At 54.8% G+C, this 70425-nt stretch overlaps 2 protein-coding genes across 3 annotated transcripts; both read left to right on the forward strand.

Annotated features, from left to right (window-relative positions):
- The first annotated feature begins 246 nt into the window (after positions 1-246).
- LOC123935811 (A-kinase anchor protein 17A-like) lies at positions 247-8901 on the forward strand. Of its 2 annotated transcripts, none has more exons than XM_045996607.1 (5): positions 247-379; positions 2295-3072; positions 3536-3684; positions 6362-6602; positions 7822-8901. In XM_045996607.1, exons 2-5 carry the CDS (start codon positions 2311-2313, stop codon positions 8767-8769), a joined length of 2100 nt encoding a protein of 699 aa, XP_045852563.1. In that variant the 5' UTR covers positions 247-379; positions 2295-2310; the 3' UTR covers positions 8770-8901. The 2 variants fall into 2 exon arrangements, with proteins under 2 accessions (XP_045852563.1, XP_045852562.1); XM_045996606.1 differs by having other exon boundaries at positions 256-325.
- A 10610-nt stretch (positions 8902-19511) lies between these two features.
- LOC123935812 (acetylserotonin O-methyltransferase-like) lies at positions 19512-33234 on the forward strand. The gene is made up of 8 exons (XM_045996608.1): positions 19512-19580; positions 24145-24319; positions 25764-25893; positions 27826-27894; positions 28423-28541; positions 29716-29856; positions 31701-31823; positions 31975-33234. Exons 1-8 carry the CDS (start codon positions 19512-19514, stop codon positions 32184-32186), a joined length of 1038 nt encoding a protein of 345 aa, XP_045852564.1. The 3' UTR covers positions 32187-33234.
- The last annotated feature ends 37191 nt before the right edge of the window (positions 33235-70425 follow it).

Consider the following 70425-nt stretch of genomic DNA (forward strand, 5'->3'; position numbering starts at 1 on the left):
TTAGACCCCCCGCGCGCGCAGGTGGCGCCTGAGGGGTGGTGGGGGCGGGGCGGACTGGCGCACGCGCAGTGCAAAGCTTCAGCCGTCCTCCGCCCCCCCCCCCGGGCGGAGTCCTCCCGGAAGTCCCGCCTAGAGGCGGAGCCAGAACTGGCAGACGAAACAGGGAGCCGCCGCGCGGCCGCTTCCGCGGGCCCAGGCGCCGGAAGCGGAAATGCGTCACAGGGGCGGGCGGCGGCGACGGCGGGTGGCGTCGGGGGCGCCTGCGGCGGACGGTGGCGGCGCCGGGCGGGGAGGCCGCGGCGGCCGGGGTCGTCGGGGGACGGCGGTGAGCTCGGGCCTGGGCGGCGGTGGCCGGGGGCGCAGGCGGAGCCCCGCGCCGGTGAGCGAGTCCCCGGGACCACGCCTTTCCGCGGGCCGGGCCGGGGCCGCGGGGGCCGGGCGCTGGGGGGGTCCCGAGGCTCCGGGGCTGCGGGGGCGGCGGAGGGTCGGGGTCTGAGGGCCGGGAGCCCCGGAGGTGCGGGGGCTGCGGGGGGCTGCGGGGGGTCGGGGGCTGCGAGGGCCGCGGCTCCGGGGGCGCAGGGGCCGGGTCTGTCCGGGCTGGGGTCGGGGTCTGTCCGCGCTGGGAGGGCCGGCGTCCCTGCAGACCGCGAGCTCTGGCGAGCGGGGGCACGACAGGGCTGCGGATGCCGCTGGGGGCCGGCGGCCAGGGACCGGGCTGAGCAGGCGGGGGCGGCAGCGAGCTGGGGTCCAGGAGGGCCAGGGCTCTCTGAGGGCCGGGGACCCCCGGGGCTGGCGGGCGCTGCTGCCTGCGGGGTCTTTGGACCAGTGCGCGGGGATGGCGGACTTGGAGCCGGAGATGGGGCGGCTGCGGTCTGCTGGGGGCGGGGGTCCCAGGGGGCGGGGCACGGGGTGCTGGGGCTCTGGGCGCTGGGGCCTGTGCGGTCTCTGGGACGCGGCCCCGGGTAGGCGGCTGGGGGCCGGGGGCTCCTGCGGGCTCGGGTCCCTGACGGTGAGGGGCTGCAAGCACAGGGGCGTGGAGTGTCCAGGGCCAGGTCCTGGGGGGCTGGGGACCGCAGGGATCCTGGGCGTGGAAGCAGAGGCCTTCCCGGGCAGAGGGATCTGGGGCTCCTGGGGGCACAGAGAGCACGAGAGACCCCGGGCGGTCGTGGGGGCTGCTGCGGGGTATGGAGGGTGAACGGGTGGGGGGCTGCGGCGGTCCCTGGGCTGGGGGAAGCTGACGGTGCCCAGGGCTGTGGAGAGCCCTGGCCTGTGGAGGCCAGACCCTGGGGCCAGGAGCAGCTGCCGGGGCTGGAGGTCATCGGGCCTGGGTACTCCGGGGTATGACGCCATGGGGACCTCGCTCGGGGTGGTCTTGGGTCACAAGTAGGCCCAGAGTCCCTCAGGCCCTTAAATTGGGCTCAGGGGATCTCCTGCCCCGCGCCACCGCCGTCTGGGGGACCCCCACCCCTCCACCCACTCGGCTGCGTCTTCTGCCCTGTAGCAGGCTCCTGTCTGGGGCCCCTCACCCGCAACCCCAGCCAGGTGCCCCTTCTGCCCCGCACTGGCCCCAGGTTGAGCCTCAGCCCTGATGGAAGGCTCCCGGCGGGGGCGGGGGTGGCAGCTGCCCGTGTTGTCTGGGCTCCTGCTGGAGCTGGGCTTTCCGGAACTGGCACTGGTCGGACCAGTAGGAGGTGCTGCCTCGGAGGACGCAGGGCAGGGCGGGGGAGGGCGGGGAGAGGACGGAGGAGTCAGGGAAGGACAGGGGGACAGCAGGGGGAGGATGGGGGACGGCAGGGGGAGGACAGGTGCGCCCGGGAGCGAGCGCACAGGCCCTTTTCCGCTTGTTACTTTGTGGCAGACGCAGAGGCTACGTGAGCTGTTGAAGCAGACACTGTGGCCAGAAACTTCCTGTTTCCTCAGGGCCGCTGCCTCCGCAGACCCACCGGCGTGTGCAGACGCCGAGTTCCTTCCTGTCCCGAGTCCTCGCTCGCCGTCTCTCTCTCTCCTGCAGGGGAGTGGGAGCCGCCAGCTGCGCTCCCTCCGTGGCCCTGGGAGGGCTGCTGCCCGCACTGGGTGCCCCAAGCCTCGTCCTGGAAGTTTTCTCCAGCCCGGGCTTCTTTTCTCTCTGATTCAAGAGAAAAAACAAAACAAAACCAAAAAACCCACAGCTGCACAGAACACGGGGTCGGGAAATGGTGGCATCTTGTGAGCTCGAGCCCCGCTCCTGCAGTGACGCGGACAGGCACCCTCGTCTCCCCGGCCCGCTGCCCTGACCACCCGTGTTTGTGTTCCAGGCCCAAGGTCCCGGCTATGGCCGCGGCGACCATCGTGCACGACACGTCTGAGGCGGTGGAGCTGTGCCCCCCGTACGGCCTGTACCTGAAGCCCATCACGAAGATGACCATCAGCGTGGCGCTGCCGCAGCTGAAGCAGCCGGGCAAGTCCATCTCCAACTGGGAGGTGATGGAGCGGCTGAAGGGCATGGTGCACAACCACCAGTTCTCCACGCTGCGCATCTCCAAGAGCACCATGGACTTCATCCGCTTCGAGGGCGAGGTGGAGAACAAGAGCCTGGTCAAGTCCTTCCTGGCCTGCCTGGACGGCAAGACCATCAAGCTCAGCGGCTTCTCCGACATCCTCAAGGTGCGCGCCGCCGAGTTCAAGATCGACTTCCCTACGCGCCACGACTGGGACTCCTTCTTCCGCGACGCCAAGGACATGAACGAGACGCTGCCCGGGGAGCGGCCCGACACCATCCACCTCGAGGGCCTGCCCTGCCGATGGTTCGCCCTCAAGGAGTCGGGCTCCGAGAAGCCCAGCGAGGAGGTGCTGGTCAAGGTGTTCGAGAAGTTCGGGGAGATCCGCAATGTGGACATCCCCATGCTGGACCCCTACCGGGAGGAGATGACCGGCCGCAACTTCCACACCTTCAGTTTCGGGGGACACTTGAACTTCGAGGCCTACGTGCAGTACCGCGAGTACGTGGGCTTCATCCAGGCCATGAGCGCTCTGCGTGGCATGAAGCTCATGTACAAGGGGGAGGACGGCAAGGCCGTGGCCTGCAACATCAAGGTGAGCCTGGCCCAGCGCCTGCCCTGGCCTGGGGCACCGTCGGGGGCAGGTCCCGTGGCTGGTTTGGGGGCCACGGGACCGCGGGCAGCCCTTGTTCGTGCAGTGCAGGCCCCGTGGTGGCCGGCCTGGTGGCATCAGTCTACAGGGACAGTGGGGTCCTGCTCGCGGGACGGAACACGCTCTCTTGAATAATGGGGACCTTCTTTCTAGACAGTCGGGGCAGGCAGTTGCCTCTGTGTCGCTGCGCGCTCCCCCCGGATCGTCCTGGAAGCTCCGTGTTGAGCCACCAAGTGGCACTGAGCGCTCCGACGCTTCCCAGGGGTCCAGTCCCCATGTCCCGGGTGCCCCCACCGTTGAGTGCGGGGTCTGTGGAACGCGGGCGTCCTGGGCCGTCCTGCAGCGCCTGCCGCGGGTCTGAAGCGTGCTCGCGGGTCACTGTGCTCTGTGCTGTTCGCCCCCGAAGGTCTCCTTTGACTCCACCAAGCACCTGAGCGACGCGTCCATTAAGAAGCGGCAGCTGGAGAGGCAGAAGCTGCAGGAGCTGGAGCAGCAGAGGGAGGAGCAGAAGCGCCGCGAGAAGGAGGCGGAGGAGCGGCAGCGCGCGGAGGAGAGGTCGGTGTGCGCGCGCGGGCCCGGGCGTGCGTGCGTGCGTCTGAGTGCGCGCTTCTCTGTGCGCGCGTCTCCGTGCGCGTCCAGGACGTCTGTCTCCCAGTCCTGCTGTGCGTCCATGCGTCGCCGCCAGGGACCTGGGCCGCGCCGTCCCCGCACAGCGTCCCGTGTCTGCGCCACCGTGCACTCGGGGCGAAGCGCCGCTCGCAATGGGGACGGGACGCCTGGTGACCTCGGCCGCGTTCCAGGAGAAGCGGTTTCCGTGGTCAGGCTGTCGTCGCTGGGTTCTCCGGCCGGTCAGGCGTGGGGGGCGCACCCGGTCACCGTCGCTGTCCGTCCACGTTCCTGTGCTGTGGAAGGACTCTGAGCCGTGGCGCCCCTCGTTTCGGGGCATTTCTCCACCTTCCGCCAGCCCTCCTGCTCTTCACACATCTGTTCGCAGGTTTTGGGGTGTTTCCCTCGAGCGGTTTCCGTTCCGTGTGCTGCCGGCTGTCCGGGCAGGGCGCGTCTAATGGGGCCGCGTTCCCCGCCAGCGCTCTTGGGGTTTGCGTGTGCGTGGAGGGCTGTCTGCCTTCCCCTGCCGCCCGGGCGCCTTCACTCGGACCCCGTTGCGGAGGCGACTCGACGGATGTTTTGCTCCCGAGTCCAGCTGTGGGAACGTGGGTGCACACCACGTGCGTTACTCCTGCCCTGGCTCCGTGTCCTTTGCCAGGGAGAGGCGCCTTGCTGGCTCTGCAGGACGTGCAGGGCCGCTTGTGGGGTTGTGGCTGGGACCGGAGATTGAGCCGCAGAGTGCGGCCAACACCTGGGGCTCATGGTGCAGACGCTGCACCAGGCCGGTGGTGGGGGTCTTACCCTGAGCCCCGTCCCTGTGTCCGTGGGCTCCCGGGGCGGAGCGGGAAAGGCCGAGGCGGGAGGCTCCATCAGACCTCTGATGTGTGGCACGCACGGCAGCCAGCCCTTGTCCCCCAGCACGGACTGTGACCCCCACACCCGGGCCCCTCCCCACACCTGGGCCCCTCCCCACACCTCTCAGGAGGCACCCGGGGTCTCACTAGAGCCGCCGTGTCCTGGACCTTTACCCCAGGAAGAAGCAGGGACTTGGCCCTGGAGGACAGGCTGCTCTGTCTGGGCTGGAGGCGTGAGGACAGACGGTGCCGGCTGAGGGGCAGGGAGGGCGGCTCCGGGCCTCTGCTGAGGTCACCGAGTGCTCGTTAGAGGTGAGGACTGGGAGGGGAGGGGGCCAGGATGGCCCCACGGAGCCCCCTGCTGCCGCCCTCCGGGGCTCTTTCCCAGCCTGAGTGTGCAGGCCAGCCTTGGGCAGCCTTGGCGCCCGTCCAGCCTTGGTCACTGGCGCGTGTTCACTTGGCCGCTTGCGAGTCTCAGACGGGTAGAGCGTGACGGGTGGCTGTCCCGCTCTGGCAGGCGGCCAGTCCCGGGCCTCCCGCTTGGCCTCTGCTCAGATATGTGCTCGCCGGCGGACGCCCCAGGCTACTTGGACCCGTGGGTCTCGGAGGTCTCCCTCCCTGCGTCCCGTCCCCCCAGAGCAGTTTTCCCCACTGTCCGGCGTCTCAGTTATTTGACCAACTTTGAATCCGCGTGCGGGTGAGGTTGCCGTGGAAACATACCCCACGGTTTGCAGACTTTCCCTGTAGGTCTCTGCGGCTCTCCTGGTTGCATTTTGATCCTCATTTTGGGGACCCCTCCCCCCGCCGGAAAGAAAAGATTTAATCCGTGGCGCTGGGCGTGGGTTTGGTTCGTGACAACCTGCCGTGTCCGGGTGGTATCTCTCAGCGACATGACTGTTTCCCTACCGGAGAGCGTGCTCTTAGGTACCCCCGGTTCGGGAGAGACACCGCCCGGCATGCTGTCTTCGGCCTCCGTCATTGTGGCCCTGTCCTTCCTGGAATGTCACACAGACGGGATCCCAGGGTACACGGTTTTCTGCGCTTAGTCCTTTCTTTAGCAAAATGCTTCCAGAACTCTCTATGGGACTGTGCATGCGTGCCTCCCGCTGTTTCCGTGCGCCCCACGGCCTGCGGAGCCCCAGCGGTGGGCTTTGTGCCCGTGGGAGCACCTGCCTGCAGGGCGTGTGCGCTGAGCCCTTCTGTCCTGAGCCGACGGCGGTATCTGAGCTGACGGCCGTGTGCAGGGAGTCTGCGGCGTGTGCCCCGCGGTGTCCGATGGGCTGGCGTGCTGCAGGCGCTGGACCGTGTCCTGACGGCCCTGTCCACCCCCTGCCCTTTCCCTGGGAATGGGCTTTGCCCCCGTGTCCGCTCATGTGCCGCCTCCCCTGTGTGGCAGGAGCACTGTGTATGGGGGCCCCAGGGGTCAGTCCTGTCTAGCCGTCCGGCTGGCGCTGTGTCAGGAGGTTCTCAGGCCGCCGGGGTCTCGTTGAAACCCAGAGTTTTTCTGTCCGACCCCCTTGTTTCCTTGTGGCTGCAGCCTGGTCGGCAGGACCGCCCCTCGGAAGGTTCTGAAAACCCGTGGTCTGCGTGCGTGTCCGCTCCTCCGGTTCCCGGGTTGAGCGGAGCCCGCGTGGGGGATACGGGTTAAAGCGTCCGCGCATGCCTGCGCTGGCACGTCCGCGCCGTCCCCTGGCGCGCAGCCCCCGCATGGCCGGTCCCGCGCGCCGCCGCGGCTGCTCCGTGCTCAGGGGAGCGGCCGGCTGTCCCCGCAGGAAGCAGAAGCAGCTGGAGGAGCTGGAGCGGGAGCGCAAGCGCGAGGAGAAGCTGCGCCGGCGGGAGCAGAAGCAGCGGGACCGCGAGCTGCGTCGCAGCCAGAAGAAGCTGGAGAAGCTGCAGGCGCAGGAGCAGAAGCAGCTGCAGGAGAAGATCCGGCTGGAGGAGCGCAAGCTGCTGCTGGCCCAGCGCAACCTGCAGTCCATCCGGCTCGTCGCTGAGCTGCTCAGCAGGGCCAAGGTGCGCGGCGCGCGGGGCGGGCGCGGGCGGGCTTGTGGGGCAGCCTGGGCGCCGCATCCCTGACGGGGGCTGGCGTCACCGCCCCGTTCCCGCTGCCGCCAGGGTGACGTCGAGCGTCGGTACGGGCGGGGACCCTGTCTCCTCGGGGTCGGGGGCCTTCCTGCCTCGGCCCAGGTTCTAGAAGATTCCCGTCTGGCAGAGCTCGGAGAGCTTTGAGTCCGTGTGCCGTGCGTGCTCGTCTCTGGCACGTCCGGAGAGCCCTCGGGGAGCAGGGGCAGAGGGTTCCGGTTTCCTCGTTGACCGAGGGGGCAGCCGAGGTCAGCGAGGGTCCCCGGCCCGGCGGCTCTCCTCCCGTTGCCGGTGCTCTGCTCGGGGCTGGCAGGCCGGCAGGCTTTCCTGCGACCCCGCAAGCCAGTGGCCCGGAGCGGCGGGAGGGCAAGGGCTGAGCCTGGGGACAGAGGGGCCCCGTGGGACTGTGGGGAGCTGAGGGCGCACGACGGAACCCGGGTGGGCTGTGTCCCTCCTCCGCAGCCCTGGACCGCGCAGGTCTCCATGGGTGCCCCATGGAAGAGGGCCTCAGAGCTGAGCGCCTGCTCGTTCCTCCTGCCCGCTCCACTCCTTCTGGAGGCCCAGCCGGTGACTCCTGCGAGCCGGGGGCCAGGGGCCACGCGGGGACCTCGCCCAGCGCTGCTTGCGCTCGGGCAGCCCTCGTGCCCCCGCGGAGTGCGGCGCGGGGCGACCCCGTAACCTGTTGTCTAATTACAGTTGTGATCAGTCCCCGGGAAGGAGACTGGCAGGCGCGCTGAGACGCGGCAGCTCAGCTCCTGTTTCATGGTGAATATTGAAGACGCGCACCCAGGCCGGGCCCCGCACCTCCCGCGGCGGCCGCGGCAGCGTGTGTCCATATCACCTCAGCTCCCCGTAGCTGGTGACCGCGTGCGACTTCCCAGCAGGCCCCATGTGCGCCTCGGAGGGGTCTGGCCCCACCCGAAATGCCTGCCCCCCTGGGCTGTGCCGTGTGGCTTCGCCACGGGGTTCCTTCTCGCTCGGACGCACGGCGGCCTGGGCGCTGTCGGGACGGGCGGGCCGCACGCCGGCCGGAGCGTCCAGCCGCTTCCCCCAGGCCTCGGGGCTCCTGCAAACCCAGCGCCTCCTCGGAGCGCGGGGTGGGGAGGGGGCGTCCAGAGGTCCACGTGCCGCCTTCCCCTTTGTGCCGCAGGCCGTGAAGCTGCAGGAGCAGGAGCGGAAGGACGCGTCGCTCCGGCGGCAACAGCTGGAGGAGCGGCGGCGGCGGCAGGAGGCGGAGCTGCGGCGTGTGGAGGAGGAGAAGGAGCGCGCTCTGGGGCTGCAGCGCAGGGAGCGCGAGCTGCGGGAGCGGCTGCTGAGCATCCTGCTGACCAAGAAGGCGGACGACCCCCGCGCGCGCGACGAGCTCGCGCTCTCCCACGCGCAGCTGCTGCAGCCGGTGCTGGACATCCTGCACACCGTGTCGGCCGGCTGCGTGGGCGCTGCCGCCCTGCACCCGCTGGGGGGCCAGCCGCCCCTCGACACGCCGAAGGACACCCCGCCGCGGCCGGAGAGCGACGACACGCCCAGGAATGGGACCGGGAGCGTCCCCGAGGAGGCCCCGTGCAAGGGAGGCCCCGATTCTCGCCTCGCCGCCACCGGGGACGCCTCCCCGGACAAGCGGTGCCCCGGCGTCCTCGCCTGCATTCCCGACAATAACCAGCAGCCCAAGGGCCTGCCCGCCACCTGGGACCAGAACGCGCCCAAAAAGGACATCCGTTCAGAGCAAGACAAGTGCAACCGGGAGCCCAGCGGGAGTCGAGGCCGGGCCAGCGGGGGCCGCGTGGACGACGAGCGGCACAAGCGGGAGAGGAGCCGGCCGCGGCGGGCGGGCAGTCGGGAGGACGGGAGGCAGCCGCGGAAGGAGCGGCGGCAGCACAAGAAGCGCTCGCGCCAGGACGACAGCCCTCCGCGGCGGAGCGCCAGCCCCGCGCGCAGCCGGGCCCGCAGGTCGCACAGCAGAGAGCGGTCCAGCCGCCGGGAGAGGAGCCGAGACCGCAGGGGCGGCTCGGGCCGGAAGCGGAGCCGCCATCGCCGCAGTGAGCGGGACAGGTCGCGCTCCGGGTCCCCCGGCCGGCACCGCAGCACCTGGAACAGGTAATGCGCGGTGTTGCCCCGTGCGGCCGCCGGGCAAAGATCCGGACCGTGGGGCTTCCCGGTCCCCTTCCGCCCGGCCTCCGCGCAGCTCTGCGCCCAGGAGCCCGCCTCGCAGGAGGGCCGCGCGTCCTGCGTCTCCTCGTCAACACCCGCTGGTCCTCTTCCAGCGTGCCGTCCGTACTCGCTACCTTTAGTTTTCCTTCGAAACTGTTGATCCGATAGCTTTAACGTCACCGCTCTGTCTCCAGCAGGAGACGCGCCCTGGCCGGTAGCGGTGACTTGTGCGCTCAGGCCGAGCGGCCTTTCTGTCCCGTCCAGGGACAGCCCCGCGTGCACTGACTGCATGGGACGCACGTGCCCATCGTCTGGGGACAGACTGTCAAGGACGGACAGCCGGGGTCCCAGAGGGCCCTGAAAATTTGAAAAAGTCGCGCCCTGGCGCTTTTGTTTCCTTTTCCTTTTGTAATTTTAAGTGATTGGGAAGCGCGGTTGGCCGTTGAAGCCGGCCGTCTGGAGCCTGCCCTCCCGCGTGGCGCCGGGCGAGTCCTCGCGGTCAGCGCTCACCGGTGCGGCCTCTCCATCCGCCGGGCGTGGGGCGCGGTCCGGCTCGGTGTCCCGCCCCTTCGCTCCGGACGCATCCGCGCTGCAAACTGGTCGTGACGCATCAAGGAAGTTCGGTGCGGAGCTTTGGTTTCTAGTCGAGGTGAGCGCGTGTGGTTTTTTTAAGAAGCCGTTTTGCTAAATTATTTTTACTTGGAACATTTCAAACAGATTTAAGGCTTAAAAACTTGTTAAATTTTATAATCATTTGCTTCTCCAAGTGAAGCTCAAGGAATCCTTAAAAATAGCTGTAATGTTGGCGTTAGGAAAGACGGTGTTTACTCCAGTTTGCATTTTTTGTGGAATAAAATCTTTTTCCAGTGAACTGACATTTTCCGCACTTTTTTGTTTGTTTGCGCTCTTTGGGCTGTCAGTGAGCGGAGCCTCATTTGGCGGATTGGAAACTGATAGAAACACGGGCTTTATTGAGAACCGCCGACAGGCAACGCCGCATTTCACGGCGCGGTTGTCGCTGTAAAATAACCCCGTGAACAGGGAGAGTTCTGGGTCCCGCGAAGCGACCCGTTTGTTTGAGCTCGACTTGGGCAGATTCACGGAAGCCGCCTTTGTAAAACCAGAGCCGGTTTGCCCGTGAGTGAAGGCACGGGTGGTCTTTCTCTCACCTAGACCTGTAGCAGGTAGGGGCCGGCACCGCTGTTGGGACCCCGCTCTGGAGCCGAGCGCCGGCCGGCCGTGTGTCACCCGCACGCAGGTCTCGTCTGCCCACGACGGCGGGTCGCGGGCCTCCTGCGCCCCAGCTCAGTTCCACGGCCCAGACCAGGATGGACTCTGCAGAAGCGCGTCTGCCTTTGTCTGGCGCGGCTTCCGTCTGGTCTGTGGCCTGCTGAGGCCAGGCAGCAAGTGTGCTCCGATGCTGAGGGATTGGACGGGCTTCCCAGACATCCCGTCACCACCCCTGTAGCCCAGCTCTGAGCGTTCACCGGTCAGGGGCTCAGCACATCCTGCGACCAGGTGTGGGGAAGTCTCAGAGGTCGGGGGGCAGGTCTCTGGGGCACGGGGAGCTTCTGCCTGAGCTCAGGGAGGTGGGTTCCCATGACCGATGTTCTCCAGGCCGAGGTCTGGACAGTGGGAACAGACGTGGTGCGTTCAGGGGTCAGGAGTCAGGGTGGCCGGGGAGGCGTTGGTATGGAAGGGCGGACGAGACGTACGCATGGACCGGGTCGCTTCCAACCTGGAAAGGACAGGTAGGACGGCTTTAAACTGGGCACGACGTGATAAAGGTTTGCAGAGAGCAAGGTTGGGGACGGGGCTTATGGCAACGGGTGTCGACCTGGAAGAAGCCGGTGTGTGGGGCAAGAGGTTATGGAGAGAGGGCAGGGGACGTGTCACCGGGCAGTGTGTGGCCTTCGGGGACCATGGATGTGTCCGTGGGGCGGTGCAGGCACGGGAGAACAGCAGGAAAGCTGGAGAATGCCAGCCCCAGACCTACAGGGTGGGGAAGACCTACCGGGAATCTGAGTTCTGATTACCCCCTCCCCTGCGGTTCGTGGACGTCCCAGCCCTGAGCGCCAGGGAAGGTAGACGCGTCACCGTGCTGTCCAGGCCGCATCTGTGTGTCACTGACCGTGGCTGCGCTGACGTCCCCGTGACCGCGCGGGAGCACTGTGTCCTCGCCGTCTGCTGGCATCCGCCTGGTGTGATTCAGCTCGCCGCGCGCGGGTGCCTGCACGTTAAGGATGGGCCTGTCTTGGGAGAATGGACTTGGGTCATTCATGACACTCCTTACTCTGGGTGGTTTTCCTTGTTCTCAAGTCTCTGTAGAGGCGGGTGGGGAACTGAGGAATGTGTTCGGGAAGGGGGGTCCGTTACGGTTGATGGTGGCGGGCTAGCCATCCCCCTGCCCCGCACACAGCATCACAGGGTGTCAGGAGGGGAAAGGTCGTGGCTTGAGGCTAGAGGGTGTCCCCAGGCCATGTTCTGCCCTTTGAAGGGCAGAGTTATTTTGTGGTGCTGTAGTACGCACCTTGGCAGGCCCCAAAGCGACACCACCCGAATGTGGATCAAGACCCGAGTGCCTGGTTTTGAGCTGCTCCTCCGCACACCTGTTCTGTGGAGAGAGAGGGTCACCGCAGACTGACACGTGGACAGCGTCTGGGCTCACCTGGGCTGGCACCCCTGTCCCCTGGAGGAGTCGGGGTGGGATTTCTCCAAGGTCCCCGTATTTCCACTTACATCCTAAGGAGCCTGGTTTCTGTAGGCGCTTTAGGGGCCAGTGATGGCTCATCGGCGGGAGTGGACACCCGTGGGAAGACACTGCCAGTCACCGATGAGATTTCGTCCTTGCGAAGGCACGTGGATTTTCTGTTTGTTGGGAGGCGACTGTTTGCACACGGGGTCAGCTGGGAATAGGGAGCACGTCCCGCGGGAATGGGGTGTTTCAGCCCCAGGAGCACTGTCCCGCCCGTAGCCTGGTGGGCAGGGTCGGAGGTGGGCATCTCCCTGTCCCTGGGTCCCTGTCATTTACAGCGTTCTGCCCCGAGCCTCTTCCTGGTGACCACCCCCATGCCGTCCCCACAATGGGGACCTAAAACCTGCCCCCTGGTCTGTTGTGCTTCTCCCTGGCTGGGTCTGACAAGAGGACAGTGTCCCTACTCTGACACCAGGGGAGACAGTAGACCCCGGTTGGCTCCCTCTTAGGGTGCGTGAGGTTCTGCGGGCATGCCCGGTCGTCGATGTCCCCGTGTCTGCAGTTGGGACCCTCGCCGGCCTCGGCCCGTTTGCCCAGAAGGTCCCCCGTACGGAGGGTGCGCCGCGTCATCCTGATCTCACGCCGTTGGTACTGGCTGTCCCTGCCTTGATGCCAAGGGCCGCCGGTGGGGGCACCGTTTCCCTCAGTCGTGCCCGGAGGGAGGAGCGGGGCAGGGATGTTCTCTAGACCTGAGGGCATCAGGGGTCACCGAGCGCGGTATGGGGGGTGGGATCGGGCCCGTTCTGAAGACGGCAGCCGGACTTCCGTTACAATGTTTCTCTGCTCGCGGTTTTGGGGAAACGAGATACAGTGCATGTTTGGGGACAGGTCGGATGGTACGAGCTGTGCGCAGGGGTGTCTGGGAGAGTCCCGCTCACAGGGGCCGAGCTGACGGTGCAGGCTCCCACCTGGCAGGTCTCAGGGTCCAGGCAGCGGCCTTCGCCTCTGCTTCCGCCCGGGGTACGCCTCGTCCCCCGCTGTGCAGGGTCACTGCCTGTCCCTGCCCCCCTCCCTCACCCTCCCTTCTTCCCACGGGGCTGGGGAAGGACAGGTGAACCGGGTGGGGGGTGGAACGGCCCCACTGCCCAGGCGTACAGCGAGGAGCCGGGCGTCCCACTTCCTCTTCCAGGCGGCCCCTATGCACCCGAGGACGCCACATCCTCAGGCCCCCATGGTCAGTGTGCCGGACACACAGGCCGCCACCGGCATCCTGCACAATGTAGACACCGAGTGTGTGTGTCCCCCCGACATTCACGTCTGAGTCCAGACCCCCAGAGGGGCGGTATTAGCAGGTGAGGCCTTGTGGGGGGGATTCGCTCAAGAGGGTGCGGCCCCACGAGCAGGATAACTGTCCTGGGAGACCGCAGGGGCCCCCGGGCCTCTCCCTGGGAGCGGACGCAGGATAGACGCCGTCCCCGGCCCAGGACGCAGGTCCTCCCCGGACCCCGAGTCCGCCTGCATCCTGGGTCGGGTACGTTCCCACCCGGGCCCGTGAGAAATGCACGACTGTGGTTCGTAAGCCCGAGCCCTGGCTTTAGTATTCCAGCGCCCGCAGCCTAGACACGGGGTCAGTGACCACCGGGTTGCTCAGGTGGGCGTCCATCCCCGGCTGGGCACTGATGCCGGCCAGGCGCCAGGCCTCCTCCCTGTCCTTCCCCCTCGCTCCCCAGCACCACACCGCTCTGGGCGTCACCGTTCCCTGCAGGAGCCCCTGTGACGATACCCCGTGCCGGGCTCCGGGGGTGCCATGTGGCCACGACCCGCCCAAACGCAGGTGCGGGCCCCGACCGGGACGTGTTGTAGCGTGTGCACCTGCTGGCAGGGCCCAGCACCTGTGCCTTCGCGTCTCGTCGGGGAGGCCACAGGGGACAAGGGAGGCCGTGAGGACCGTCCCGGGATGACGTGTGCCGCGGGGGTCCCTGCTGGCAACACTCCACTGGGCTCTGTCTCTGGTGGGGCCGTGCAGTCCTCTGCAGAGCGCGGACCGCTCCAGCCGCCGTCCTCTTTTCCTCCTGCTGTTGGCTCTCTCTGTCCTCTGGCGGCGCCTTGGCTCTTCACTGAATAGGTCACACACGCAACTGGCCCTTTGCTCTTCTCTGACCAGGCGACACATGCTGCTGCCCCAGGGCCTTTGCCCCTGCTCCTCTGCTCTTCTCTGAACAGGTCAGACACACTGCTGCCCCAGGGCCTTTGCCCCTGCTCCTCTGCTCTTCTCTGAACAGGTCAGACACACTGCTGCCCCAGGGCCTTTGCCCCTGCTCTTCTGCTCTTCTCTGAACAGGTCAGACACACTGCTGCCCCAGGGCCTTTGTTCTTCTGAACAGGTCACATGAGCTGCTGCCCCTGGGCCTTTGCTCTTGTCTGAATGGGTCAGACATGCTGCTGCCCCAGGACCTTTGCACCTGTCCCCGCTTGTTTGCTCTTCTCTGAACAGGTCACATGGGCGGCTGTCCCAAGACATTTGCACCTGCAGTTTCTCTTCCCTTGGTCACCTGCTTCCCTTGGCACGCACATGGTCAAGGCCTCCCCGACCACTCTGCTAGAAAATCACACCCCCTTGCCACACCCAGCTCCCTTCCTCCCCTTCTCTCCCCCTGCTCCTCTGCTCTTCTCTGAACAGGTCAGACACACTGTTGCCCCAGGGTCTTTGCTCTTCCGTGAACAGGTCACGTGCGATGCTGCCCCAGGACCTTTGCTCTTCTCTGAGCAGGTCACACATGCTGCTGCCCCCGGGCCTTTGCACCTACCCATGGTCCTTTGCTCTTCTCTGAACAGGTCAGACACACTGTTGCCCCAGGGTCTTTGCTCTTCTGTGAACAGATCACATATTCTACTGCCCCAGGGCCTTTGCTCTTCTCTGAGCAAGTCACTCACGCCACTGCCCCAGGGCCTTTGCACCCTGCCCTGCTCCTTTGCTCTTGTCCGAACAGGTCAGACATGCTGCTGCCCCAGGGCCTTTGCACCTGCCATTCCTCTTCCTGGGGTGCTGTTCAGTTGGTCACCTGGCTCCCGTGGCACTCACACGTGCAGGGCTCCCCAAGCAGTCCATTAGAAAATCGCACCCCCTCCCCAAACCCAGGCGCCCTCCTCCCCTTCTCTCCACACCGCCCATGAGCACCCCCTGACACGGACGTTTTAACCTCTTTGCTCACAATGTGTCTGCTTTAAAACATAAATCCCAAGAGGCAGGGATTCTGTCCGTCCTCCGCACCGGGATCCGGATGGCCGGTGATGGACAGGCTCACGGGGGCAGCTCCGTGCGCGTCTTCCGTCGGGAAAGAGAAGAAAGCGCTCATTCTCCCGCCAGCGCTCACCCGCAGGGCCGCTCTCTGCGCACGCTGGCCATCTGCGGTTTCTGCCGTGGAACCTGCCCAACCGGTGTGAAGACGCCACGCATGGGCTCGTCTTTGGGAAGGCGTCGAAGGAAGCCTCGTTTGGCTCGGGGACAAGTGTGTGCAAGAACTCACGAGCCCTCTGGCCAGCCCGACCCTTCCTGTCACTGGTGGGGCAGACAGACAGTCCCGCGGTCACACAGCCCGTTTTCAGCTCCGGCACACACAGCCCTCGGCCAGGCGGACCTGCTGCTCCCTCCTCTTTGCCCGTGGCACGTTCTGCTCACTCATCCCATCTGCAGACACCCTTGTCCTGAGAAGACCCCTCCCAAGGGTCCAGGGATGTTACAGGGACACTATTCAACCCCAGACAGTGTCCCCATTGCTACGATGGCCCCCTATGAAGTCAGTCAATAATGTGATTTTAGAATTGAGGCGATCAGCCATGTAGTGTCTAGGTCACCTTCACGCTGACCCACCAGGCTCGTGATTTCCCTCCTTATGTGCCCAATAGAGTCCCTCCGGGAGTGTGGACGAGCTCCCGATGGCCACCTGCCTGAGTCCGGGGCTCCGGGCTGGCAGAGGTACGGGTCTGGGGACACACACTCTCCCACCGGTGCCCGCGTGCTACCGAGGTGCACGGTTTTGCGAGCTAAGGGTCACCTTCCGCACGGTGTTTCCCCACATCGCATGGTGGGACCCGAGCCTCGAGAAAGGAGCCCAGCACGAGAGTGGGTCGTCCGCTCACCAGCGTGTCAACCTTCCCAAGCTCACCCCGGCGCCTCTCGGGTGTTTTCTCCAGACGTGCGAGGGACTCACGGCTGGAGCCTGAGGAACTCGGCCGGTCCTCCCGTGGGAGCCGTGCCACCAAGCGTTCCGTCCGCAGACCGTGGGTCCGCGTCACTCACACGTCCTTTGTGGCCGTCAGTTCTTCCCGCAGGGAACACGGACCGCTCAGGCCTGGGCGGGCGAACGTGGATGCCGGCCACACCAGTGGTTAGAGATATGCAAGGGGGTGGCTGTGCCTTCCCAGCCACTCTGACATGGGAGTCCTCTGTTTCCTCGTGTTCGGGACCCTGCTTCCAGAAGGGGAGGATGTGAGCGCTGACCTTGAGCTGTAGGCATTAGTCTGCGGCCCGTCTCAGCCCTCAATCTCATTAGTAAAGTAATCGCCTTAATGGAAGATCCCGGGGAGATCCTCTCTGCTGGGGTGGGGCGTCCTGTCTGAGAAGGGCTGCTTGCACGTTAATCAAGCAAATGCGAGCGGGGGTGGGTCATCCTGTCCCTCCTGTGACCCCCTCCCGCACCCGAGGGTCATTCTGCGTCTTACCTCCAGCTTCCGTGCACGCGGCTGTACAAGGACATCTCAGGCTCTGTCATATAGCCCGTGGCCCACCCAACCACAGGACAAGCCTGGCGTCTTGTCACAACAGTGTAGAGCTCTCCCTTGGAGCCTTGCCTGCACCCCCAGACAGGCAATGCTGTCCCTGAAATGGGACACGGCATGGGCAAGGCATGGTGAGCGGATGCTGAGCTCAGGCTTGCAGGGGCGTGGGGTGGAGGAAAGCAGAGGCCACAGGAAGGCCTACAGCCTCCATCTGGGCATCTCCGAGACTAAGCAAGCTGGACTGGAACTTCAAGTTGATGAAACCCCACGACGGGGACCAGGCCAAGTGGTAGCACTACCCGGGCGTGGAATTAAAGCCAAAATAAATGAGTAAGATACAGAAGTCAATCACCAGCTGAATAAATATGGGGATAATCACAAGAGACGGGGGTCGATTAAAGGTTTCTGCAGACCTACCCAACATCGGCTTTCCTCCTCTCCCTCGGTCTTCAAATCGGAAAGGGAGAAGCCGCGTGTTGATCGCATGCGGGCATTTTAATCACCCGCACGAAAATCCCGAGACACCCGGAGATGGTAGGTTTGCTCCTTGAGATTGCAGGGCACAGAGTGGTGCACAGAAGTCCGCAGCGTCTCTGCAGGTCAGCGGGGAGGAGATCCCGCCGTGCGTCATGTCTGTACGCATCAGCAGTGACGGGAGCCCGCCGAGACTCTACACATCAGCGGTGACCCCTTAGAAGGCGTCCCAGTGAGGACAAAGCATCCATAAGAGCGGAGAAGCTACCGGGCACCGAGAAACGGATCTGCAAAGAAATGCAACTCCATGAAACGTGGAAAATACTGTTGAAGGACCACGAAAGACCCCCGGCCTCAGGGACAACCATGAATGCGAGAGGCAGGAAACCTTGTAGTGCTGGGCTGTCTGCTCAGGGTCATTTCTAACTGAGCCATGCAGGCATCCCTGTTCAGGGTCATTGCCATCGACATAGCGGGGAGATTTTTCGGAGAACTTGGGAAACTGAGGTGAGGTCCACACGGAGGAGAAGTCCATACTCCGGCAGGTGCACTGCGGAAAGGGGTCGTAAGCGGTGCTGTGTGCAGGGCTGCAGAGACACGACCAGGCTGTCTGCCAGGATGTGGTGGAGACCGTGCAAGTGAGGGGGTCCCAGACACCAGCTGGACGCCACCGCCCTGACCGGGGAGCCCAGAGGTCGACCTTGTCACCTGTGGGATGCGGGGAGCCACGGAGGGATGCTCAGATCAGAGGACAAAGGATGGTGACCTTACAATGCTGAGAAGACAGTGCCTTGTAGGGGGGACATTAAGTTGACTTACAGAATAATAAAGTAAATGAAGTGAAATGAGATGCAAAAGAATAAATTGGTTCCGTAGTGAAATAAATTGGTTCTGAAGTGAAATGAAATAAAACAAATACATGAATCTTTAAAATAAAGCAATATAGGGGCATCTGGGTGGCTCAGTCGGTTCAGCGTCCAACTTTTGATTGCGGCTCAGGTCGTGCTCTCAGGGTCGCGACATCGAGTCCCGCGTCACGCTCTGCGCCCAGTGCTGGAGCCCTCTGCTTGAGGTCCTCTCCCTTGCCCTCTGCTCCCCCTGCGTGTGCTCTCTCGCTCTCTAAAAGAAGTAAACCTCTTTAGAAAATAAAATAAACTCATAAAGTAAGATGATATAATAAATAAAAATGAAATGATAAAATGAAAAATCAAACAATGACATAAAGTAACAAACAGTGAAACGAATGCAAACATAGAAATACAAGAAGGAAACGAAATGAAAAGAAAGGAAACACAATACAGTACAATACAACATAAAATACGAAAATGGCACGTGGACCTCTTGCAGCCACGAGACCCCGCCTGCCTCGTCTCTGTCCCCGCTCCGCTCTGCCGGCACCGGCGGGGTGGGAACGTACCTGTCCCCCTTCCTCGCGTGAACCGGGCATGGCCGTCTTGCGTGCAGCCTGGACCCTCCCGCCCGGCATCTGAGGCCACCGCCTTGTCCATCCACCGCTCCCCCGGGGCCTGCAGTGCATCCCCAGGATGCCCGGACGCCCGCATCCCCTGCTGTCTGTCCGGAGACAGACGGACGGCATGTGTGGGGACGAATAACGTGACCATGTTTCAGAGGCCACGTTTCGGAGACGCCCCTCACTAAAGTCCCTACCGTGCACGGTTAGCAGCGGCCAGACACGCGATTCGTAACAGTTTCAGAGCCCAAGTCTGTGGGATGGGGTCGAGGGCATTTGCCGGCTGGGGAAAGCCAAGGAAGATGGGACTTCAGAAAACGTTGGAAGGATCCTGAGCCGTGGAAGGCAGCTGAGCTCACCCTGTCTACTGTGGGTTAATTGTGTCTGTTAAATGTGTCCCCAACATGTCCATGTCCTGATCCCGGTAACCTCAAGATGGGAACTGGTTCAGAAACAGGGTCTTTGCAGATGTGATGAAGGAAGGATCTGAGATGAGCTCGTCCTGCACCAAGGTGGCCCTAAATCCATGACAGGGCTCCTCGTAAGAGACAGAAGAGGAGACAAAGACACAGAAGAAGCCATGGGAAGATGGAGGCAGAGATGGGAGGGACGTGGCCACCAGTCCAGGGATGCTTGGAGCCCCAGAAGCTGGAAGAGGCAGGAAGGACCCTTCCCTGAAGCCTGTGGAGGGAGCACGACCCTGCCCCCCGGATCTCCATGGTCCTGCCCCGCCTGGATCGCAGTGGTCCTGCCCCGCCTGGATCTCGGCAGTGATTCTGGACTCCAGAGCTGGGGAGGATACGTCCCTTGGTTTTAGCCCAGTATGTCTTGTGTCGTTCATGATGGTAGCCCTGGGAGATTAATGATACCCCGTTGTCTGCCCATGGAAAGGGGACTAGAGAGTCTTCAGTGCCTGAAATGAGTCATCAACGGTAGCCACGAGCAACCCTATAGTTTTGGATCCATTCCATCGCTGATGGCTTAGGGAGGGAGGGGAGATGTGTGGGGAGGGAGGGGACAGGTGTGGGCTGTTCTGGGGCTGTGTACGCAGCGGGGACAGAAGGAGCCAGCAGGAAGCCAGCGAGGACTCTCAAGCTTTGTCATCCCCTTAATAGGGCTAATGGGATTTTCTGGAGTGATCCGCCTTTGGCTCTCACTGGGCTTCCCACAAGGAGCTCGGACGGCAGCCCGGACCGGCGCTTGCCAACAGACCCACACGGCCTGCCGCTGGGACAACCGGGGACTCTCAAGACCAGCCTGGCGTGGGACAAAGATGAGTTCCCCCGAGGAGCAGGCATACCGTCTGCTGACCGAGTACTCAAATGGGTTCATGGTCTCCCAGGTAGGAGCCCGGGGAGAAGGTTCCGCAGGCCACGCTTGGAGCCCATCGGCGGGAGCTGGGCGAGGGCAATGGGGCGTGACCACTTAATGGGTACAGAGTGTCCTTTCGGGGTGGACTGTCCCGGTGTCTGGGCAGAAACTTGTCCACGGGGACGTGGGGCAACATTTATTCAAAGATAGGGATTGAAACACTGAAAACGTTATTTTGTGACAGGGTCACACGGATGCTCGTCCATGAACACACGGAACAGGCAGGGATGGCTTAAGCTAGAGGCGAGTCTGGGGGGTCCATCCACAATGTGACGCACGTCAATATGTCATCCCTCCTGTGGCTGAGCAGATCCGGTGCGGAAACCGGAGACACGCGGGCCACGTGGGGTGTGACGGCATTTACGCGTAACGCCGAGAACATGCAAATTCATGGGAACAGGAAGCCGAGGGGTGGTCACTGGGCGGTGGAGAGGGCGGTGGGGAGGGATGGCCAACGGGCACGGCCTCTCCTTTTGGGAGGATGGGAACGTTCTGCAGTCCGTCAGAGGTGGTGGTTCAACAAAGCAGTGAATGAGCCTCACGCCCCGGAGTTGTTTCGTTTAAAATGCTTGATGCCGATTCTCCTGCTATGTGGATTGTAGTTTTATATTGTATTTTATTTTTAAAAGATTTCATGTATTTATTTGAGAGAGAGACAGCATGCGCGAGCAGGGGAGACAGGCAGAGGGGGAAGCAGGCTCCCCGCTGAGCAGGGAGCCCGATGTGGGGCTCGATCCCAGGACTTTGGGATCATGACCTCAGTGGAAGGCAGAGGCTTAACCATCTGTGCAGCCGGCGGGGGCCACACCCACGGGCACCATGGCACCGTGTGCTTGCCAGTGGTATTTCGGGTGCCCTGGGGCAGATGCCATGAGATACGAAGACGTTTTGTCTTCCCTGGGTCACCGAGTCACGGACACCCTAACACGGCCGTGCTTTTCTCTTAATTCATAACCGAAGTGGATGCTGAGTTTGGGCAGAGGTCACGAATACGGAAGCTGCGGTCGTCCCCAACCGAGCTCACAGGTCCCCTCCCAATTCGGTCTGTCGACCCCCATGGGTTAAGCATTCCTCCTGCAGAGCCTTTGAGGTACGGAAAAGGACCGTGCTTCTACCAACCATAATAATTTACTGCATTTCTGTTGCTTGAAGACGCAACTTGCTTGTCCTCGTGGAGTGTTTCCAGACCAGTTGGGGTGGTTTCTTCTCACTCACATTGCCGCGTTATAAATTTTGGGATCAGTACGTGTGACGCTGTGTTACCCCCTTGTCACAAGGTTAATGGAAGAAGATGGAACACGACCTTCACAGAATAGTACTTAATACAACCTTGATACCATAAAGCCCAACACACCCTTCACAGAAAAGAACTTAATAGTATCTCAGGGCACCTGGGTGGCTCAGTGGGTTAAAGTCTCTGCCTTCAACTCAGGTCATGACCTCAGGGTCCTGGGATCGAGCTCCGTATCGGGCTCTCTGCTCGACGGGGAGCCTGCTTCCCTTCCTCTCTCTGCCTGCCTCTCTGCCTACTTGTGATCTCTCTCTCTGTCAAATAAATAAAATCTTTAAAAAAATTAATAGTATCTTGATACAATAGAACTGAATGCAATCTTGATACAATAAAACCCAGTACAACCTTGATACAATAAAACTTAATACAACCTTGATACCATAAAACCCAACACAACCTTCATAGAAAAGAACTTAATAGTATCTTGATACAACAGAACTGAATGCAATCTTGATACAATAAAACCTAATACAACCTTCATAGAAAAGAACTTAATAGGATCTTGATACAATAAAACTTGATACAACCTTGATACAATAAATCCTAATACAACCTTGATAGCATAATACTTCATACGACTTGGATACCATAAAACCTAACGTGACCTTGATAGAATAAAACTTAATTGGATCTTGATAAAATAATACTGAGTAGGACCTCAATGGGGTAAGACTTAATATAACCTTCCCAGAATAGTACTTAATATGACTTAGCTAGAATAAAACTCAATATGACCTTGATAGAAGGAGTTAATAAAATCTAAATGCGGTAGGAGTTCCTGACGGCTCAGCGCAAGATGTCATAGAGTCGTATCAGGAGTGAATGCGTCTGTAGCAAAATAAGAAACGACATCCCTTCACCCGAGCGAGCGTTAATGCCGTCTTAAGAGAATAAGGCTTGAAGCAGGCAGAGTCGAGTCCCTCCTACACGGTTCATTGCAGAAGTTCCTGCAGCATTAACAGGATGCCTTTGTACCACCGTCACAGAAGAACGACTTGATACAATGTTACTAGAGCGAGGCGGGCGGATCCCTCGCACAACTTGATACAATGTTACAAGTATAAGAGTTTGTGCGACTTGATACAATGTTACTAGCATAAGAGTTTGTGTGACCCTCACAGAGCGCACACGGATACAACCTGATATGAGCTTAATCGAATTTTATAGGTGGGGTGTCTGGATAACCTTGATAGAACTTTCCTCCAGGGCTTCTCAAATGGGGACATGCCCCCCCAACTCAGAGGACACTCGGCAGGGTCTGGGGACATTTTTGGTTGCCACAGCAGGGATGCGGGTGCTCCTGGTGTGTGGCAGGTGGAAATCAGGGACCCGACCCCACATCCTACAGTGCAGGACGCCCTACCCCAGACAGTCATCCAGCCCCAGGTGTCAGCCGGGCTAGGGCTCAGACACGCTGCTTTCTTGGAATCTGAGTTACCAGGACCCCCATCACAGAGGTACCAGTGAATGCAGTTTCACTGCACACCCCCACCACGGCCGTGTGCGCGTGTCGGGCTTTCCGCGCGCTCAGCCAAAACGCAAACACCAACCTACGTACGACCTCACAAAGCACGGAGACGGGACTTAGTTTTTCCACATTCACGTCCATCTTGGACGAGTGCCGAGGGAGGCACCTGCGCTCTAGGACCGTCTGCGCACGTGGGACGGGAGTGTGTGCTTCCGTCTCGGCCAATCTCGGTGAGGTGGCCACGGTCTTTGCACCGTGCATCCAAAACAGTGTGTGTAGGAGGAGAAAAAAATGCATTGACTTAGGCATGTTTTATGCCTTATGCATTATTTTCAGGCACGGCCTGCTAAGTTCTGTAGACAGGTGAACGGAAGAAAACAAAGAACACGGTTTAAGACTGACACCACCATTTGGGGAACACCGGTGACCTCTGAACAGCGACAACACAACACAAATAGTTTGCAAATTGGAAACAACGTGGTCCTGACTTTGTGCCCACAGGTTATCGTTGCCAACCGTGGAGAGGCAATGACCGGGGTCTTGAAAACTCAACGTGGGTTTGCAGGTGGCGGTGCGGGACCCTGTCCCTCCCCGGGTGTTCTCTTTGGGGACCATAGGTTTCCTTCAGAGGGTGTTTCTTTCCTACAATGGTTCCCACACCGCGGGCTTTTCCGAGTGATGCTGTTCTGGCCATGCCGGGAGGGAGGGGTTCAGTGATGAGCTTCTGAACACAGACGGGGTGGGGGCTGCTGCAGAAGCCCACACCTGCTCAGACTCCCCCTTTCCCCGAGCCGGCCAGCCAGTGAATGGCCGCGGCACCCTGAACACACTCGGCAGCATCGGCCCTCGCCCTCCCTGGGGACCAACCCATCTCACAGATGTCGTAGCTCCGGACAGCTGGTCAACCCCACAGCACCTGGAACTGTCGAAACAGGTCCTTCCAAGTGCACAGTGGGAGCGTGTTTCATTTAATTTCCCTTTTCTTTTCATTTCGTTTCAGTTATGCTGTTCTGCTTAAAATATTCGAATGTTTGCTTAAATTGTACGCAAGCATTTGGTTTTACATTTTGAAATGCAAGTTAAAAGTTTTAATGAGTTCAAACATTGAATTTGAAAATTTTATTTTTATTCTTTAACTTTAAAAAAATTATTTAAAAAATTTTTTTATCATTTTAAAATAGCCATAGCATCAATTTTACCATCTTCCCAGTTTTTACGTGCACAGCTCAGGGGCACTGAGCTCATTCACACTGTTGGACAACCGCCCCCCTCCACCCATCTCCAGAACTTTCCGTCTTCCCCAAACTCTGTGGGTGGGACTCTGCTAGGGACCCCACATATATGGAATCGCACAGGATTGGTACTTCTCTGTCTGGCTCATGTCACTGAGCACCATGTCCTCAAGGCCCACCCACGTCCAAGCAGGGGCAGAACGCCCTTCCCTCTCAAGGGCACGTCACAGTGTCCACTGTGTGCATGGACCATAATTTTCTCGTCCATTTGCCGTAATGCACACTTGGTTCTTCCATGTTTTGGCCACTGAGAGTGCATCCGTGAACACGGGTGTACCAGGATCTCTTCCAGGCTCCACGTTCAAGTCTTTGGGTCCACACAGAGAAGTGGGAGTTCTGGTTTCTTGGCCATTCTGTGTTCGATTTTTCAAGGAACTGCCATTGCATATCCCACAGCAGGGCAGGGTCCCCTGAAAACACACCCCTGGCCCCCTGGGGTGAGGGCGGTTCCTAGGGCGCCGCAAGCTGGACCTTTGTTTCCAAGGTTCTGTTTGCCGCCTGTGAGCTGGGCGTGTTTGACCTTCTCGCGGAGGCCCTGGAGCCCCTGGGTGCGGTGGCAGTGGCCGCGCGACTGGGCAGCAGCTTGCACGGGACGGAGCTCCTGCTGGACACCTGCGTGTCCCTGAAGCTGCTTCACGCCGAAACCCGGAGGGGAAAAGGTAAGCATGTAGCCGTGACGTAAGTGAATGGGCATGGCTGGGTGTCGATAAAACTTTATTTACAAAGACAAGCAGTGGGCCAGGTGGAGCGCCCAGGCTGTGGTTTGCTGACCTCATTCTAGAGAGGTCTCTACATGCTGCTGGACACATCGGTACCCCCACAAGAAAAAAATGGGGGAAAGATCGCAGGGGAGTACTTTTCATCAAACTAAATTTATCCCGCTAAAGGGCTGCCATTCCTGACGACAGTACCTTCTCATTTTGGTGTTGAAATGACTCTGTCTCATGGAATATGGTGATGACTAGGGGTTTCTTTTCCTGTCTTTACTTGGCAACATTCCAAGTTTCAAGGATGTGTCCCTCATTCGGACCATTTTCAGAACTGTCGATTCATGACGTGGTGAATGTAGAAAGCGTGGCTTGAGCCGGAGCGCCCAAGAGCAGGAGCGTTGGCCTGGCTGTGGCAGCGATGTCAGGGGCCTTTGTGCTCGTGGCATGGAGTCATGCAGCAGTTGGGGTCCTGGGGTGCAAATGCCAGGGATGGGTAAGCTTGAGCATCTTCTGGGGGGGTGACCGCTCTCAGATGCCCGGGCGTGGAAATCCAGAAGGTACAAGGGTGCAAGCTAGCTGGAACCAGCGCCCGCCACTCCCTGAGAGCAATCTTTGCCCATGACACGTACTGGGGTGGCTGACCCTGAGCTCGCACCCGGAGGAGGACACCCCAGCCAGGAGACAGCGGGGGCAGGGAGTGCTAGTGGAGGCAGCATCTGGCACAATTATCAGTTGTCCCTCAGCCCTGGGGCGTTGGGTGGGTGCCGACACCCAGCTGGGGACCACCTCATGCAAGACAGCGGGGGCTCCGTGGGAAGCAGGGTCCCCAGGAGAGGAGGTAGGGAGGTAGGCTCGGGCACGGGACTGGCCATGTGCAGATGCCGCAGGATGGGGTAGCTCACAGCAGGGCACTGGCCCAGAGAGCACCGGGGCCGTTGTGGTCCTGCGGCTGCACGTTGTCTGCAGGGCATGGTTAGAACGATGGCATTCAGCCGGGGCTGGTTGCCTGCTGCTTGGCTGAGCGTGGCAGAAAGACAGTCCCTGCTGCGTCCACGTGATTCCCGTTTTGGAGATGGTCGTATCACCAGTAGAGGGCAGGTCCCTATCGGGTGCTATTTTAAAGCCCACGGATTATAGAATAGGGTTCCCCGTCAGCCTCCTCCTTCCCACCTGCTGCACCAGACCTCCCAATGGGATTTGCCCAAACGGAATGGAGCAGGTGTGCCCGGTGCCCAGTGGCCACCGCCCCCCACCCCAGATCTTCAGGACGAGCCCCCGGGCTAGAATCTGCTGTGCAAAGGCGAGAATCCTGATGTAGCCAATGCTGGCACCAGCACCCAGCAAGGACCTGGAATCTAACTTTGCCTTTTGGGTTCTCTGTGTTTGTTTTCAGCCTTGTATCAAAACACAGAGCTCTCCCGCACCTACCTGGCCAGGGCCAGCCCCCAGTACCAAGGCAACATGCTGCGGTACCTGGCCAGGACGACATATCTGTGTTGGGGCCACCTGGCCCAGGCTGTGAGGTGAGCATGGCCTCGATGGTGTGGACCGGTGCGCCGGGGCTCCCTGGGGGCTGGTTTCGTGGCGTCTGTGCGGCTGAACTGCCAGGTTTCTTGGAGACCAAACACGACGCCGCTAGGTCTGGACCTCCAGAGCAGATGTGAGAAACCCTCCTGGTCTTGGCTGAAGGAATCCATGAAATGCAAATCTGCCCAGTTAGGAGTCCTTGTGGTTTGATGCTCTCCAGGGAAAGGGCCCTGGGCCGAGGAGACAAGGTGGGGAGGATGGCGCACAACAAGATTCTGCCTGAATCGCGATGGTTGTGTGCCTCACAGCTGCTCCTGGGCTCCACGCTGTGGGTGTCTGGCGCTGGATGACTCTCTGAGGTGGGGTGTCCTGGGCTCTGCAGGGTGTAGAGCAGTGTCTCTGGTCTCCTCCCACCACGTGCCACTATAGTCTCCCCAGTCATGATAATACACAAAATGTCCCCAGACACTGATGAGTGTGTCTTGGCGGCAGAACCACCTGCAACTGGGAACAGTGGCACAGATGGATGGATACATAGATGGGCAGGTAGAGAGGTTGGTAGATAGATATAGGGATGGATGGATGATACCACAGGGATGGGTAGATGGGTGGATGGATGATGGAGGGATGGTTGGATGGATGGACAGGTGGATGGATGGATGGGTGGATCATTGATAAATATAGGGATGGATGGATAGATAGTTATAGGGATGGCTAGATGATGATATATGGATGGCTAGAAGGCTGGCTGGCTGGCTGGATGGATGGATGGACAAGTGGGTGAATGGATGCATGGATGAAAAGATGATTGATAGATACACAGATGGATGGATGATGAATGGATGGTTGGATGGACAGATGAAAGATTTACTGATAACTATAGGGATGATGGATGATAGTATAGGGATGGCTAGATGAGTGGATGGATGGATGGATGGATGGATGGATGGATAGGTAGATAGTTATAGGGATGGCTAGATGATGATATAGGGATGGCTGGCTGGATGACTGGCTGGCTAGATGGTTGGATGGATAAATGGATGGACAGGTGGATGGCTGGATGATGGATGCATGGTTGGATGGACAGATGATTGATTGATTGATAGCTACAGGGATGATGGATGATAGTATAGGGATGGCTAGATGGGTGGATGATGCATGGTTGGTTTGATGGGTGGACAGTTAGATGGATGTGGATGGATGATGGATGGGTGAATGGATGATTGATAGATATAGGGATCTGTATCACATAGATTATAGATGATAGATAGAGGGATGGATGGGTGACAGTATAAGGATGGATGGATGGATGGATGGATGGATGGATGGATGGATGGACAGGTGGATGGATGGATGGATGGATGGATGGACGGATGGATGATAGGTAGATGGATGGAGAGGTAGATGGGTAGGTAGGTAGGGAGATTGATAGTAGATGGATATTGATGGATAGGTATTTATAGATAATAGATGAATAGATATTGATAGGTATAGATAGATATTGATATGCATTAGAAGACATATATAAATAATAGATATTGATAAATGGGTATAGATAGATGACAGATACTGATAGGTATTGATAATAGCTCACTAAGACTTTTGCTGTCCCCAGAGGCCAGCCGATGAGTCCTGTGGACCTCCGCGTCCCCTGACCGCACGTTACTTTCAAACTTCCTTTAGACGGTCTTTACAGCCCACTGCTTCCTTGCTCACACGGCAGAGCTGGGCTCGTGGTGCAGCATGCCACCCTGAGCAGACACGTGTTCCGGCCCAGAAGGGGGTATGAGCGTGTGTTTGGTGACTGACTCCCGTCCCCTGCTTGTCCTGTCTGTGACGGGAGGTGAGGTTGTGCGATCCAATGCGTGGGCCAGCGGGTGCTCCCTGACCGTGTCAGATCCCGGGTGACCGTGTCCTGCCGTTTGCAGGGACGGCAAGAACCAGTATCCAGAGGCGTTTGGGGTTCCCTCTGACGAGCTCTTCACCGCTATCTACAGGTAACGCCCAGCACCCACGCTTGCGGGAGGGTCTTTCAACACATTCGCCGTGAGGAATATATGGGTCCAATCGAAGCAAAACAGGGACGTTGGTATTTAAAATTAAAAAAAAAAAGATGGCAGGTTTTTTGGTGTTGGTCAGTGTCCTGAACAGGTGGGAATCTGTCCTTCCTTCCAAAGGCCTCTACACAAAGCAACAGTGATGTAGAAACATGAGGAATGGGTTTTGGTTGGGTCAGAGTCACCCAGGTAGCAGGTCGGCTCTAAGAATGCACATGGCGCTGCTGTTGGCGGAGGTTCTGGTTCCACAACCCCCAGGTGGCGGTGCCCCGATGGCTCTTTGCAGGGTTCCTAGCTGACTGAGGGCCAGGAAAGGGGAGAAGGATGGGCAGGGGTGCAGAGTCCTCAAGGGTGGTGCCTCCCGACCCGTCCTGGGCTTCGCCCTCGTCCAAGTCCCCTGCTCCGGCCAACGCTTCTCCCCTGATTTGGATGTCCACACGGTCTTGACGGGCGTGGTTCTGCGTGCAGATCCGAGGGCGAGCGGCTCCAGTTCATGAGGGCTCTGGAGGACGTCTGGAGCGTCAGCGGGAGGCGCGTGCTGGCCGCCTTTGACCTGTCTCCGTTCCCGCTCATCTGCGATGTTGGTGGTGAGCGTTGGCCCCGCAGGGGGAGCTGTGTCTCGGGGCTAGCGTGCTCCCTACTGTCAGCTGGGGAGGGAAGACGACTGGGACGCCATTCAGGATCGGGGAGAAACCATCTGCACGCGTCCTGCAGGCTGAGAGGGTCCCGGCTTCTCCTGGAACCGGGTGGACCCTCTGGTTCTGACCCCGTGCATCGGGGAGGGACGGAGACTCTCTGCCTCCGGGGACACTGCCGGTGCCCAGGCCATGCAGGGGTCGACGTTGGCGTTGCTCAGTGGGACACGAAAGTCTTTAGACCACGGTGGGGTGCACCAGTCACGGAGCTCTTGGAAAGCAGTCAGCTGGGCCGTCTAGTCGACCTTCCCACGCGGCCTTCCCGGGACAGGCAAAGCGCTGTGTGGGGCTGCCGGGGCTGCCGGGTTTTCTGGGCTCTGGGGGTCCTGATGCTAACACGGATGAGAGGGATGCCCGTGACTGGAGCATCTCCTGGGTCTGAAGACTGGGTGTGGCACATCCTAGAGCAGACGCAAGAGTGGGGGTGTGGGGTGGCCAGGTTAACTCTTGGTCCCCTTCAAGCAAGCGCTCTTGCCCTGACGGCCCCTGCTGGTCCCATAGAGGAGGCATGAGGAGCAGGAACCCCGTTAGACGGGGATTCAAAGGCTCCCGACACCATGTTGGCCCAGGGGCACGTTCTGGGGGTGACTCCAGCCTGACGTTGGGTGTGGTTCCATCCTTTGAGCAACACAACGTCTTGCTGCCTTGGGCTGAGCTGCCTGGGATGCAGACAGGGTTCAAGGTGCATCCAGGGGTCCCCCAGTCCTTGTCCTCTGAGGTGCTCATACCCGTAGTCCGCATCAGGGCAACCTCCCTCCACTGTCTCTGGGAGCAGGGCGCCATGATTGGGAGCCCTCGTGTGGTTTATTCAAAAGCAGCCCCTGTGCTCGGCTTGCTGTGTGACTGTGGGCACGTTCCGCGGTCTCTCTGTGCTCTAGAACCCTCAGATAATGGGGCAGCCCTGCATGGGACTGTCATGGTTCCCAAGTGCATGTCTACCTATGAGGCACACAGAACGGGGTCATGGTGACCCCACATGGACGCCCCTCCAGGGGTCCTTGGTGAGCCAAGATGCATGTTTCTCATACCTTCCTGTCTGCCTGTCCTGTTCCGTGTCTGCTTCCAGGCTGTTCTGGGGCTCTGGCCAAGGAGTGCACCTCTCTGTACCCCGGGTGTCAGGTCACCGTGTTCGACATCCCCGAGGTGGTCCAGACGGCGAAGAAGCACTTCTCATTCCTGGAGGACACACGGATCAGCTTCCGTGAAGGTGGGTTGCTTCCGTGCTCTCTGCGTGTGCCCCGGGAAACACAGATGCTTCCCCCGGGGGCTTAGGTCAGGCCAAGGTTGCGCCGTGGGCACAGCTTCCTCTGCCTGTAGGCAACTGCCCTCAATGTAGAATCACTGTCCGTGACGCTTGGAAAGCAGCGTACGGCTAGATGGTGTCCTTACAGTTAGTTCCTTCTCGAGCACTTGGCTGGATGGAAGACTCTTTCCTCAAAACTTGTGTCCACCTAGGACTGGTGAACAGGGCCTTATTTGGAAACAGGGTCTTTGCAGAGTAATGAAAGGAAGGATCTGAGATGAGCTCATCCTGGGTCAGGGTGGCCCTAAATCCAAGGACAGGGGTCCTTGTAAGAGACAGAAGAGGAGACACGGACACAGAGGAGAAGCCACGGGAAGATGGAGGCAGAGATGCGAGGGACATGGACACCAGCCCAAGGATGCCTGAAGCCCCAGAAGCTGGAAGAGGCAGGAAGGACCCTCCCCTGGAGCCTCAGAAGGGAGCACAGCCCTGCCCCGCCTGAATCTCAATGGTCCTGCCCCGCCTGGATCTCAATGGTCCTGCCCTGCCTGGATCTCAGACTTCTGGTCTCCAGAGCTGGGAGGGGATGGATTCTAGGGGCCTAAGCCCCCAGCTGGTGTTGCTTTTCTTACCCAGACCCCAAGACCTGCATGCGGGTGTCTAAATCCATGCTGGTACGTGCAGTGGGTTAAAGGGAAACTCAGGGTCATCTGCTGACTCAGAAGAGTAGGGAGAGTTTGCCATTTTGAGGCTCAGACGCCATCATCGTGGCTGGTATTGTGTACCTATAGGGTTGGATTCTAGCTTTATGTAACATCCCCAAGCTTTGAACATCATGGATTTGGGAGAACTTACTGTTCATTTTTTTTAAAAACATCGCATTAAAATGTAAGAAACCTCGATGACCAGGTTTGGCGCCCCATTAATTTTGCACCCAACAGAGTGCCTGACTCGCCTCACCCCGAACCTGGCCTCTGGGCGTCTTTATCACAAGTCCTGGGATGAATTTATGTGCTTCATCTGGAAAATAGGAGGAACATACGGACTTTAGAGGTTGCAGGGTCAGGTGAGAGAGCAGAGTACCTTATTATCACACAGCAGAACTGGGCTTCTGCGGTCCTTGTCATTGGTCACAAAGGAAAACCTCATGGAAACCGCCCTTGTGTTCTTCATCCTGGGGTCTGGATTGTCTCCTTCACCTGCTGTACAGTAACATACGGCCCACCAAATGTGGCCCCTGGGCCAGTTTGCCGACCCCCGTCTTCTGTGACTGATGGAAGAAAATCCGTTTGGAGGACTCCCCTCGTGGTCTGCCCTACCTCATGGGGAAATGCCTGTGGGCCCCAGGACAGGGCAGAGTGATGGACTGACCACTGTGGAATCCAGTGCTCACTCTTCCCAAATCCCTGTGAATTTGTAGAGTTTGGACAACATTCGGCTGCCGGTTGACCCCGCACACCCCGCACGGACTGTTGACTGACTTCAACGCGTCAGACAGGAGCTGCCGACCGATGGCTCGGGGCGTCCTGAAATCATGGCTTGGAGAGCTGTGTACTTGCAACCTTAGGAAATAAGATGAAAATAACATCATTTTGCAGATCTGAAGAATGGAAAGGGACCCCAAACACCGTCCCAAGTTTTCTTGTCTTCCCCGAGACTTCTTTTGCTCAGGGCGAGGTCTTCCTGTCCTGGCTGGGAAGACGTGAGGACAGCTGGACACCGTCAGGCGACTTTTGCATCCTGGGTGCAGGTGCGGTCCTGCGGGGTCGACTTGCAGACTGACCCCAGGGCACCTGCCTGTCTTGTAGGAGATTTCTTTAAAGACCCGCTTCCCGAGGCAGATCTCTACATCCTGGCTAGGGTCCTGCACGACTGGACCGACACGCGGTGCTCACAGCTGCTGGCGAGGGTCCATCGCGCCTGCAAACCAGGTGGGTCGTGGGGCCTCATGAGGGCAGAAGGCACCCGGGGCAGTACGATTGCTGGCTGGGCTCGGGGGCTGTGGGCAGCCAGCGTCTGAGGTCCAGCGGGCATCCTCAGGCTGCCTGGTCCCTTGCTCATGGCCGTCTCTCCCTGTCCCAGGCGGCGGCGTCCTGCTGATTGAAAGCCTCCTGGATGCAGACGGACGGGGCCCGCTGACCACGCAGCTGTACTCGCTGAACATGCTGGTGCAGACGGAGGGCCGGGAGCGGACCCCCGGCCAGTACCGCGCGCTCCTGGCTCCCGCCGGCTTCCAGGATGTCCAGTGCAGGAGAACGGGGGGCATTTACGATGCCATCCTCGCCAGGAGATAGCTCCCCGTGGGTCTGCAGCGACCCGCCCAACCGACACCCTCGGTAACGGGGGGATCTCCGTGAGCTTCCTCATTCCTGGGGGGCCGACAGCGGGGGGGGGGGTGTCTCTGGAGACTGTTGTCAAATGCCCATCACTCTGCTGATTTTGCCTTGTTCTGTTCTTTTCTGCTCTGCTGTGCTGTGTCCCAACCTGTTCTGCGTCTCCGACCCTACTCCGTTCCATTCTGCCGAGTTCTCTTTCATTCTACCCATTCTACTCCGTTTTCCCGGATTTCTGGCCCGTCGCGGACGAAACCGTACGCCTGTGAGCCGCACCACACAGTATGTTGATGCACGGACACGCTGTGCGCAGTCGAGCGCAATCGAGCTAACGCACACACCCCCCGGGGTGACTTTCTTATCGTCGTCATCGAGGACATTTCTATTCTGCGTTCAATTACAACATTTGAACAATGGATGTCTCCATGGGTGTATGAGTCTGTGTGTGCGTGTGTTTTTGTGTGTGTGTGTCTGTGTGTTTTCCCCCAAACACCAACTTCTTGAGCACCAGGTACAGGATTTTCTGCCCTGGATTTAGGTATTGAGTTTCCCAGATAAGCCAATAACAATCCCACATACTGACAAGTGCTATAGGATTTGGGGAATTAAGACGGGAACCCACAGCTTCGAGGTAACCCATTAGAGTGTCCCATGCCGGGAGTCCAGTCAATCTGCTTAAAGCGAAACTCGTTCCTGGGTGCAGCCAGGCCTGGTGCCTGGGGCCCTGAACTCAGCATCCGTGGCCCTTGGCACTCACTCACGCACTTGTCTCCGAGACCTGGACGCAGCACCTGCGGGTACCTATCGTTCCTTTAACCTCCACAGGGCTGCAAGGGAACCCGTAGATAATCTCGATGCTATAGGAGGTCCCTGCAAGCAGGTAGGACGCAGGTTGGCCATGTCTATTCCCAGGATTTGCCTCTGAGAATAAGCTGACCTTGGGCAGGACATCGGCCTCGTTGGACCTGCAGGCTTCCCACCCCAGAACGGGACTGGTTAATCTATCAAGCCCCGTGTATCTCACACCGTCTGTGAGTCTGAAGGGGTTGAAACCCATGAGTCTCAAAGGGGGCGACTTTGGTACAGTCTGGAGTCGTTCCTGGGCCGTCCCTTGAGGAGGAGGTCCTGTGTGCTCGTGCAGGGTGGGGACCAGGTACGAGGTTCAGCACCCCGCACGGCCCAGGATGCCCCAGGCAGTGGTCCAGTCCCAGACGTGCACAGCGCTGAGGCTGAGAAGGCCTGGGTTAACACGTGGCCCTGTTGGAGCTTTGCCAGGGGTCATGGCTGTAGCGACAAGGTCGGGCTTCAGGGATGCGTACAAGTCTGCCCGACGCTGGCCGGCTGAGGGCTTGGGTCAGGCCGACCCCACAGCGGGACAGCGGGAAGCCCGGCCCACGGAGGGTCTGCCTCTCCTCCGGGGGAGATGGGGATGCGCGGCCGGTGCAAAAACCTTCTTCAGATGGTGCCTGCCGGCTCCGGGTTGCAGAGTGAGTCCTGGCCTCCGTGGGCCCGGGGGGACTCTCCAGGAGTGACCCTCCAGGGCTCCAGGAAACACCTGTTCTGACTTCGACCCCATTGCTTCTCAGGACAGCCTGCAGGGCAGGAGGGGGTGTGCGTGTGTGTGTGTGTGTGTGTGTGTGTGTGTGTGTGTGTGTGTCCTCCTGCTGTTGCCACGGCGACGCGTGGACTGCTGGGGCCGGAGCTGCCCGTCTGTCAGCAGGTGGCGCCCTGGGGCCGCGGATGGACCGCGCTCCCGCATCCATCAAAGGCCACGAATCCTGCAGACAGCAGACCCCCCAAGAGAGAAGCAGCCTTTCTCCTTCAAACGTCGGGTGTCCTGAAAAGGAGAACAACGTCCGAAAGTACCTTTCCATCATGTTCCGCTGTAAAGGACAAATACCAATGAATACAAATCACAATACGCACGAGGTAGTCCTCACCCACAGAGCAAGAGGCTCCCTGTTGCAAATAAGGCACGGCGCCGTCCCCCCTTCCTTTTCTTAGAGCGTTTGCTTCTGGAGAATTTTTTCTCCATCTCCTGCCCATGGGCCAACCTCCAACAAGCCTGGGGCTGGTCTCGTGGCTCCAGGACCCAGGAGCCTGGCGGGAATGCGGTGGAGGAAACAAACACCTTTCTCCGAGTTTGCTGGTGGAGGGACTGAGCCTTGGAGGTGGGCGTCTTGCTCGCTCTCCCACAGGACCTTCCACCGGGGGGCAAAGCAACACGTGCAGAATGTTGACGTTAATTCCCGTTAATTAGCTGGACGTTGCGTTCCAGGAGGTTTCGGCAGAGCGTTTCCTGAGGAAACCCTGGCAGGACACGTGTGCGTGGAGGGTGGGGAAGCTTGCTTCCCGCCTCCCTGCTCTGCCCCACCGCAGACGCTGCTCCGGGGTCAGATCCCGAGTGTTTCCTGCGTTCTGTGCATGCTCTGAGGTCAGCTTCCCTGCTCTCTGCCCAGCACACTGGACAAATGAGTCTGGATCTGGGTTTCAGTGACCCATCAAGGTGCAGTGAAACCAGACCAGATGGTTCTCATTGCATTTCTCATTGAACCTACGTGTTCCTGAGCCGTGTCCGTGATGCAGGGATATGGGGAGGGAGGACACGCTGCATACCATGAAACAGGGCATACAGCCAATGTCCCATGAGGGCAGGAGCCTGGTCAGCCACACTGAAGCCCCTTCTTTCTTCCTTCGCTTGCAAACACTATGCCTTCCCGGTTTGCGGAAAACACACGGACACTTGGAGATATTTTAAAAGCAAATAAAAAACAATGCAAAAACCAAAACCACACCAAAACTAGTGACCCATGCTACAACAGAGACGAACCACAAACACATTATGCTTAGAGACAGAAGGCGCTCAGGAAAGGACAGGACAGGGTAAGGTTCCGTTTTTATGAAATGTGAGAATACAGTGCATAGGATCCCGTCATCCCTCATGGTGCCCCTGAAGCCACGTAGATGGCCACGAGGTCCAAACCCTGAAACAGAGCATGAAAACGCAGTTCCCAGGGGGGGCCTGGTCCACCAAACAGCCTCTGGTCAGACTCTCTCGGCAGAGCCCTAGTCTCCAGACAAGGACGGGTTCGTATGTCAAAATCTTGCGTGTCCAATGATGAAAACCACATCCTTGCCTGGATGCCACATTCGTGTCTCCCCCAACTCGCAACCCCTCCGGAATGACACCCCGGCTGAACCCCACTGTCATGGACCCTGCAAACCCACTGTTGTTGTTGTTGTTGTTTCTTGTTTGTTTGTTTTTCTGGGACACCGTGAACTCAACATTGTGTAAAGACCCCAGGTTCTATCCGTTCACACGACGCGCCATCTGTCTCTCCTGTCATCAGATGCATGGAGCGCAGTTTGACAGGAAGAATCCACGAAATTATACCCATGTGCCGAGAGCGACAGCCCGCTGGAGATTGTGCAAATTCCTTGCTGTGTGTTTGCCACCGTGCAACCGGGACGCCTCCTGCAGACGCCCACGGGTGTTTAATATCTTGTCTGTTCCGACATCTGTCGGAGGTTTGTTCTGGGAACCTGGGGCCGGAGACACCGTCCATAGTTTGAAGATAACCGTTATTAGACATCCTCAGGTGGAGAGAGGTTGCGTGTGCCTTCCGTATGAAGTGACGCCAACATTCCTTGAGGGGCATTTATGGACATCACGATTTTAGGAAAGCCATACGTCTTCTTCCCCATTTAAGGCAAGAGATCGATGGAAACAAATATAGTATGCAAAGTACCAGGAAAAAAAAATTAAAAAAAAATAAAACATCGTTCAAAATGTCTACTTAATCGTCTTAAGATAGATCGCATTGTTTGGGACACTTTCGTGGAGAGGGAAAGTCCCTGAAAAACATCGGGTTGTGTGGTCCCTTTGAGTTTAAAATACTGTGTTTCAAAAGATTGTGCCAGGGGGTATAGCTCAGTGGTAGAGCATTTGACTGCAAAAGGTTGTGCCAGCAAGCTGGAACCTTCTTCCCTGTGTTTCTCCGACAGTATAAGCTGCCATCGCGGGAGCGAACTGAATATTTTCCAGAAGAAATCCTCCTGTTCCTTGTAGACCGTCTCCTTAGGGTCTGCTCCTGCACAAGTGAGAACCCTTTTGCGTGTGGGAGGGCAGGTGCACGACGCCCCCATCTGCAGACTAGTGATCTCTTGTCCATTATTTCTGCTACGACTCCCCTTTCTTGTCCCCCCTCCCCAGAACCACCCTGTCTGTAGGAAAAACCACGTAGAAATACATTTTTGCAGGTAGCAGAGGTAAATGGCTCCAGAAAGACCACTGGAGACGCCTTATGGGATCCTCCCGATCCAGGCTGAGCCGGCTCTGCCCTGCATGATGGACACCTGCCTGGCCCCATGACAGAATGACTTCCGGGTGGGCTCAGCCAATGGGAGGCAGCGGTGGGACGGGAGGGGGCGGGGCCAGAGAGAGGAGCCGGGGTAATTCTTCCTCCGCTCTCCCCCAGGGCTGGCTGCTAAGGCTTGGCAGGTGCTTGGCTTCTTCTCCCCGAGCCGACCCTCTTGGGCTTGCTTCTTGAGACCTGGGGGTGCATTACCCTCCCCTGGCGGATCCCCTTTCGCTGAGCCCACTCTGCCAGAGTGTCCCATCTGTGGCGTCTAAGCCACGGACCCACCCAGGAGGAAAGCAGTGGTTCCCAAAGTGCCAAGGTGTACAACAGGTATTGTAGCTCCTTATCCGAACTGGGCGTGACCTCACCGGCTAAACAATATCGTGCTTTCTCACTTTTACAGTATTTGGTAGGGATCCCTGGTGGCTCAGTGGGCTCCTCGTCCCTCTCCTTTTCTCCTCCTCTCTCCAAAATAAATAACTAAAATCTTTTAAAAAATTCTTTTAAAATTTTTTAAATTTTAAGTATTTTAATTTTAAATGATTTTAATTAAATCATTTTAATGATTTAAAAAACATTTTATTATTAAGTAATGTCTACATCCAGTTTGGGGCTCAAACTCACAACCCAGAGATCAAGAGTCACATGTCCCACTGACTGAGCCAGCCAGGCGTCCCACAGAGTTTCCTTTTGTATCTTCCGATGTGATTTGTTAACAAACATAAAGTCGCATAGTAGGGTTTTTTTTTGGGGGGGGGGGGTTTGTTTTTTAATAAAAAGAGGTTCAAAAGCCTACAAAAATAGCCAGGTTTGAGAAAGTAGAAACTCAAATTGCTTTTTTAAAATGCTTCATAGTAGGGACACCTGGATGACCCAGTGGGTTAAAGCCTCTGCCTTCGGCTTGGGTCAGGATCCCAGGGTCCTGGGATCAAGCCTTGTGGGCTCTCTGCTCCGCCGGGAGCCTGCTTCCCCCCCCCACCCCCCACCTGCCTCTCTGCCTACGTGTGATCTCTGTCTGTCAAATAAATAAATAAACCTTAAAAAAATAAAAATAAAAATGCTTCATAGTAAAATTGCTCCCAGATACCTGAGGCCCAACTCCAGGCTGAGAAGGTGGGATGGCGGGGCTAGGGGACGTTTTCAGGAAGCCACTTCCCGCAGGTGTCAATGAGCGGTTGTCACAGTGCACAGCAAGGGGCACCCTTGACTCAAGAGTTCGTGGGCCTCCGGGTCTACCAGACGTCTCTTTAGAAATTCATCCTGGGGAAAGAATGCTAGATTATCTTTTTGTAAACAGATGCTGCCTTAATGAGACCAGCCTCCCCGGTGGTGGCCTCCCCCCTCCCCTGTAAGATGTCTGTGCTAGGAATTTACAACCCACATTAGCCGAGATGACACTCTCATTTTCACCCGCCTCTCCCGCTCTTCATCTCCTTATCACAGACCTTCTGTTTGTCTTGGATTTTCCATTTCCAGCGTGTGTGACAATTTCCAGAGAATTTGTGAGGCAACGTGGGGACCCTGGCCACGGAGCCACGACAGGGGAGGTCCCGTAGAAGATGGGCGAGGAGCATGTTGGTGTTTAAGACACGGTGCAGTTGGCGATGAGAGCTTGTGGGGCAGGAGGCACCAGGGGATGGTCAGGTGGGGCTCACGAAACCAAGGACCCCGTGACACAGGCACGGGGAAAGTGCCGTTTGGACCACCACCATTCTGTACTCAGGAGGGAACACAGATCTGGCATGTCAGCCACGGGGACGAGCATGTGTCACGGGTCTCATGTCCTGGGGGATTCCCAGCACCTTCCTGCAGCTACAATTTAATGTCAGCCGGACATAACTCTAGGAGACACATGCTTGTCCAGGGATCCCAGGTAGAGACGGGCTCTCCGTCCACTCATGCTTGACGGATGACTTCTAATCCTTAACCTACTGTTGCCCATGGGGACGGGTGGGTTGTATGAATACTGCACTGTGGGTGTGATTTTCCATGTCTGTGTGAAGAGACACAACGGTCTCTCCTTTTGTAGGACGTTCGGGTGATTTCTCATGGTTTGCTAATATCAGTGACCTTCTGACGTCCTCATGCACCCATTCCTTCCTTGGCATGTCTCCCACGATGAGTAAACTGCATATTTTATGGGCTTTATTTTCTCGGATGAATGTCCAGGCCACGGTCTTGGCTTTGGCGGCCGCTGGTTCATTGGTGTCATTGAAGTCATTGACATGGCCCTGTGCTTTTGATGCCTTCTGGGTTTTGCCGGTTTATGATCGTTTATGGTTTTGGAAATAAAAGTTGATATCATTTTACTGTCTACAAAGGAGGGTAGTCTTCGTTCTATATTGGGAATACCAGGAAGCATTTTTAGGAATAACAGCATTTGCATCATTCTCCAAGCCTAAGACTTTCACAATGCCTCTTTCCTGGGATTCTTTTATGACCCATAAGTGGTGACTTGCTTATGCTGACCTTTGGGTGTGGGCTTCAGTGTCCCCTCCCATGGTGTCCCCTGTTGGGCAGAGAGAGATTTTCTCCCTATGTTCCTGCAGGGATATCCTGGCTGGTTTGTGAATTAAGTGAATACGGGACAGATGAACATCACGGAAATGTGCAAATTTTATCACAAGTGCACAGAAGCCCAAGAATGTAATTGAGACCCCAAAAATGACCAAGGCAGGGAGTTTTTATCCAATGTGACCGAATAGGCAGAGTATTTCTGAGCAACGGACAGTATCAGGGAAACAGGTGTTTGGGAGGTATTGTGAGTTCTGAGTGGAACGGAGGCAGACTATGAGATTAGACACAACAATTAAGGGTTGTTTCTATCACTTTCTTGACTTGTACGTCTTTGTTTCTGGTGACCAGGGTGTCTTCTTGGTTCTTAGATATATTTATATATAACAGATATATTTCCTGCTTTCACGGGGACACGGGAGGGTCTGAGTGTCCTTCGTGCACCTGCTGTGTGTTAAGTAATTTCTAGCCAACGTCATCCATATTTCACTGGGGGATATTTAGGGGCGAATTGCCTTGGGCTCGCCGTCCAGGAGGTCCTTCTGATTCACACCAGGGAGCCGTGCACGGAGGTGGCCCGTGTGTCTCTTAGGGCCACCGGAACAACAGAGGCTCCGTGTGTCGCTCAAACGCAACCCAAGCTCTCTCCCCAGGGCAGAAGCCAACAGCGTTCACGGCCCAAAAAATGTCCGAATATTTGCAAACAAGTAAACAGCAGGAAAAATCACTAGTAATTCCATCCATGGAGGGTAGACGCTGTGGGCTCTGCCTGTCATTTGGAGGCTTTTTCTCTACGGTCTGTGAGGGGGCGAGTGGCCCGGAAACCCCGGGAACCCGGAAACATCGCGTTGAGATCCATTCGTGAATTTGCTGTATTTGCACCACAAGTCAAGAACGCGGCAGGGGACGTCTCTCATTTCCTTAGGGTGTCTTGCGGCTATTTACGGACGAGGCTGCAGTTCAGGCTGCTGTCCGGAAGGGCGCCCCTGGTCTTCGGTGCGTTTTCAGAGTGTGCGGCGGCCGCCGGTGGAGGGTCACAGGGTTTGGGAAGGGTTGGTGGTCATGTTCTTGTGTCCCGTGAGGCGTTGCACGAATCAGAGGACAAATGAGCGGGTTCTCGTGGGGATGAAATGATTTGACTTCGGTTTGATTTGGTTCTGCCAATCTCCTACTAGGGTCGGAGTCCGAGGGCTTCCAGGTCTCCGGGACGGTGGGGCCTCCCCATTTAGGACGTCGTCTCTGCTGCTTCTCCAAAGCGATGGCCACGCTCTTGGCTTGCGTTCTGGAATCCCAGAGCGACGCTAATGCCAACCAGATGGTGGCTTCACCTGTTTCCTACGCTGACGAATTGCTTCCGACTCAGCCCCGAATCCCGATTTTCGAAAGGCCGTTGGCCCTGAAAGTGGCCCAAGACGTCCTCCTCACGCACTCGAGCATATGTGTTTTGTCCACTCCTTTGGGACATTGTGAGTAGACTCGGGCTCGTGGAGTCCCGCCGTGGGGTCAGGGATACGTCTGTATTGTCCGGCCCCACACGGGAGGTGTGGTCTGCTCAGCAAAATGGACTCACTGTGGGCCTCTGGGCACGTCCTGAGCTTCAAACCAGACGTCGGAGACAGAAAACCCAACACCAAGGCGCATCGCCACACGTCGGGTTTGCAAACACAGGGACCCTGCTCGGGGTCGCCTCTGCCTCTGCTCCTGGGTTCTGGGGCCTGTTTGTGGACGGGGACCCGCCCCTCAGACTCTCTGCAGCTTCTCCCCAAGGCGTCGACCACGCTGTCTGCAAAACCCCACACATCCTTTCCCCTTAGCGCCGTAAAAACGCACGTGTGCGCTTTGTCTGAATCCTCATGAATTGAACAATTTTCTAGGACGAGGCACGGGGCCACATGGCCTGTGTCTGATGCCTCCTGTCCAGGGCACAGGAACTGTGCCCATTCGGCGCCTTCTGTAAAGCCGCTGATTCCCATAAACCCGTAGAACACGTGTCTCATTTCTTGAAAGGAACTTGCTCTGCAGGCTTTTCCCAGAAAATACAACGTTGGAGATTTTCCAAATGCATATTCTCATATATACATACACCATCTCTCTCTCTATATATTTTTTTCTCTTATATATCGTGTACGTGTCCAAAACGGAAAGCAAAACCACAGTCGTGTGTGTCCAGGTACGGTCCCCGGGAGGACGCTCGGGGAGAGAGTCCCTACTATTTCCTTGACCCTCTTAGGATCCCTGGTTCTGTCTGAAAATGAAGCCCACAGCAGAGACAGGCAGCAGGAACCATACACATTGTTTTTTAGAAAAAGGTTTTATTTGAGAGCGAGATAGCATGAGTAGGGAAAGTGGCAGACGGAGACGAGGCTCCCCACTGACCAGGGAGCCCGATGCGGGGCTCGATCCCAAGACCCGACATCATGACCTGAGCCGAAGGCAAACGCGTCACTGACGGAGCCCCCCGGGCGTCCCCCAATGGGACTGTCATACACAGGGGGGGTTTGAGGTTGGTTCTGACTTGGGGTATCAACATGGACTGGGCAGGCATCGCCGGTGCCCAGAACGGCTCGATGTCACGGTGCACGGGACCCGCCCTCGTAGGTGGCCGCGCCACGGGCTCGGAGGGCAGGGCCCGCGCTTTGTCCAGCAAAGGCCGTGACATTCGCCGACCGAGACGGCTTCGAGCGAAATTAATGAGGCTTCCCGGGCAGGTGAGCCCCGGCTTCCGCGGGCGAGGACGTGTGGGGACATATGTCACCTGAGCTGGGACGAGGCCTGCCTGCCCACGGCCCCGCACCTGGGCTCTGTGCCCTGAACCCGCCGCCGGATCCATGGGGACCTCGTTCCTTGGGCGGGGCCCCGTCCTCCCGACTCCCCTGGCGCCCCTCAGTCTTCTCCTGGCTTTCACGGGTTACGGGTACAGTTAGGGCTCCAGCCGCAGGACGCCACCCGTGTGTGTGTGTTCCCAGTGCGTTTGCCGGGCGCTCCGAGACCCACACGGTGGACGTCACAGACAGGAGTGTTCTGCAGACTCGAGGCTGGCGGCTTTCTCGAGCACGCTTCCAGCCACTGACCCTGGGGGTCAGATCGTGAGCGGAACTGTGTCCCGTCCCCCACCTCCACGTTCGGATCTGGAACTGCTAACCCCCCGGACCTGGGAATGGGGCTCTATTTGGAGACGGGGTCTTCGGACAGATGAGGTTATTAGGGTGAGTTCTGATCCCATAGGATGGGAGTTCTTGTAGGAAAGGGAGGTGAGGACGTAGGCTTCAGAGAGGGATGACCAGGCGAGGACACGCGGAGAACACGGCGCCCACCGGGCAAGGAGAGAGGCCTCAGGAGGAAGGAGCCTCACCCCAGCCTGGATCTCAGTCCCCCGGCCTCACCCCAGCCTGGATCTCACACTCCCAGCTTCAACCCTGCCCGGATCTCACAGTCCCAGCCTCCAGGACTGGGAGAGGAAACGTGTGCTATTGAGGGTGCCTGGTCTTTGGGATTTTGTTACCGAGGTCCCATCGATGGGCCCCCTGCCCTCCCAGGGCTCACCTTGGCTGCCCGTGTGCAGGCACTTTGCATACAGTTTCCTGTGACTTCCCCAAACAGAAGAAAGGCCGAAGGGGAGCCCACGCCTTGGGGACGGCGGGGATCTAACCTGGGCACAGCTTTCGCGTCTGCCGAACCATGTACTGGCCAGTCGAGTGAAGACTTACCTTTTAATTCAGGATCCACGCAGAGGAAACACACGCCGAGGGACCATCTGTGCCCAACAGAGTTAACAGAAGCCGCTTCCCAAAGCAGGCTGGCACGGCCTCCAAGGACGACAGGTAGGAACGGCGGGACCGAGCCGGTCCACGTGTCTATGCCCAAGAGACAGCACGTCCACGCAGACACGTGCACCCGCATGTCCAGAGCAGAACCAGAGGCAGCCGTCGACGTGGGCAAACACCCAGAGTGGGCATCAGCTCGTGGACGGACACTCAGAACAGGGTCCATGTGGGGATGGACGAAGGCTCAGCCCTGAACAGGAGCCCTGACCCCCGCCGCCCGGTGCACGGAGCTCGAGGACGCGGAGTTCAGGGACAGAAGCAGACGCCCGAAGCCCCATCGTGGGTCCCCCCCGGAGCTGTGACATGTCGAGAGCTGGCCAATCTGCAGAGACAGAAGGGACACGGGCGTTTCTGTGGGGCCGGACGCACACAGATGAAGGACGAGGGAGTCATAGCTTAAGGCCACGGGTTGGTTGGTTGGTTGGTTTTTCACGTGGTGGAAATGTTCTAAGATCGTCACGATCGTGGCAAAAAGCACTGAATTGTACAAATCCAGTGGGTGAGTCGTATGCTTTATAAACTCTATTTTAATCAAGCAATTCTTTTTAGAAGGATAAGTGAAACACCGCAGGTCCGCATCAGCTGTGCTCAGAAAGTCCCCCTTACGGGGTTGGCCCACGGCTGGCATCGGGGCATCTGGATTTCAGACTTGAGGCTGGTCTCGGGGGACGCCCGCTGCAGGATCCCAACCCACACCCAGTTCCCAGGTTAGGTAGGACTTTCGGGGAAGCGTAGACCATGCACACGACCAGGCCCCCTTTACCTGTTTCCTTTACCGGAAACAGGGGGGTGAGGGAATCACGAGCTTACGGATTCCAGGAACATGTAAATTCCTCTGCAGGGCGTTGCTCAGACCCGTCTCTGTTCTGAGTCACGGCGTCCCGGGGAGCAGATGCAGAGAAGCCATGCGAGGACAGAGGCAGACATGGGAGGGACATGGCCCAGGTCCAGGGATGCCTGGAGCCCGAAAGCTGGAAGAGGCAGGAAGGACCCTCTCCTGGAGCCTCTGGAGGGAGCCCAACCCTGCCCCGCCTGGATCTCAGCGATCCTGCCCCGCCTGGATCTTAGACTCAGAACGAGGGAACTAGATAAATTCCTGTGGTTTCAAGCCCCGTGATTTGTAGCCATTTGTCACAGCAACCCCAGGCATCTAGAACCAAGACCTGGCTTTCCCGGTCCCCCACGTCCCCCAAACAGGCTGTCATATTCTGCAGAACCTCTCCCTGCCCACAGCTGAGCCATATGGGGTTTGCCGTGGCACCTGGTCCCAGGACAGGGAACCTGATATGTGACGTCACTGTGTCTTTGGTGCAGCACAGAAAATCCTACAGCTGTCGCCTAATATGGCTGCAGTGCAGACCGGTGGTTTAGCGTTTCTCGGGATGTGTCGAAAGCCACAGCACAGGGGTTTCCAAACGCTGAGCACGCGGCTCGAACTGCCTGTGTGGCCAAAACCCCGGGAATTCATTCTGATGAAAGATGCATGTTTTGGAGTTCACAACAAGGGCACAGAGGGTTTAGGGTCTCCAATTCAGCCTCTCCTAGAAACCCAGTCTGGGTTTTAGAAGCACCTTTTAGAAAAAGACTGAAAACCCAGGTTTTAGAAAAGCGCGTTGGGTACGCGTCCTTTAGAGGGAGGACAACCGAGCGTTCCTGGGTGAGCCCCGGCCACGCATCCTGTTCCCAACCCACCTGCCAACTGTGACCCTCACTTGCTTCCTGATAGGAGAGGAATTTCGAAGGACTTCTGTGGGGTGGGGTGAGGAGGCAGTCGCTCAGAGGTGTGATCCCATAGGTAACTGTTTTCACAGGCTCTATCTCGGGGATGGAAAGGAGAACGTTTTCTTTGGAATTTTGCACGCTGACGTGTCCGGGGTTTTCCCGTGCAAGCACAAACGGTTTTCCCACCAAGATGCCTGGAAGAAATGGCGTCTTTCCTTTCTGACGGGGGTTTATGACAGACAAGCCTTTGGAACAGGCTATCGGGAGAGAGCAGGATCTGGGACCTCTGCCCGCAGGCGGATGCTTCCCGGACGAGACACTCAGGGGCACCAGAGCCAGGAGCTCTCCTGTGCGGCTGGACTTGGGGAGGCACCGGGACTGTCCACTCTGTGCATCAGCCTCTCCACAAGACTGTTTCTGCTTTCAGTCACCGCGATGCTTAATTTTACATGTCAGTGTGGTTTTGGGTATTGTGGGTTCCTGGATATCTGGTAGTATTCTGGGTATGTTTGTGAGGGTTTTGTACGATGGGGTTAGCCTTGAATCGGTGCGCAGGGTAAAGCTGATGGCCTTCTCCCATGTGGGTGGGTCTTGTCTAATCAGTTGAAGTCCTGCATAGAACAAAAAAGTGGAGGGAGATGATATCATATCTGTATCAACCCATCAATTATCTGTCCATCTATCCATCTTTCTGCCAATCCATCTATGTATTAATCCATTCTTCATGTCTATCGATCCATACATCTATTGATCCATCCATCCATCCATCTGTCCTTCTATCTACTCCATCCATCATATATATCTATGTATCTATCTATCCATCATTTCTATCATCTATCTATCTATCTATCTATCTATCTATCTATCTATCTATCATTTACCTATCCATCTACCCATCAATCCATCATATCTGTCCATCCATCCATCCATCTATCCATCCATCTATCCATCCATCCAGCCAGCCAGCCAGCCATCTATGTATCTATCTAATCCATCATCATATCTATCGACCTATCTATGTATCTTCTATCCATCCACCTATCCCATTGGTTCTGTTTCTCTGCGAATCCTACGGATGCAGCCGGACAATAAGACTGGGGTAGAGACACAGCAGGGTGTGTGGAGGGCTGGACACCAGGACACAGAAAGCTGAAGGAGATAGTGGTGGTGTCCTTGGTGGAGCTGGTTCCTGGTGGAGGAGACCAGGGATAACCGGCCCTGGGAGAAGTGGGGTCAGCAGGACGAAGGAAGGAGACTGGGGGTCAGGGAGTGGGCAGGACTGTCTGGAAGGAGGGAGGTAGAGGGAGATGGGAAGATCACAGAGCTAATCCCGGCCCAGGGGGAACGCAGCAGAGCTTCCCAACTTCTAGGGGATGCCGGACGGAGCCCAGAAGCCGTGTCCACTTACACTGTATACCTGGTATCCTGTAGCCTTGGGTCCATCAAGGAAGCTGCAAACCCATGGTCCTCATGGTTTGCCTGGTTACCCTCTCAGCGTAGGCATCACACACGCCTCTAGAAAGCTCCTTACGGAAGTGACATCTGTCCCCCCCCCCACAAGTTTTGAGTCTTGTCACGCAGCTTGGTGAAACTCTGTTAATATTATAAAATTATTATTTTATTTATTTTTGTGTAAAATTTATTTAAAATTATTATTGTATTTATTTTAATCATTATAAAGTAAAATACCAGGGGCCTCAAATAACATTATGGTTCTCCTCTTGATTTTACACTGTTCATGGTATGTTAATTGTAAATTTTATAACATATAAAATAGAAACATAATGCCTGTTTTTAATGTAAATTATATAAAAGTAAATAGATAAAATATAATAAACATTTTATATATTTTATTTTTACTTCTTAAAGATTTTTATGTATTTATTTGAGAGAGAGAGAGAGAGAGCGAGCACAAGCCAGGGGAAGGGCAGAGGAGAGAGAGAAACAGACCTCCCCGATGAGCAGGGAGCTCTATGCGAGACTTGATCCCAGGACCCCGGGATCACGACCTGAGCCAAAGTCAGACACTTAACCCACTGAGCCACCCAGGTGCCCCTACAATATATATTATTTTATTATAGTCCTGTATTGCTATATTATGTATTATATTGTACAACAGAATCTGAAACGGTGTATAATATGGTATATTACATATTACATATAATATAATCATGACATATAATATATAGTATATTCTATATAAGGTATAATATGTTATATAATTTAAATAATATATTAATATAACACATGTGCATTATATATTACATTAATTATGTTATAATGTATGCAATACTATTGTTAATGTGTAATAATATATAAGATATATAACTATTGGAAACGATTGTAAAACATATAATGTATGTAACATGATGTAGTAAATATAACTATATGTAACCTTGTACATGATTATGTAACCATTTAATACTGATTAATATAAATAAAAATATAAATATAATATAACATTATATTAAGTATTGCCTTGTATATAATTCTATAGTTCTACGATGTATCACATTACATATCAATTATATATACATTATGTATGTGTATTATAGATACATTTATCTTATAATATATAAAGTATATATCTCATAATATATAAACTACATATAATATATAAAGTATAATATATAAAGTATAGATAATAAATAAAGTATATATTATCTTATAATACATAAAGTATAATATATAAAGTATATATTATCTTGTATCAAGTATAATATATAAAGTATACAATTATGTTATATAATAGTACATTACATCATATCACCTGGGTTATAATTATCAGTATATAATCAATCACATACAATCATAATCTGTGATGACCATGACTATATAACCATACATAATCATAATTTCATAAAATAATATACAAGTAGCGTGCATCTTTTTATATTACATGTTTATGTACAGTGTATATCATAGGGTTTATAAATATATAGGTTTTGCTCATACCATATTTTATCATTATAAATCCGTTTCGGCATGCACAATGCCAGGGCTGTTTTCCAGTCTCAGAAAAGCCGTTCCGTGCTACAACCTTCTGTTTTGGGGCCGGCCTGCAGGCTGCTGGCTTCCCCCAGGGGTTTTAAGAGGCAGCTGCGGGATTTGCACGGCAGAGACCAGATTCGTGGGTCCGTGCGTGGTGCTTCATTCTGCATTCCCCGGCAAGCTGCAGGTCTGGCGGAGGGCACGCCCGACGGTGTCCAGACAGGCTGCACGCAGAATGCTGCGTCTGGCCCTCATTCTGCAGGTGTGATGAGCCGTGTCCCCAGCTGCCCGGCTGGGATCACACGGGGAAATTGGACCTCTGCCCGTCGTCGGCAGCATGGACTACGGGGCCTCTCCTGACCTCCGCCAGGGAACAGGCAAGCCCAGCCCTTCTCCGAGGCTTTGCTGCCCTGGTTTTGTTCTGTCTGGGAAGTGGCCGCTTGCCAGGAGGGGCCCCGAGGGGTCAGGGAAGACCCGGGCTGCAAGTCAAGGAATGTGGGTCATTGCAGGGAGGTCTGGGAAGCCCCTTGGTGGGTCTTTGAATGTCCCCGGGGTAAAATAAGTTTCCCGCACTCAGAGACACCTGCCCCTGCTTCCCAAGGCCACCATGAGGTTCAAACACAGAACATGTTGGAGAAGCAAATCCTAGTGTTCTCTCCAAGCATCAGGTATGTGGGCCATCGATGGTCACTTCTAGGTCCTGGATGGGGTGAATGGGGTGAGCTTGACTGTCTACACCTTCCTGATGCTCTGGGTCCTGGATGAGGTGCATGGGATGAACTTGACCGTCTACACGTTCCCAAAGCTCTGGGTGCTGGTTAGCAGATTAACCAGCTTGGTTCCAGCAAGTCAGGAGTAGATCTTACCGGAGCCTGGAGCCGTCAACAGCTGGAGGCTCACCCCATCACTGCTGAGGGCTCACGTCTTCCTCACAGCAGAAGGACAGACCCCAGGCTGGGGAATGCAGCGTCAGGGCTGGTCCCATGGCAACCTCAGAATCTCCCTGTGCCACGCCTGGTCTTGCTGTGATTGTGAGCCCAGCTGGGTTCTGTTCTCACTCTTTTGGATCATTTATCTCGCCCCAGACAACATGCAGAACCCCTGCATGTAGGAGAGAGGCCCTGTTCTTGCAGACCTAACAGGTGTCCTGCTTCCTTTCCTGTGACGGATCCCCCGTTGGTGGGACGCTGTCCCTTCGTTTAAGGGGAAATATGTCAGCAGAGAAGACACAGATCTTTATTTCAAGGTATCACAAATGTCTTTTGCCCTCACTACGCCTTGCACCAGATCAACACGACATCCCAAAATCAACACATTGTAAGCCCATGCATCTGTGACCACGAGCTTCCTCCCGACGGCTGGAGCCCACGCACACGGTGATGCGCACGGTGGTTCCTGGTGTGTTTTTTTCATTTCCAGGCTGATTCACGTCTGGTTGTCAGTGTGTTTGAAATTCCGGAGTGGCTGCCCTCAGGGGTGATGGCAGCGGGTTCTTGGGACGCTTGGGGGTCTCTGCGGAACGCTAATGGGGAAAACGAGGAGGAGGTGTGGGCTTATCGGCCGAGAGGAGCCACAGAGAGGAGTGAGACTGATGGCTCCGTGGCTGAAACACGAGACCCACTGGACGGATGCCAAGGGGACGCCTATCAAAAACCTGGTGAGTTCCCGCCTGTGGCTGATGCGTTCTCCAGCTAAAACCCGCCTTCTGCTTGTTTTTAAAAACGTGTATCATTTCAGTGTGAGAAGGCAGCCTTCCCAAGTTCTGGCATTTGGGGACATCAGACTGGCTCTGTTTACACACAGATGCTGTTTCAGTGGTGACGCCTTCCATTGGGAAGGGGGTCAGAGCACAGTTGGGCTGAAGGCAATCGAGAACCAAATGCACAGAGAGCATTTTACCCTCACCAGTGTGTCTTCACAGAGGACCCGCGTCTGCCTTTGTGAAGGGATCCCACTCTCCCTGACGCCAGGAACAGGAGACAACCATCATCCCTGCAAACAGAAGATGGGCACTGGCTTGGGTCTGCACAAACAAGGCTTACTCAAGTGACCCTTACCATCTGCCATGACTTTCTCCCAAATACGTACCTTTTCACAATGTAATACACCTAGAAGCCCCTAGACTTCTTTTCATTTGTCTCATGGCTGCTCCCCAACTTTATTCCCACTTGATTAAGTGGGGTATATGAACCCCTGGGCTTAACCACTTCTCTGAGACTTTGATTTCTATTCTGTGAGGTCCCAGATGCATTTGAAATAGAGCTTGTCTCCAATAAATCTGCATTTTCTCAGTTTAATTCACATGCCTCAGGGACAGAACTTAAGAGGATAGAAGAAAGGTTTTTTTTTTTTTTTTTTTTTTTTTTTTTTCTCCCCTGTAATTGCTTTGTAGGTCTTGTCAGTGAGTGAGGTGTCCGTCAGCTCATGGTCTTTCAATAAAGTACTTTCTTGCCATGTATTTTTTCCTTCAATGGGCACATCCTTTTCTCTCTGTTTTCAGAGGACAGGAAGGCTATGTGAGATTTCTCAGCCCTCAAAGAACTCGGTGGCGGTGAATGTGTTTGCTTCTAAGTTTATCTTTTTCTCAAAGTGAACAGAAAACTATTCCAAACCCCCTGTTCATATGAGCATCTGATATTGTTTGGGTCAGTCCTCGCCCTGATGTATGATCCAGATGGGATACGACTCAGCTAAAATCACAACATCATCCTTGTCTGCTTCCCAGTCCAAAACGAAATTCCTTTACTCCAAAAACTCTGCTGCAGGGCGTGTTCCTTGGAAATGATTCCTTTTGGGGAGGTCAGTGGAGTAAGGGGAGAAGCCACTGGGAACCTAAGCAAGTCCTGCATGAGCATAAAAGCATCAGTTTTTTGTTTGTAAATGAGCAGTTTACATGGTTTAATCTATTTTTGGAACAAATATACTTCCTATTAGTCTCCTGGGTCGTCCAAAGAAAGTGCCACAAACTTGGAGGCTTAAGCAACAGGAATTCATTCTGTCTCAGATTTGGAGATCAGAAGTCTGAGATCCAGGCGGGGCAGGACTGAGATCGAGGCGGGGCAGGAACACACTCCCTTCTGAGGCTCTGGAGCAGGGTCCTTCCTGCCTCTTCCAGCTTCTGGGTCTCCAGGCGTCCCTGGGCTGGTGGCCGCGTCCCTCCCATCTCTGCCTCCGTCTTCACGCGGCTTCTCCTCTTCTGTGTCTTACGAGGAGACCCATCATTGGATTTAGGGCCACCCTGGTCCAGGATGAGCTCATCTCAGAGCCTTCCCTTCATCACATCTGCAAAGACCCTGTTGCTACGTAAGGTGCCATTTCAGGTACTGGGCCTAGGACTTTGGTGGCATGATGGGGTTGCAGGAACAAGAAAGGCAGGTTCCCTGGACACATCTTGGAGATTCTCAGGTGTCCCTAAGAATTTCCGTGATGCTGTTCATGAAGCATGCATCCCTGTCCACTCGTGGCCACTCCTCTGTCTTCTTTCATCTTTTTCCCATGAAGCTTCTGGGGCGGGTCTTAGTTTCTCCAAACATGAAATTCGGGGAGGTGCTCTGGGCACCCAGGGAGTTCAGGACGCGTGGATGGTCCATGTTTCACGTGTTTTACTTACAAACATTTGTGTCGTGTGGAGTTCGCTCAGCCTGCAGCGGAACCCAGTGTTGTTTTCTTGTGAGCTCAAAGTCTTGGTTTCTAGCAGACACAGTTGAACGCCTACTGTATGCACGGTGTCCTCGTTGCTTCCGGGACACCAGAAAATCCAGTTAAATGTCTTCTCCCCGTTTGAGGAAATTGCTGTTCAGAGAACGTACGTGGCTTTGTCACGTATGGGACATCGTGGTGCCGACTCGGGGCTTCCCATGGAGCTCTAGTCCCCTTTGAAGGATGAAGTCCCCTCAACGTGGTCATGAAAGTGTGTGAGGACAGGGCTGGTCTCTGATGCTGTAGGTGTCTGTGTCTGTGTGTGTGTGTCTGTGTCCATGCACACAGCTGTGTGTCTCTGTGTGTGATGAGTCTGTGTGTATCTATTTATATGTGTGTATATGTCTGCATGTGTGTGTACCTGACTGTGTGTTTATATGTCCCTGTGTGTCTCTCTGTGTGTCCGTGCATGTCCCTTGAGGTCCCCCGAGGCCTCCCACTCTGCTCATTGTCATCTTCCCCATGCCCCAGGCAGCTCTGCTCCCCACAGTGGGCACCTATCGGTGACCAGGGTGGTCTGTGTGATAAAGCTGGACTTATGGGCACCGGTGCATTGAATCCAGGCCTGACAGCTCCATTTTCCACCCCTCAGGGCCCTCATAGTTCAAAGAGCAGCATAACGCACGTCACCGAAGTGGCCGAGACGTGATAGACACCATTTAGGACCGTGTTAGCAGAATGGTCCTCCTTTCCAGGAGAAAAAAAAAGACCCTATAAACAGAACGGCAACGGGCAACGGGAAGCCTGCGGGTTGCCCAGGCGGTAAAACGGCATCCCACTGCAGGAGGCAGGCAGAAGTGATGAGCGTCGTAAACTGGCCCAGGGCCCCAAGATTTGCGATCTTCTTTATGGTACTGCCGCTACCCCCTCGCCCCTGAAGAATTCACGCCTGCGAGCAGCCACGAGGCCTCCACATGCCACAAACTGGAGATGGTGCCCGCGTCCAAGAAGTTTTATTCTGTTGGCCCACAGACCCGAAATGAGCGTGTTGAGATCCCGGGTTAAAATAGGACCTGCCAGTGGATACCATTTATCCGACGCAGAAGCTGAGTTTATTTTTTATGGGAAAGTGCCTGCTCACCGAGTTAGATGCTTACCACGTGGAGAACTAAAACCAGCAAACGGGTCTCTATAAAATGGATAGAATCCTGAATGCTGGAAGGGAAGGTTCTGGCCATGCATCCCTGTGGCAGACTGAATCGCTGACACAGTGTTACTGTTACTGATAAGGGCTCCCTGGGTAGGTATTTTTTTTTTAAATATTTTATTTATTTAACAGAGAGAAATCACAACTAGGCAGAGAGGCAGGCAGAGAGAGAGGAGGAAGCAGGCTCCCTGCGGAGCAGAGAGCCTGACGTGGGGCTGGATCCCAGGACCCTGAGATCATGACCTGAGCCAAAGGCAGTGGCTTAATCCACTGAGCCACCCAGGCGCCCCTCCCTGGGTAGGTATTTTATTCTGTAATTTCTGGTCTGCTGTGGGTTGATGAAGGCTACCATTAATAAACCATTGTCAAGGTCAACTGAAGGATCTCTATGTCACGATGTCAGAATTTCATGGCTCTTCTAAATTCAATGGACATATAGTTCTGCATATATTACATATGTACACGGTATATTGTTATGTATGATTATGTAGTCTATATTGAACATATGTATATATACAATCTATATAGAACATGTATAGAGACAATGTGTATGTAATAACATGTACTGATACAATGTATATATACAACAAATGTATAGATACAATGTATATATACAATTATATGTATGTACATGTATTGCATATGATATGTATGTGTATAGGTAATATAATATAAATTATATAATATAGAGTGAATAATATATATATTATTATTTTTGAAGATTTTATTTATTTATTTGATCACAAGTAGGCAGAGAGGCAGGTGGGGGGTGGCGGAAGCAGGCTCCCTGCTGAGCAGAGAACCCGATGCGGGACTCCATCCCATGACCCTGAGATCATGACCTGAGCTGAAGGCAGAAGCTTAACCCACTAAGCCCCCCAGGCACCCCTATAATATATATATTATATATAGTATATGTATATAATGCATATTGCATATGTAAATGTAATGTTTGTATGTAATGTAATGTATATACATAATACATACTATATATGTATGTGCATACTATATAATATGTATAATATAATATAACGTATTATACAATAATACAATATGTACACATTGTATATATACTATATACGATGTACATCGTATATAGTATACAATATATATCGTATATAGTATATACTATATACGATGTACATAGTATATACTATATACGATATATATTGTATATACTATAGATTATATATACAATATACAATATATACACACAATATATAACATCATATATCATATATATAATATACCACATATATTATATACAATGTAGACACATATAATACAATGTATACATATATAATATACACATGTCATGTACATATCTAATATATTATATATATTATATGTGTGTATGTATTAGATATATACACACTACAGTTAGTTGACCTTTAAACAACATGAGTTTTAAGCATGTGGGTCTGCTTTTTTTTCTATAAATATACTAGAGTACTATAAATGCATTTTCTCTTCTTTATGATTTCTTTATGACGTTTTCTTTTCTGTACTTTATGGCAAGAATACAGTGCATACTACATAGAAGATACAAAATAGGTGTTCATTATGTATGTTATGGGTAAGGCTTCTGGTAGACTATCAATAGTTACATTTTGGGAAAATAAAAATTTAGGTGCCCGGTTCCAGCTATGCAGGTGTTGGTGCTCCTAACCCCGACATTGTTGAAGGGTTAAATACATATGTGTGTATATATATAAATATATATATATGTAATATGTATAAATTGTATATAGAGAGAAATTACCCACACAGACACAACCGCACACACATCCACGTACTGTAGGCATATATGCCTCATATAATATATAACACATCTTTGTACACGTGTACGCGCGCACACACACACACGTGTATATGCGTGCGTGTGTACTACGCCATATATCACATACGGTACGTGTGTGTGTGTGTGTGCATGTGTATATATGTGGTATATGGTATAAATTATATATATTACCCACACATACACATACTCGGACACATACACTGACACTATATGTGTGCCTGGATGGGACACATATCACATATATGTACACACACACCACAAATGCATATACACCTACACTTGTGTTTCGGTATATTTACATGTGCATACACATGCGTACACGTACGTTGGATGTAACATATTTTAAAACTTACAAGTCAAGGGATATACCACTGTCAATTTACTTTTTAAATGTATACATATATTTTATATTTTACCCATTAATCTTACACTATTTTTGAAAGTAATCGTTATTAGGATCAACCCTATATTCATTAACTTATTACTAATATAGGTAATAAACAACTGATCTTATAATAATATTATTGATATAATAATAATAATATTATTGATATTATAAGATATCATCTCTACATTTTTTCTTTTTGTCATTATTATTTTTTTATTCATGTATTTATTAACATATTGTGTGTATATATTGTATATTGTATATACATTGTATATATGTTGTATATATACAATGTGTATATATATGGTATAATATATTATATTATATATTATATAGTATGCACATACATAGGTCCACCACCAACGTGGGTCTTGAACTCACGACCCTGAGATCAAGTGTTGTATGTTCCACCGAAGGAGCCAGCCAGCCGCCCCTTATTTATTTATTTTTTAATCACAACAGGTGCACCCCTTCATCCCCATCTCCTGTTTCCTGTGTCCCCCCACTCACCTCCCCTCTGGTGACCATCCCTTTGTTCTCTAGAATTAGGAGTCTGTTTCTTGGTTTCTCTCTCTCTTTCCCTTTGCTCCTCTGTTTTGTGTCTTCAGTTCCACGTGTGGGTGAAATCCTATGGTATTTGTCTTTCTCCGACTGACTTATTTTGCTCAGGATAATACCCTCTAGTTCCACGCACATCGTTGCAAATGGCAAGATTTTATCCCTTTTGATGGCTGAGTAATATCCATTGTGTAAATGAACCACATCTTCCTTATCCATTCATCTGTCGATGGACATCTGGGCTCTTTCCATCGTGTGGTAATTGCCTCAATGGACACCAAGGTGCATGTATCCCCCTTGAATTAGCGTTTTTGTATTTTGGGGGTAAATATCTAGTAGCGTGATTTCTGGATTGTAGTGATTGGATATCGCTGCTATAAACATTGGGGTGCACGTGCCCCTTTGGATCAATATGTTTGTGTCTTTGGGGAAAATGCCTAGTAGTACAATTGCTGGGTTGTAGGGTAGATCTATCACGATCGTATTTCATTATTAGTACTATATGTAAAAATACAAAGTGTGCGTGCAGGCAGCAAGGGTCGGGGAGTTGGGCCACAAGTGGGCACCCACTCTGCCGAGTTACTTGAGTAATAAGTTTCCCAACTTTGTGCCAACCTCCACCCTCGCCGAGTGTCACCCGAAAAGACTAAGAGCTATTCATCTCTCCACATCTACTGTAGGACATTCGACACCAGCACCTGTGATATGATATGCAACCATGGGTCCATGGTGTGTGGCCCAGACCCCGTGGAAATGCCCTCTGCGGTGTGCGGGACTAGGGTGTGTCTGTGTTGAGCTCAGACCATGCGGCATCTCTGCTGGGATCCCTGGGGAGATGTGGTGACTTGGGTGGAGAGGCTCAGTGGGTAGAATGCTGGTGCACCTGTCACCCAACTGCTCTCGCCTCTCTCAATCTCGGAGCATGGGCCCTGGGGGTTCTGGGTTGATACACATCACGTGGAGGGGGCTGTGAGGAAGTGTTTCATACTCGGGGATATTAGATCAGCAGTCTCTGAGTAAAGCATTCAAGTCTCTATGGCGTCCAGTCAGTTGAAGGTCTCAAGAGGAAAAGGTTACTCTCATGGTGGGCCTCACCCAATCAGTCGAAGGTCTCAAGAGGAAACGGCTGGTCTCGTGGTGGGCCTCACCCAATCAGGCGAAGGTCTCAAGAGGAAAAGACTGGTCTCGAGGTGGGCCTCGCCCAATCAGGCGAAGGCCTCAAGAGGAAAAGACTGGTCTCTAGGTGGGCCTCGCCCAATCAGGCGAAGGTCTCGAGAAGAAAAGGCTGGTCTCGAGGTGGGCCTCGCCCAATCAGGCGAAGGTCTCAAGAGGAAAAGGCTGGTCTCGAGGTGGGCCTCGCCCAATCAGGCGAAGGTCTCAAGAGGAAAGGGCTGGTCTCGGGGTGGGCCTCGCCCAATCAGGCGAAGGTCTCAAGAGGGAAAGGCTGGTCTCGTGGTGGGCCTCACTCAATCAGGCGAAGGTCTCAAGAGGAAAAGGCTGGTCTCGAGGTTGGCCTCGCCCAATCAGGCGAAGGTCTCAAGAGGAAATGCTGGTCTCGAGGTGGGCCTCGCCCAATCAGGCGAAGGTCTCAAGAGGAAAAGGCTGGCTTCACAGCATGAAGGGGGAACTGTGCCAGCAGATGGTCTTGGAACGCAGATGGCGGATCTGCCAGAGCTTCTGGAGGGGCCTGGGGTCCCACGTGGCTCCATAACTAGCATGAACGGAGACTGAGTGCCTGGCACGGGGTTTGGCATTGGGAAACCTCTTTGCGAGCAAGGAGGCCATAAAGTGACTGTAGGGCTGGAGGAGACGTGAACTGTGGGATCTGGACATCTGGGGACCACGGAGGAATCAGGGCCGTAGGGCTCCTTCTTGAGGGTGTTTGAAACTCCCCTCCACTGTGTGGGTCACCACCCCATGAGGCCCTCAGGGTAGCAGAGACGCAAGCAGGTGGGAGGGATGCGCTTGGGCTCCCCCGGCTTGCAGGCTGCGTAAAGGAGTGGGGCGGTGGGTGCTTTATTCCATGTCCTTGTGGACTGAAGGGGACTGTGCAGCCCCACGGGGCCCACGGGATCTGGTGACATCCTGGGAGCTGCAGGTAGGTCTCCCCCCAAACCACATGACAGCAAGGACAGCGGGCTCCCAGGAGCACGCCCAGGATCCAGGGCTGCGGGGAACTCGTACAAGGCATCTGTCTGTGTCCCCTGTGTCTGAGGGAGGAGGCCAGCCAGTGGGTGCCCACGAGGACCTTGTGTCCTGTCCTCTGACGTGACTCTATTCCTTGGGCATGGGGACAATTTCTCAGAGGGTCCACGTGGTCGATCCCACCCTGCCTTTCCTGGTGGATGGGGAGGGACGGTGACTGAGTCATTTGTCCTCCTGCGACTCCGTTTACTGGTGCTCAGATGGGGCGTTGCTGTGGGTCCCCTGTTTGGTCTCTGGCCCGTGGTTTGGAGGTCCCAGCGGGCGGGCGATGGCATGTCTGTGAGTCAGAGCGAATGCCCCTGTGTGACTAAGGTGTGCGTGTCCCCAAGCTGATTAGCTCGTGCTCGTGTGGAACGGAGATGGCACGAGAAGGAGACACCCCAGGGTTGTCTCCAAGCCCCCTGGGCTAGAGGCCGGCGTTGAGCATCCCCGGGGGAGCAGGAAACATGTGCGCTGTGATGCGTGTGCGAAGTGAGAGACTTCATGCTGGGAAGGGATGGGTTCCCCGAGCTTCCTTGGCTTCTCCGATGGACCATCAGGGCTCACGGTGGAGATACTGGAGATGGCGAGGGCCAGGCCTCTGCCGTCCAGCCCGCCAACCTCAGGCTTGGTGCTGCGTTGCTTCCGGCCTTCTGACGGGGCCACCAGGGACGACCACAAGCCCGCGTCGGGGACACTGTCCGCACGGGGAGACGAAACTGTGTCCAGGAATCCCCAACCAGCGGTCAACCTGGATGTGCAGGCGTGCCGCCTGCCCGCCCCGCTGGTGGGTGACCAGGAGGACCCCCTCGGAGACACCCGTCCAGGGATGAATGTGTCCGCTCTCTGGGAGCGCACGGCGCACACCACGCACCTTTTCTGTTTTCGGTCTGGGAGGCGTGCGCAGAGCTGGGGAGCGGGGATGGTTTCCAATCACCAGCCCCTTCTCCGTGAGGCGTACGGGATGGGGAAGAGCGCACGCAAGGAGCAGGAGGCGGACTCCATGGGGCCGGGGAGCGGCCCCTCTTCCTGCTTCCGGGACCTTGACTTTGCTCCTGAGATCCCGACACTACAGACCACGGTGTGTGGGATGTGGACGCAGAGGTACTGCTGGGCATGTGGGGCTGACCCTGGGGACTTCTGGGCACGCCCTGCGCACTCGGGGCTCAGGAGCTCCCGGTCCCAGCAGGGAACGCTTGTCTTCTTACTAACATCGCGTTCCTCTTTTCCTTCTCCTTCCCGCCCCCCACCCCTGCACACACACACACACACACACACACAATTTGGAAACTTTATGGTGTTTTTGATACAAAGACACATGTGAAGTTTAATAATGGGTGCATCGAGCGTACAAAATGTCACCATGTTAAACGCAACCATGGAAAAACAGGGACGTGACTTCAAATGCCCTCCCTCTGCTCATTGTCCGATGTGCGGGACCGACCACACCCCAGAAACGGTGGTGTTTTAAGAAACCTGCCCTGGGTCCGTGACAAGGTCATCGTCACCGTTGAGCATTGTCGTAATATAATTGTTGAAACTGACCGTTGTTATAATGACCAGCAGGGCTTACTCGGCGGCTGAGCAAAGGCGTTATTCAAGGCACAACGACGTGCCTGCAGCCCAACGTGAGAAACACACAAATACGTCACCTTCTAAGGAAAGAGGAACTTGGCGGCGGTGATCAAGTTAAGGCTCTGGAGATGGAGAGATTATCGTGGACGACCCTGGGTGTCCGAGTGACATCACAACGGTCCTTATGAGAGGGATCAGGGGCATCCGTGTCAGAGACGAGGGATGAGGAGGGAAGCAGAGACCACAGGGATGTGTGTCCCCCAAGCCAGGGCACACAGTTGACCTCTCAGTTGGAAGAGGCAAGGAATTGTTTCTCTCCGGGAGCCCCCCCATGAAGGACCCTGCCCTGTCCGCACCTGGATTTCTACCCCTGGGACACCTGCGTGGGACGTGTGACCTCCACAAGTAGAAGATAATACGCATGTGGGTTTGAAGCCAACGTGCCCATGGGGTCGTTTGTGATAGTACAGCTGCGTTGACCTGGTCCAGGTGTGCGGGGAGGGGCGTGGGAGAACAGAAGCCCGTGCGTAACGTTCCACGAATGCACAAAGGAACAAAAATCGCCAAAATGCCTTGCTCGAATCTCCACGCTTGAACAGCTTGCTGACTTTCGATGCCCTCCGAGGTGCTCACGGTGAAAATCAACGTGGCGCCTTCCCACTCAGGAGTTCTCCTGGGAGACAGGACAGAAGGAGACGGATCATAAACAAGGTGGGCGTAAGATTTTCCTGGGTGGGCCGTCACACATGACCACAGTGGAGGCGGCTCAAAATAGCACGCAGGCGTCCTCCCCCAGCTGTGGAGGTCAGCAGTCTGAGATCCAGGTGGGGAAGGACCACTGACTTCCAGGTGGGACAGAGATGCTGAGATCCAGACAGGGCAGGGACGCTGAGATCCAGGCAGGGCAGGGACGCTGAGATCCAGGTGGGGCAGGACCACTGCGTTCCAGGTAGGGCAAGACCATTGGGTTCCAGGTAGGGCAGGGATGCTGAGATCCAGGCAGGGCAGGGCTGCTTTTTTCGGGACCATCGCTCAGCACACTCCGGTAAGGAAAGACCCAGACAGAAGTCACTTCTCTCGAGTTCTCAGACAAATGCCTTCCTCCCCTCGTCCTGGTTTATCTTCCCAATCTCTTCTTCCCCGGTGCCCCTGGAGACGTCCTTTGATGCTACCAACACGAAATACAGCAGACATCCCTGCTTACCCCTTTGGGCTCTCCCTTCTCCTGAGGACTTCCCCCATGTTGGCCGTCCCTTCTCTACAGCCGTGTCCATGCCATGGGCTCCTGTTTTACCCGAGAAGGGCCGAGGGCTGTGTTGATCTTGTGTGGGAGGGATCGTGGGCACTGAGCAGGGGTTTGGGGAAACATTCGATGTTTGTTTATCAAAGCGTGCACTTCAGGGGGTTCCTGGTTGCAGCCGCCTTCCACGCATGCTAACCGTGCGTCTGGCTCTCTGCTCAGCGGTCGTCACGAAACGTCTGGGAAGGCTCGTCTTTCCCTGCAGATGTGTCCCGTGACAATGCAGATGGAATATCGCTCACGGTTGACACAGCCCACGCTCCGTGACCTCCTTCTAAAGATGTCAGAGAAATGAGGCCCATGCGAAGGAGAAACTGAGGACCATGGGCTGTAGGTCAGGGAACATGTAGGCAGCTCTGCACGGTCCACGGGTTTCCCGAAGGGACATGCTGTCCGCTTCTTGCTGACTGCTGTGGACTGAATTGTGTCCCCTGGAGATACCCATGTGGGAGCCCTCTGGTCTTCACCTGGAGACGGGACCTTCAAAGAGGGGATTAAAGTATAAGGAGGTCACTAGAATGGGCCCCGATCCCATAGGACTGGTGTTCTTATAAGAAGAGGGATGAGAACAGAGGGGTGACCACGTGTGGACACAAGAACACGGGGTCTACGCACCAGGCAGAGAGGTCTCCGGAAGGTACCTCCAGCCTCTGCCCCGCCTGGATCTCAGACTCCCCGCCTCCAGGACCGGGAGACAATGCACGTCTACAGAAGCCAGGTCCATGTTGCTGCCCTGTGACGATCGCGACGGGAAACGAATACACTCCTTGACTTCGTTGGAGATTTTCAGGGCGCTCTCGGAAATCAAGACCGCAATCCTTTTATATTCCTACTTAAAGGAAGATGGGGACCGTGGGCATCTGCAGGGAACCTACCGTCCCTTACTCAATCGCCATCATTCACAAGCAAGCGTCTCTATGCTGGGATTCATCTTGCGACCCTGTATCTGTGAGGCGCTAGGCATTTTATGAGGCTGGTTTCATTAAAAATTCATGTCCCTTTGACATTTTTTTTAGTATAAGAGCTTTCAAATATGGGGCATTAAAATTTTTAATGACTTGGCATTTGGAGGAAGGGTGTTCCGTTGTACTCTTGACATCTGTTCGATTCAGCTATTATGGGTTTATTTTATTTTATTTATTGTATTCCAACACCTCCCCGTGGTTCTAAAAACGTTATCGCGGAAATGGGATGGGGCATTTGTGTGGGGTACGTTTATTACCTCGGATTTTATGTCCTATGGAGACCGGAATGTTTTTATTCCCCCAAACCCCATCAAAGCCAGAGATTGAATTCTCGCAGTCCTCTCCTGGCACCAAGTTGTTCTTGGAAATTCTGGATCAAGAGCCCGTTGTGTTCACGAGGCATTTTTCTTGTGTTACTGGGTTCATCCCAAGAGGTTCCACCTTTCATTTCTGCTAGTAGGATTTGGTGAGTAGTAGAGAATGCCTTATGTTTGGGGCATTTTCCTTCTTCAAAAATTTATAGATACAGCTGCTCTGGCTAAGGATGATCACAGCCCTGACCTCATGGACCACCACGAATTTGAAATAACGTTTGTCATTACCTGTCAGAACCTGGAAGAGTCGAGACCTGACTCCCTACATGGCCTCTCTCTCCTCAGAAACTTGTAATGTACCAGAACTGGGCTGGTCCATCACCCCGGGTCTTGGTCTTCGGAAGACGTGGCGTGGAATGCCCACTGATGGGCAGGTTCAGGCATGAAGAAGGGATTTGGGTCATATGTAGGCCTCTGAGATTCCGGGGATGTTTGTTATAGCAGCACTGCCCAGTTTCTCCTGACTGATACACTCTCTGATGACTCACTTCCCATCGGGTTACTTTGCTCCATTGTCTATTCACAAGGATGGAAATGTCCCTTTGGGGCAGAAATATTGCCAAGGAGATGGACCGTTGGGTTTCCATGTTCTTTGTACCATGAGTTCTTTGATGGCTTGAGTTGGTGCATAGTATGCTGATGGCTTCGAGGACATTTGCATAAGGAGGCAACGGCTCCGTCTCCCTGTCCTTCTCGAGCATCCTGGTCGGGGTGTGCAGAAGGCCGTATCCCCTGGTGAGACAACTCTCAAGCCGTGTTTCTTGGCTCTGCTGCCGGAAAGTGACCACACTGAGGTCCCGCAAGAAAAGAGAGAGACCAGAGCTGAAAACCCCTGGAACTTGAGGATCCCCCAAATGATTCCAGCTTGAAAACATCCCCTGAAGGGAGCTAGGGTTCTGCTGCGTGACCTCAAATGCATCTTCTCCAGAGCGGATTGGATTAAGCAGCTCCTTGGAAGATGCTTCCTGGCCGGTGGTTTGTGTGGAAGACTTTGTGATGGATGGTTGAGGGGAGCTGGTGGTTAGAGGGGAGAAGTGCACAGGGACGGCCATCAGAGGGCAGGCTTCAGTGGTCGCCATGGCGACCGACCGGGTGGCAGGGCCTGACGTTTTTATTTTTTTTTCTATTTTTTTTAATGTATTCATTTATTTTCAGCGTAACAGTACTCATTGTTTTTGCACCACACTGACGTTTTTAGAACCACGGGGAGGTGTTGGAATACAAACTAGGGTGAGGCCAGCCCCACATTTTGTCAAGCATCTGTCCGAGGTGCCGATGACCTCTGTGGGGAGATCAGCTCAGATAGAGGAAGCCCCTCGGTCTTACGGCTCAGAGGGGCCTGGGGACCTGGCAGCCGGGCCCATTCTCTCGAACGACTCAAAGAATAACAGTGGTGGTTGCCACTGACCGAGCGCTTGCTCTGCCTAAGGGGCCGTTCCAAGAGTTCGAGTCAGGTGCACCGCCTTGTTGAAAGGTGTGGCCCCCTCCTAACGGCGACACCGTTATTACCCCAAGTCGCAAGTGTGCCAGCAGGCGTGGAGAGCTTCACCGCCAGCTGTGTGGCCTTTAAAAAGATAACAACACAGCTGGGGTTGAGCTTCCGTCTGCCTGGCCGTGGGCTCGTAACCACTTGGGGCTCTGCCCGTCCAGAGGGAACACAGAGCTTTCCCTTGGTCGGCAGGATGAGAGTAAAGCCAGTTTCATGATAGTCTCGGTTCCGTGTCTCCAGGGGCAGTTAAACCGGCCTCCGGCCAAGGTGTAGCTATAATACCCTTTGTAGGGTCAGCTTTTTAGCCGTGTCTCTGTCGCTCTTGGGAGAAGTGGTGTTGTGCAGGGCACTGAGTCACCATCTCCGAGGCAGTCAGCAAAGACCTTCAGGGCTGCTCCGAGGAGTGCAGACAGCTCAGTGGGGTTTGGTTCCTCCTGGATATGTGAGATTTGGAGGTTCAGTGCATTCGTCAGGGGAAGCTCTGTGTCTCTGTTGGATTGTCCCCCCATACCGCCAGACCACGGGGCTTCTCTTCTCTGCCTTCGAGAGCCTCAGAGACCCAGGCTCCGGGGCAAGAACCGCCCTTTAATTTCAGCAGACAGGATACTTCCCCGTGTCAGGGAAGGACCCGGCGTTCAGAGACGTGCGGACTGTAGGCTGCGAGGGAAGAATCTGGGCTTTGCCAAGTTTTAAGGTCACAACAGATGGAAGCCTCCAGTTTCCTTCCACGTCATGTTTTAATTATGACTTCAAAGCCGAAGGCACACGTGGGACTATGTGACAGGTATCAACTCCGTCACTTCATCTATGCTGGGGGGAGACTCGTCCTGCCGCGTTTTTGGGAGGGGCCATCCCCAAACCGGTGTCAACACATTCTACATAAAGATATAGAATGTTCCACCTCCAGGACCGGCTGTGTATGTGCCTGCGTGTCTGCCCTGGTGACCCGTGCTCTTGCTGGCCCTGTGAGAGAGCAGACATCATCTCAGACTGCAGACCGGGATTGGCATTGAGTGGGTTGGGTGTGGGCGGCTGAGAAGGGACCTCCCTCCTTTATCTGTCTTTGCTGCCTGCAAGACCAGCTCATCTCACTTTCCCCGAGCAGATCCGGTGTAGAATGGAAAGCCAAGCCAACCTGACATGGGTGGGCTTCCCCGTTGGGCTAACGTGGATATCAGATGTGCTCTTACAGGGTGTGCAGGTGTAGAACGCAGGGCTGGGGGCAAGCCCCCTGGGTTGGAGGATCACACAGGTCTCTGGTTTAGTTTATTCAATTACCCATTAGGGTCATTATGCCCCTGATTGTAGGAGTTGTCCTTCGTCTTGGGCAAACAATGGTAACTCATTGGAAGGGCTGCTCAGAGAGCGCTTTCATAATTCATCGGTGCGCCACACACGCAGGAGAAGTTCTTCAGTCCTAAGAGCACACGCTAAGGGCATTTGTGGAAATAACCCCGAACACAGGGAAATGTTATCCCATCCTGGTGTCTGCATTTTGGAGGACTTACACTCACATACCAATTTTTTCTATGTTCTACTCTGTAAATCGTCCTAATAACTGTAAAATAGGACTAATTTTAAATGGTGTGGATGTACCAAGATGGGATATTTTTTCCTAGATTATTTCCACACACAGAAGCTACTCACAAACTGACCAGCTTCCAGGTGGACACAAAGACCACTGGCCTCCCTTGTGGTTCCAGTCACCCCCAAGGAGAATCACTGCCCCCATCTCCCCCTACCACTCTGACTCAACATCATTGATGGTTTTGCCAATTTTCATACTTTACACAAATAAATCATAGAAGATATGCTTTTGGGAGGGGGTGGTTGGGAGGCTGGCTTCTTCTGACCACCATTGTGTTCTGGAGATTCCTCCATATCAGAACGGGTCATTGTGGGTCCTTCACCAACACGATTGATGAGCATCCCCTCTAGTGTTTATCCTCTGTATTGTGGATGGATCCTTGGGCAGTTCCCCACTTGGGAATATGGCGGACAAGTGGCCGTGAACATTCTGGCTCACGCCATTTGTTGTACTGGTGTAGGTGTTTCTGTGGGTGGTGTCCACCAAGTGGTTGTGGGGTCTGTGGTGGGGAATTAATCTGAGAAGAGTACGGTGGACTCGTTGTGCAGAGCACACGGTTAATCAGGAGCACTCACCTCAGGTTTAGTGGCTGAAAAGTCCCCTGCCCCCACTCCAGCCCCAGGAACCTAAGACCCAACTTCTTCCCCCCACGGCACATGTTCTCACAGAAGCTCAAGCGAATTCCTGAATAAACAGATCAGGGATTTGATGGGAATGTTTTATGACATGACCGGTGAGTCGTGAAGACTTTGTGGGGTCATTTGTTGCCCTAAAATTGTATCGGGGCCGTCTTCAGAGAGCCAGGGGCCCTCTGTGTAGGAGGAGATGCAGCTGGAGTGTGCTAAGGGTGCCCACTGTGGTGTATGAGCACGCGGGGCAGTGGAGGGCCGCCGGTGGTGTTGACTTGCGTGGAAGAGCAGCAGTGGTTTAGGGCCATGTTCCGTTAGCACCATTTTGCAGGTAGAGCAATAGTCGGCACCATGGCCTTTTTGGAAATTGGGGTGTTAGTCTGCATGCCCCCAAAGGAGACACTGAGCTGGGATGGACCGTGTCATGGGTATATTGGAGAGGGTCATCTCCAGGGACAGTAAGTGGTCAAGGTGAACAAGGGGGGAGACGTCTAATTGAAATGCACATCTCCTCTGACCCTGGGTAGACTCCCTGGAGAGAGAAACTGATGGATGAGAAGTTCTGAGCTTGAAGACAGGGTGGGAAGTCCAGTCCTGGTCGCTGTTCTCAGAACAAGAACCCAGAACCAAAGGTCAGAGATCCTGTGTCTCCCAGGAGTAGCCCTGCCTCAGTATCCCTCTGGAGTCTGTCATGAAAGAGGTATGATTTCTAGGGATGGTGCAGGGATGGGTTTCAGGACAGCAACTGGACCTCCTGTGATCCCTCCTCAGTGTGAGATCGGAGAAGCACCTTCTAGAGCCACCACACCATGACATCTTTTTCTTTAGAAAATAACCCTTTTTCTTCTTTTTGTTAAAAAAGAGAGAGAGAGAGAGTGTGTTTTCCCTGTATGCATGACTTTGACAACCTAGGCTCACAGAACAAGGATGAGAAATGGCCACCCTTGTGGTCAACATGCCACACATTCAGAGACACACCCAACTTCAGAAGACCCCACACTCACTCCTGAGTTTGAGAACATACAAAAAAAGACAGACGACAGTGCTGGGCTCGGGGAATTCGGAAAAACGGTTCTCTACTGGGGACATCAGCTGATGAAATCCATCCACACTCTTCCGGTGAGATGAAAAATGCACAAATTGGTTGAACCGGCAGTTCAATTTCTAGGAGTCTAGGCTATAGTTCTCTCTCTCTCACACACACACACACACACACACACACGCGCGTGCACACGCAAGATACATCAGGGGAATTCACTGCCCAAACTCTTTATTCACAAATCCCTGGAAACATGTCTCAAAATCCCATTTATACTGTGGTGATTCATGATCTGGTTCTTGGTTGCAAGCAACAGAAATACAGCTGTGCTAGTGAGTACATCTTACCATCTATGAGACCAAAACATGGCAATTTGTCGGGTCAAGAGGGTCCCACTTGTCCTACATACACAGTGGGGGGTATCCCCAAATCTTACCTGAGTCACATAAGAAAGGGGATTCTTTGCAGGAAGCCATCATGGAATGGAAGAACGTTGAGAAAGCGGTATCTCACCCTTTACGATTTCTAGGAACGTGGGACCCAGGAGGAGTTCATTCAACAAGGTGCTTATATCATTCAGGGCCTCTTTATTTTTTATTTTTTTTAAAGATTTTATTTATTTATTTGAGAGAGAGAGTTAGAGAGAGCGCATGAGAAGAGACAGGGTCACACGGAGAAACAGACTCCCCACTGAGCAGAGATCCTGATGCAGGACTCGATCTCAGGACTCCAGGATCATGACCTGAGCCAAAGGCAGGTGCTTAAGCAACTGAGCCACCCAGATGCCCCAGGGCCTTTTTAGTAAAGGAATAGGAAATTATGCACACGTGTTGAGGAAAGTGAATTTTCTTCTTTAGAATTAATTTATGATCAATGTCAAATTTTAAACACTGACAAATATCCCACCCATCACAGAATCCAGAAAGGTATCATTTTTCTTAATTCACCGTTTGACAGTGTTGCCCCTTCCCTACACTTTCGGGTGGCACGCTCTTTGATCTGCTCTTGACTGGAAAAAGAACTGGATCTGCGCAGGGGTCTCATCTATACAGGTGTTGGATCTACATTCCTTCACTTTGTCTTCATGGGAAAATGAATTTGATGTACCCAAGCGTCTCACCTGGACAGGTGTGTTATCTACACAGGAGTCTGGTCTATGCAGGTATCTGATCTATAGAGATGTCTGATCTACATTCCCTCATCTTGTCTTTACATGAAAATGAATTTGATCTACACAAGGGTCTCACCTGGACAGGTGTCTCATCTACACAGGTGTCTGATCTGCACAGATGTCTGATCTACATTCCTTCACCTTGTCTTCAAGGAAACAAAAGCGAAAATGAACTTTTGGGACTTCATCAAGATCAAAAGCTTCTGCACAGAAAAGGAAACAGTCAACAAAACAAAAAGGCAACCCATGGAATGGGAGAAGATATTTGAAAATGACAGTACGGACAAAAGGTTGATATCCAGGAAAATGAATTTGATCTACACAAGCATCTCACCTGGACAGGTGTGTGTCATCTACACACGTGTCTGATCTACGTTCCTTCATCTTGTCTTCACGGGAAAATGAATTTGATCTACACAAGTGTCTCACCTGGACAGGTGTGTCATTTACACAGGCGCCTGGTCTACGCAGGTATCTGATCTATAGAGATGTGTGATCTACATTCCTTCACCTTGTCTTCACGTGAAAATGAATTTGATCGACACAAGTGTCTCACCTGGACAGGTGTGTCATCTACATAGGTATCTGGTCTATAGAAGTAGCTCATCTACACAGGTGTATGTTCTACACAGGTGTCTCATCTACATTAAGTGTCTGATCTACGTTCCTTCATCTTGTCTTCATGGGAAAATGAATTTGATCGACACAAGCATCTCACCTGGACAGGTGTCTCATCTACGCAGGTATCTGATCTATAGAAGTATCTCATCTATGCAGGTGTATGTTCTACGCAGGTGTCTCATCTACGTTAACTGTCTGATCTACATTCCTTCATCTTGTCTTCACGTGAAAATGAATTTGATCTACACAAGGGTCTCACCTGTACAGGTGTGTCATCTACGCAGGAGTCTGGTCTATGCAGGGATCTGATCTATAGAGATGTCTGATCTACGTTCCTTCATCTTGTCTTCATGGGAAAATGAATTTGATCGACACAAGCGTCTCACCTGGACAGGTGTCTCATCTACGCAGGTATCTGATCTATAGAAGTATCTCATCTACGCAGGTGTATGTTCTACGCAGGTGTCTCATCTACGTTAACTGTCTGATCTACATTCCTTCATCTTGTCTTCACGTGAAAATGAATTTGATCTACACAAGGGTCTCACCTGGACAGGTGTGTCATCAACGCAGGCGCCTGGTCTATGCAGGGATCTGATCTATAGAGATGTCTGATCTACATTCCTTCACCTTGTCTCCACGGGAAAATGAATTTGGTCGACACAAGCGTCTCACCTGGACAGGTGTGTCATCTACGCAGGTATCTGATCTGTACAGGTGTCTCATCCATCCAGGTGTCTGATCTATACAAGTATCTCATCTGCACAGGTGTCTGATCTATAGAGATGTCTGATCTATATTCTAGTATTTTCTCGATTCCTCATGATCACAGGTATATGATGGAGGTTTGGACACATGTCACAGACCTGCCTCAGGATGGCTTTCAGTGTCGCGAAATCTCCACCGCCTTCGTCTCATATAAGAACGTAAGATTTCAGAATATTGGGGGTTCTTTTTTTCCCTGTGCAATTACGCACCTCGATCGACTTTGAACTGACACGCGTTAGCCAGTTTGCTCGCGACATTCCCCGTGGGACAGGAACTCATGCGTTTCCCGTTATCTGCCCCGGCGGCGGTGCTCCGGCTGACATCAGCGGGAAGCCACAGCCATTACCCAGTGTAATCCTACGACGCGATGACTCATTTTTCATTGACCAGATGATCAGACAACCCAGGGACCTATTAATGACTTCTATTTTCTATTTCAAACACGATCCTCCAAGTGAATGACTCCTTTTGGGAGGACCGGAGCAATCCCAGCTATGATTTGCTCATCCACGTGACAGCCGTTTCATCCGGTTTCCTGGTTCATCCTTATTACTTTCCCTTTATATGCATATTGTCCTTTTTTTTACATATAAACTCAACGTACTCTCTGTTCCTTGGTAAACAGAGCTTGGATTCTTGAAAGAATCATGTACCCAATGTTCTAATGACATACGTCATTTCTCGTTGGTCTTATCTCTGTGCTTCCAAATGTCTTCCCGAGTTGGGATAACATGGCCTGTTTCCAATTCAATATTCCCTTAGCTGGACCTCCGAGACACCCATGGCCGTACCAGAAAATGTGACAGAAGGATGGTCTTTTCCTCGAATAATGGGACAGGGTGACCCCATGACTAGGACCTCCTGTTTACACCTCAGATCTTGGTGGAAACAGTAGGGTGGCAGAAAGGGACTCGGGATTTCGGGGGATTACCACTTACCTGTTTTGCTGAGAGCTCCTAATATCTATGACTGGCCTTGGGCTCCCTCCTGCCAGCAGCCTGAAGAACACACCTGCATGCACGTCCTCAGCGTCACCTCTGTGTCAGTCCATCTAGAGCAAGAATTAATAGACAGGGGTCTCTGACGAAGAGGGAGGTGAAGGAACCCATTTGTGCTGCAGTTCTGAAATCTAGAAACCCAAGGGCTGGCTCCAGATCAGGATGGTGCCCTCATTGCGACCCATTCTCTATTTGCTCAGCATCCGGATGCCATCCTTTGTGGGGGGACCCGTCCCCATGAGGCTGAGACCCTCCCCCCTGGAGATGGAAAGTAGCAACGCTCACCTTTCCAAAGTTTCTTGCAGCGAGAGCAGAGATGCTGACGATAGTGGATGAAAGTGTGTCCGCCCCCGAAATACATGTGCATGTCCTCACAGCTGGAATGTGTGAAGGGGACCTCATGTGGGAATATGGTCTTGGAAAATGTGATAAAGTAAAGGGTCTGAGGTGAGCTCATCTTGGATCAGGGCGGTCCTCAATGCAATGACAAGTGT

Source organism: Meles meles, chromosome Y (assembly GCF_922984935.1).
Source record: "Meles meles chromosome Y, mMelMel3.1 paternal haplotype, whole genome shotgun sequence".
NCBI classification, from domain to species: Eukaryota; Metazoa; Chordata; class Mammalia; order Carnivora; family Mustelidae; genus Meles; species Meles meles.

Excerpts from the sequence above, each read along its gene's own strand:
- LOC123935811 (XM_045996607.1), top strand. The coding sequence starts at position 2,311 with ATGGCCGCGGCGACCATCGTGCACGACACGTCTGAGGCGGTGGAGCTG. Across the intron at positions 3,073-3,535 it reads CCGTGGCCTGCAACATCAAG|GTCTCCTTTGACTCCACCAA; the intron begins GTGAGCCTGGCC and ends TCGCCCCCGAAG. Across the intron at positions 6,603-7,821 it reads AGCTGCTCAGCAGGGCCAAG|GCCGTGAAGCTGCAGGAGCA; the intron begins GTGCGCGGCGCG and ends TTTGTGCCGCAG.
- LOC123935812 (XM_045996608.1), top strand. The coding sequence starts at position 19,512 with ATGAGTTCCCCCGAGGAGCAGGCATACCGTCTGCTGACCGAGTACTCA. Across the intron at positions 27,895-28,422 it reads CTCTTCACCGCTATCTACAG|ATCCGAGGGCGAGCGGCTCC; the intron begins GTAACGCCCAGC and ends TTCTGCGTGCAG. Across the intron at positions 29,857-31,700 it reads ACGGATCAGCTTCCGTGAAG|GAGATTTCTTTAAAGACCCG; the intron begins GTGGGTTGCTTC and ends CCTGTCTTGTAG.